Source organism: Malania oleifera, chromosome 1, assembly GCF_029873635.1.
Source record: "Malania oleifera isolate guangnan ecotype guangnan chromosome 1, ASM2987363v1, whole genome shotgun sequence".
Classification (NCBI taxonomy): Eukaryota; Viridiplantae; Streptophyta; class Magnoliopsida; order Santalales; family Ximeniaceae; genus Malania; species Malania oleifera.
This window is the reverse complement of record NC_080417.1, coordinates 22,044,245-22,116,333: the sequence shown is the minus strand read 5'-3', so window position 1 is coordinate 22,116,333 and position 72,089 is coordinate 22,044,245. Positions and strand designations below refer to the sequence as shown.

General features: G+C 34.5%; 2 protein-coding genes across 6 annotated transcripts; both read left to right on the top strand.

Moving 5' to 3' along the window:
• Window positions 1–10,729: 10,729 nt before the first annotated feature.
• On the top strand, window positions 10,730–23,442 carry LOC131162723 (CDPK-related kinase 5). Of its 4 annotated transcripts, XM_058119342.1 has the most exons (12): window positions 10,730–11,630; window positions 13,615–13,745; window positions 15,397–15,438; window positions 15,626–15,734; window positions 16,933–17,011; window positions 17,122–17,418; window positions 17,501–17,613; window positions 22,096–22,203; window positions 22,286–22,348; window positions 22,434–22,601; window positions 22,702–22,753; window positions 23,010–23,442. In XM_058119342.1, exons 1-12 carry the CDS (start codon window positions 11,049–11,051, stop codon window positions 23,054–23,056), a joined length of 1,791 nt encoding a protein of 596 aa, XP_057975325.1. In that variant the 5' UTR covers window positions 10,730–11,048; the 3' UTR covers window positions 23,057–23,442. The 4 variants fall into 4 exon arrangements, with proteins under 4 accessions (XP_057975325.1, XP_057975315.1, XP_057975311.1 ...); XM_058119332.1 differs by lacking the exon at window positions 22,702–22,753; XM_058119337.1 differs by having other exon boundaries at window positions 10,753–11,630; window positions 22,702–23,442.
• Window positions 23,443–27,356: 3,914 nt separating this feature from the next.
• LOC131158305 (zinc finger CCCH domain-containing protein 62) lies at window positions 27,357–53,157 on the top strand. Of its 2 annotated transcripts, XM_058113085.1 has the most exons (9): window positions 27,357–27,773; window positions 27,867–27,979; window positions 45,336–45,453; window positions 50,953–51,014; window positions 51,097–51,148; window positions 51,242–51,347; window positions 51,712–51,810; window positions 51,895–52,012; window positions 52,103–53,157. In XM_058113085.1, the coding sequence occupies exons 1-9, from the start codon at window positions 27,535–27,537 to the stop codon at window positions 52,669–52,671; spliced, it is 1,476 nt and encodes a 491-aa protein (XP_057969068.1). In that variant the 5' UTR covers window positions 27,357–27,534; the 3' UTR covers window positions 52,672–53,157. The 2 variants fall into 2 exon arrangements, with proteins under 2 accessions (XP_057969068.1, XP_057969059.1); XM_058113076.1 differs by having other exon boundaries at window positions 27,360–27,773; window positions 51,895–53,157.
• Window positions 53,158–72,089: the final 18,932 nt, after the last annotated feature.

Sequence of the window (72,089 nt, the reverse complement as noted above, 5' to 3'; positions counted from 1 at the left end):
GAATTATGCCTATTCGTCGACGACTTCTGAATATCTGAATTTTATCTGCTCTCGGTATCTCCATTCGTCGATGAATGAGGCCTATTCGTCGATGAATGTCTGTTGCACTACACCAATAACTTCACACATATGTTTTTCTTCCTTTGTTTATGCACTCCACCAAGTATAAGAGTCACAAAAACACAACACAATACTTGCATTTTTTTTTTTTGTCAAAGCTAGCTAGTAGCTATCAGCATGTATAACTTCAAAACGAACATCGATCAACCCCTAGTGTTGTATATTCTTTTTTCATATTCCATTTAAACTAATTGTTTATGTCGTGGATTCATCCTTTTCTCTATGGTAAAAATTTTTTTTTCCCATATTGCACAAATATTTTGTTCTAAATCTTTTATTTTATTTTATTCTCTCTTCTAATTATAGACCGATTCAATTATTGCTCTTAATATTGATATTATCCCAAAGCCCTTTACTCGGTAGTTCGGGTCGCATTGGTTCTTTAGGAGTTTTGAAGTTCCTTATATGTCGGAGTATTCTATGAGCTTTGTGAACAAGCGAGAACCTATATTTCCCGAGCACACATGAGGTCAAGTTCAACCCATTTGTTTTTGGAAAGCTTATTTCAGAAATGTTTAAAAAGGCATGATGCAAGCACACTTTCTACAATTGTCCATATTTTTCCTATTTCTCTTACCTTACTTCCTCTACCTAGTTTAACTAAGCATATGTTATTCCTCTCTCTTGACTAGTGAATGCATGATGCTGCAACGTCCGTCCCGACAGGCCAACCCTGGAAAAGGGAAGGGTTGAGTCGAATCCCTAGGTCGCCTTGACTGAGTGGCAAACTTGATATCATGTGAACCTTATGTAAATATACGATATTGAGAAATAAGTTATTTAAAAATTTAACAGAGTCACCACTAATTTATTTTGATTTTGGGTTTGATTAGAACACCTATATCACTAGTTCATTAATCATCACTAAAGTACATCTAGGTCCAAGGAAAATAGTAGTCAATAGTCTGCATCACCAAATTGGATTCAAGAGTACAATTATATAAAGGGAAGGAATTAAAACCCCTTCACACATGTCCAACAGATGGTACCTGATTATTTAAAGATTACCATCAATATTTACTAATCAAAACTTTAATTCTTTCTTTTGTTCAATTACTTAACCATTAGCTCATGGGAGGACTTGCATAAAATAAAGACATCCCACCCCTAACCCTAAATAACATGCAAAGATATAGCCCTCAAGATCGAGGAAGGTTCCTTATGGATTTAGATTTGTTCAACAACACAAAATTAGGTAGGAAAACAACATAAAAATATGAAAATTAAACATATATACAACATGCAAGATATATACATCCTTGCAAAGCTTTCATGCAATGTGTGTACTAAAATTCAGAAAGTCTAATAGAAACACTAACAAGGTGCGTAAAAATAATTATGTTAGAATCTCCAACCCTCAAGAGATAATTGAGGACTAAATAACCCCAATTAACTAAATATTTCTTATAAAGGTAATGTGCACACACACACACACACACACACATAGAGGCATGCAAGCACTCGCACACATAAAAGAAAGGAGAAAACATGCATCTATGCAAGAAGCACATCATGCAATCGGCAAGTCACATAAGAAAACATGCTTGAAAATGACAAATTAGGCACACAAAGAAATATCTTAGAATTTATTCTCTCTATTTTCTAGGATTTTTCTACAATTTTAAAAGATGTTTAAGGCATTTTCTCAATTTTTATTTATTTTTGAACAATTTTGCAGCTTTTTTTTTTTTTTTGGATTTGTTGAGTTAAAAAGATTCAAAGAATTTTTTTTTTTTGGATATTTAATGCATTAAAATTAACTTTTAATTAAAAATAAAGGGAAAATGGTTCAGGTAGGTGAACCAGATCAAATTGGCTCAACTGGTCTGACCAGTCATCAGAGGATACTTGGATTGACCCAAGTTAAACCGGGTTGACCTAGGTCAAAGGACCCAACCGTGGTGACACATGAGCCGCCTTGGAGTGGCCAAATTTTTTTTATTTTTTATTTTTTAAAAATGAAATTGGAAGTCGGCACATGGCACATCATGCTAATGTCACTCGTCATGTCATATGCCACGTGGTGCCACGTCACTGGCTCAAACATATCCGCAGGGGTCATTAATATGGCAGCAATCTAGTCATTCATAAAAAACACCAATTGAATGATCTGGATCACACTACATCATTGGGTGATGTTGCACTAATGTCGCCCAACATATGCGGCTCAACAGGTGACACGTGGCCCACTATTAATATATTTTTAAAAAAAATTACTCATTTTAAAAAAAAATTGTTTCTTTTTTCTCTTTTTTTAAAAAAAAAAAAAAAAAAGAAGTTGTGTGTGCTTGTGTGTGAGAAGACTACATGGGCTTTATGCACATGTGTGACAACCCGAATAAATGGAATTTTAATAATAAAGAGGAAAGGAAATTACCAGAGAACTCGTCGACGAACACAAAGGATTCGTCGACGAGGGTATAAGAGAATTCGTCGACGAAGACTGAATTTCATCGACGAGGAAATACAGAGAGAGGTTTTGAGCCGACTGAATTTCGTCGACGATGACTGAATTTCATCGACGAAATTATTAAAGGACTCATCGACGAATGACGTGGCTCGTCGATGAATCTAATCCTATAAATATCAAAAATTCGAGTTTTAACTTCTCAACTAAGCTAACTCTCTCCTCTCTCTCTCTCCCTTTCGGTTCTCTCTCTTTCTCTCTTATCGATTTTGGGCTGGATTTACGCTGGATCGACAATCGGAAGTCACCATGATGCTCCTGGGGAAGTTCTCTCCAAATCTGCCGGAACGGATCGCTAATGAAAGCAAGTTGGAAATCATCTCTAAGTTGAGGTAAGGCTTTTTAAGTCAAATTTGGTCTTGCGATAGTTATAGGAAATGATATACACGCGAAAATATTGAAGTTAAATACTATAAGTTTTCATTTTCAGGATATTAATTAGGAAATCCTACGGGTGTTAGATTAGAATATTTTGGGGGCTTTTCTCAGTAGTCAGGTAAGGGAATAAACTAAAATAGTTATTTTTCACACAAATTACAATTATTTATGAGCAAATTGATTTCCTAAAAATATGTACGATATTTGAATATTATGGAATTAATGCACATTTGGGAAAAATATTGTTATTATGTTGAAACGTGTATATATGTATGAGATGCCAGAAATCATGATTTTCAGAATATAATATATAGTTTTATACAACAAATGTGTGGCATGAATATTAGTTTACGTGGAGAAATATTATGATATGATAATGATTTGAATCAGTATGGTTTGAGAAATTATGAAAGTATACAGTACATTATGATTCTGACAAATACATGATAAAATGATTATTTTCAAAATGACGTATTTATGTATGATTTTGGCGTGAGGCCGTATTTATGTATGATTTTGGCACGAGACCGTATTTATGTATGATTTTAGCACAAGGCCGCATTTATGTATGATTTCAGCGCGAGGTCGTACTTATGTATGATTTCGGTGTGAGGCCGTATTTATGAAATGATCGGCACGAGGCCATATTCATGAAATGTTCGACGCGAGGCCGTATTTATGAAATTATGAAAGGTGCTATATTATCATGTATTATATGTTATCAAAACTCGGATGTTAGTTTAGTTCAGTTCAGGAGCTCGGTATCGTAACTTATAGATCAGATGTTTATAATCAGATTAGTGCCAACCACCCCCACGAGGGGGTGGGAGATGAATAGTCGATGTGGCTTTCAATAGAGTGTGGACGTCCACCTGGCAGTTCGGACTAGAGTGTGGCGGGCCCATCGTACTTACAGATATTTTTGACTCGGCAGTGGTCGGACAGCCATTGTCGAGTCCCGCCTTCGGGCTGCACAACCCGTCATAGGGGGTAATACATGACATCAGCTAGTTATTCATCCTGGGTATGTTTTCAGTATTATCAGTTATAATAGATGTTTTATGTATGATATGACTTATTAGAAAATATGAAAGCATGTGATCATTCAGTATGGTATGATGAACGTTTACGAAAATATGAAATGTACTAAATATGTATAACTACATTAAATATTCATGTTGTCACACAGCTGTATTTAGTTTATTTTCCCTTATTGACAAGTGTCTCACCCCCGAACTAAATATATTTTTCAGGAGACCCTGAGTGACCAGCGGGTCGTGGCCGCCGTTGAGCTTATTAAGTTACCCTACTAGGAGGGTAAGATTTTGTACTAGGGTCAGAATTATTTTGTGTTTGATCTTAGAGTTATTTTGATGTTTATTAGAATGTATATAAATACACTTTTATGATGTTGTAATAAACTCTGGTATTATGCTTTATGGATGGATGATTTAGATTTTATGTTTGCTGCTACTTAGGTTTCCACTGTGATTGACAGGCATCCTCGTTACCCACGGGTTCAGGTCGACTTTTCCATTTAATATATTACATTTTATGTTAAGGAATTTGAGATCGTTACAACATGAATCTATGTCATGCAATGAAAAGTGGGCCGCAATCCAAGTCTGAAATTCGCTAAGAGACAATCTGGACGTATTTTGATAGTTTAATCATAACTCTCTCATATAATATCGTATTTATGTGACTCAAGTGGCATTGGAAAGCTTACAAAAATATCTACAATTTATTCTGAAATAACTTTTTGCTAATCCGTATGTTTAAGGGGTCAAAATCAGATTTGAAATTATTACGCTAGGTCATGTGCAGTGCTTAAGGAAAAAAGAAGTCTTGGGTTACCAAAAAAATAGGCCCATGCGCCTATCTCAAGAGGAGACACAGTTAGGACAAAATATTAGAGGGATAATATAATATTTTATGGAAGAAGAGGGTTTATTGGGGAAAGAGAGTAGCGTGAGGCGACGTTGCATAGGACAGCAAAGGACTCTCGGCCTCTCTCAGATTTTCAGTTATCTCTCTCTCTCTCCCTTGTTGTTTTTTGTTTTTTTTTTTGTTTTTACTTTATTGTTCTTTAAATACATTGTTTAAGTTTATTTTTTTTCAAGCTTTTGTTCAAGTTTAATTTTTGTTTAAGCCATTGTTTAAGTTTAGTTTATTTTTATTTAAACCATCGTTGAAGTTTAAGTTGAATTTATTTTTATTTGAATCTATTTTCGAATTAAGTACTATTTTTGTTTAAGTTATTGATTGGGTTAAGTTTATTTTTTTTAGTTAATGTTTAATTGATGATTTTATGGTTAAATGTTTAATTTGAGTAATAAAGTTTTCATCTTTGGTCTTTTGTCCAAAATTTCAAACGTAAGATTTATTTTTGTCTGAATGTTTAAATATAGGATTGTTTTACTTATTTAATTTTGTTATCATTTATTTTATTGTGTGGATGGATCATTGAGTAGAAATATTAGTTGTGTTGATTTTTCCATCGTCTATTTACCGTTACTCGTTTCTTGTCATCTATTTTATGCGTGTTAGGTTCTTAGTTTATGTTATTCATTTTTTTGGTTTAGTCACAAACTCTCAAAAATCCAGAATTACGAATCTAAACTATGTTTAGTAAAATCTTCTTTTTCTTATTTTCTTTGAGATTTACACGAAATTTGGAATTAAATTACACTCCCTGAGGAGACGATTTGGTCATTGGGCTAATTATTACACCACTGAACTCTTATACTTGGGATACCTTCCGAGCTGTTCATTTTTAGAATGAGTCACTTAGGTTAAACTTTAGGGTTTTGGTTGGGCTTTAAGTTGAAGTTGGGTCAAGGCTTAGTTTTAAGATTTGGGCTGGATATTGAGCTAGTTCCAATAAATTTGGCTCAGGTAAGGATAGTTAAATAGCTTGGGGCTTAAGTAGGTTTTAGGTTTTAGTTTGGGCTAGGTTAGACTTCAGGCTAGTGTTAATTTAGCTAGGTTAATGGGTTTGACAAGGGTTGACAGGTGAAGTTGACTTAGATTAAGGTTGACTCGGGTTAATGGGTACTTTGAGTCAGGTATTCGGGTCAGGTTGACCCGATTTTTTGGGTTATTCTAGTTAGGTCTGCTTGGGTTTTGGGACCTAGCTAGGGTATTTTTTTGGTTGGGTGATTTGGGATTTGATTGAGGTATTTTGGATTATGTTTTTGTTTTTGTGAGTGTGAATATGATGGTTCTTGTTTTAGGTTTTAGGTCGAAACAAATTATAGGTTGACACTATTGAACGAGCAATCCAAAAATCATTCTTTGTTAAATCCAATTACAATTTTCAAACATGCAAAGATCCTTGATTTTTACAAAATCTTATTCAATCAAACCCACATTGAATCAAAATGACCAAAATCACATTCATGCCTCCCTTTACTTCTTCTTCACTGCATTGGGCTGCAAAGGATTTCTTTGTTTTCATCTAAATACTGCATGTGCTCTTCCAAAAAAGATACTAGTATCTTGATTCCCAACAAATTTTCTCTTCACTCTACTTGCTCTCGCTCTCTTCCTTACTCTGAATGATTTGTACTTAAAATTTCCCAGAATTTATGTCAGCTAAGTATTCTCTCCACTCTCACTGGATACCCTCAACCTAAATATTCCTTAATTCTTTTCTCTCTAGCCCCTATTATAGGGAAACTAGGCATAGGAACTAACTCCCTTTGGGAAATGTAGATCATGGGAACCTGTTGCATGGAAATTAAGGTGGTTAGAGAATGGGATAACACGACTGCCCCTTGGGAATTGTTTGACTTGATTAAAGACCCCAAATTGAGTCTTTTTACTGTTCGCAACAAAGTTAGGTTTTACTTAAAGAAAAATTCACAATGGGCCTTAATCACTCAAAATTAGTTTCCAATGGACTATTATTTCAAAATAAGGTTTATAGAGGGTCTGAAATCACCAATTGACCCAAATTGAGCTGTAATAAAAGTAGTAGGTCTATAATAGACTCAAATCATAACGTAACATCTCACACAAAAACCCCCATTGCACCCATTCACAAATTTAGTCCAAATTGAACCTAAAATGCTTTGACCTTCAATACTTTTGTCAGTTTTGTGCAAGCCGGTAAACACTAATGAAGGAGACCCAATACATATATATATATATATATATGTAGTTTTGTTTATTTATTTAATTTAATTTAAGCAAAAACAATTGTTTGTATTTGCATCGTTGTGACGCGGATGCATACGTAGGCAAGTTCGGCTGACAGTTAAAATAATAATAATAATTAAGAAGGGCAATCAGTACAATAATCAATCACCACTCTCTCAAAGCAAACGTGGAAAGAAAATTAATAAGTATACGATAATAATAATTAAAATAGAAAAGAAAAATGAATGGACATAACACCATCATTGCTCAGCTTTAATGGAAGGAAGATGCAATGCGGGCCACGCAGCACTGTGAATAAATTATAGCGCCCCCCAGCATTTGAGTAGTCTCCTTTTTTGTCTTGTCTTAATTTCTGTTTCCCCTTTTTTAAAATAATAAAAATAATAATAATAATGTAGGCCTATGTTTAACCTTGCCTAATGATGAAGTTGACCTAATGGGTTTGATGCTTTCATTTTATACTTTATGGAACAGAGGATGGTCAATTGGTTGTGGATTTTGTGTATCATTGAATGGGATTAAGTATGAATTAGTGCATGTGGTCGGTCCTATTGGTACTGCACATCTAAAATAACATTTTGTTGCGTGTACACAATCTTTATTTTAAATATTATTGGTTTAAAAATGTTAACATCAGAAGCGAGTACCAACTTGATTTAAAAGATTAAGTCTATTGGGTTTTGAACCCAATTATATATATAAACACCCATAATCTATTCAATTTTTTTTAATATGGGACAAACTCATAAATGAGAATAATTTTACATCCTCTTGACCTTCATCGGATCCATCTTTCAAGCATAGATGATCCTTATTGGCCTCGATTAGCACTAATAGAGCCCATGAATGAGTTTGATGCACATGAATGAATACCAACTTGACTCAAAACCTTAAGTCTATTGAGTTTTTGATCCAATCATGTATATATAAGTACTTATCATCTATTCAATTTTTTTAATATGGGACAAACACACAAGTGAAATTCTCAATAAAAAAATAACAAGTGTGTCATATTATTTTGAGTTTTAAGAATTGTAATAAATTAAATAGTTAATCATTTTTCTTAAAAAAAATGATGTAATCTTGATATATTAAATAAAAATTTACAAATTTTCTATGTCTTTCTTGACTTGCCTTTAAAAAAATAAACAGAGATTGCACATACTCTTATTGTGGAATAATTAATATGCAATTTATATACATTTTCTTACCTTAAAAGTAAATAATTTTTAAACATGTAAATTTAAAAGATCATTGTTGTCAGGACCGAAGGTGTCCATAGGTGTGTTCGATACACATATTGGTCTCGGTCACACACTTGGTTTTCCAACTGTTAGCACGTCATAAAAATTAGATGCTTGATACACATGGATAAACACCAACTTGATCAAAAAGTTTAAGCCTATTGGGTATTGGGTCCAACCATATATATAAACACCCATCATTTACTCAAAATTTTTAATGTGAGACAAATTCAAAAGTAAAATTCTCAACAATTGTTTCTTTCATTTATAGGAAGTCAAAATTTTAATTTGTCAACTTGGGTAATTAATAGGTGAGATGTAAACACGTTCATTGTTGTCTTCATTTGTCAAAACAGACCATAACCATCATTTTTTTTCTTTATCATATCCTAATGTATACATTAAACTTCAATCCACTTAATTATACTTAAATAAGAAAATAATATTAATCACAAGTTCGTGCTATGACATCTTGACATAGCAAGAAGAGATAGCAAATACAACCTTCTTCTCTTTTTCTTTTCTTGCAAGATTAGTCCATGATGATCACAAATCCTAATGAATAGCGTCATTCACATTGTTAAAACCTTCGAGGTGACTTCCGTATTGAAATTAATTTGTGATTACAATAAAATATGTGAATCATTCTTCTTAACTTTCTTATTATTGACTTAACATTCTTTCTGTAAAAAACTTTAGGTTAGAGTATGAAAATTATTAAGAAAGAGAATTTAAAATAAGAATAAATTTATTTTTAGTGTTTAGTTATCGAGAATACTAAGAAAGTTAAACATTTACTATATCAATGAACAAGCATTTTATTCTACACATTAATTTAAATATTTAATATAAAATTGATTCATTCCTTAATTTTTTTTATTATTTTTTTCTCAAACAAAATCCTTAATCTAAATGGAGTGTTAGAGTTTGTTTAGTCTTGAAAAATAATACTTTTTAAGAAATTAAAAATAATTACCTTATTTTGTAATTCTTCAATATTTATATAAAAAGGCTAACAATAATTTTTTTTATTATTTCTATTTTTTGCATTTGTTGAAAAACTAAAAATAATTTAACATATTTTTAACTTTTTAATTATTTAACTCTTCCGGGTGTATTCTTTGACCAATGAACATTTTATGTTCGCCGCAATTTTTTTTTTTTTCTCTTTTTGAGTACACATAGTTTGCACGATACAATTAGTTTTTATTTTTCATTGTAAGCCAAAAAATTTTAGGTCAAAAAATATATCGTATTATCAAAAAGAGTAGAAGAAATATTTAGACTAGACTATCATGTTGTGTCATTTTTTCTTTTCTCGCACTCAAACTATGTATGATCGCTTTGATATTTTTGCGTAAATTGTTATAATTATATGAGACCCAACATGTGACCTAACATCTAAATTTCGAGTATGGGTCAAATCAATTGTAAAAGTATTGACATAGTCATAATAAAGTAATATATTACTGTGATTTTTTGTAACAATTTCTTTTTTGACAAAAAAAACTAAAAAATTTATTAATAAATAGTTCCTTTAATATCGAGCCACAATCATTTATCGTCATTTGAAATCTTAAAGAAGAAAATACAAATATCGAAAAAGAAACTTCAATATCTTGCAGAATAATGAAACTTTATCATATTTTAACTCGAAAATGAATTTCTCTTAGTAATATTATTTGTAAAATATTATACATTTTTTTGAAAATTTTTTTGGAAAAATAATAAATGTTGGGGGCAATCAATTATCAATGCAACCTCATAAGAACTCCCACCAACTAGCTAGGGCATCATAAAAGTTTTGACCTTCCCCCCCAATTTCCCAAGATTATTATTATGCAAACTTCCCCCATTTGTCTATTTTCATTATACGGAGAATAATAATAATTTAATTAAAAAGAGTTAATTTCATGTTAATTTTAACTTTGGAAAAAGTGTTTCCTTTTTCTTTTCTGGGTCAAAGGGGCTCAAAAAAAAAAAAAAAAAAAAAAACCTGGGCAGCTTGTCTAGGAATTCGTCCCGCCACCGAGTTAATGAGATTCACCACCCGTAAATACTGAGTCACTTACTGAGTCACCGACCATATGCGAAGCGCGTGCGTCGTGTCCTAACCGAGCCATCTCCCCCATTAATTGCTTCATGTGAATGGGCCGCTCCTTAACTTCAAAAAAAAAAAAGGTTAGTTTCATAATTACAGTCTAATCTACGGTGGGCCCCCCTCTGTTTCACTAATCAATCCCAATTATCCGTAACTAACAAGAACAGAACATTCAGATGGACGCCACGTGGGAATTTCTGTACAGCGTGGACCATCCGCTGGTCCACATTCAGAGAAGCCATCCGCTTCGGCAAAAGCAAACGAACGCAGCGTCTTCTCCTTTTTATCACCTTCTCTCTAGATCCCCTCGCTCTCCTGCCACTACCACGCTTTCTCCCCCCCCCCCCCCCCCCCACCCTAATCTCTCCTCTCTTCTCGTCCCCGCCAGTTTCAATGCTTGTTAGGGTTTTGTTGCAGAGTGTCGGATCAGAGAACTCTCATTTCTCTTAAAAAAATCTCAAAACAGAAACGAAGAAAACAGAAGCAGAACACCAACTGCGGTTCCAGATCCGACAATGCTGTGACTGTGAGTTAGAATTAGGGATCTATTGATTGTGTTTCGGGAGGTGCCAAGATGGGTCTCTGCACTTCCAAACCCTCCCCAAACCCTACTACTTTAACTCCCAAGGACGTCTTTGACTCTCTCACGGAGAACCCTGTTCAGGCGAAGGACGCCGTCGGTCCTGATAATGTTGAAAACCCAAGCAGTCAACAGAAGCGGAAGGAGGAACATGACGCGGTCAAGAAATCGCCGTTTTTTCCTTTTTATAGCCCGAGCCCAGCTCACTCCCTTTTCTCGAAGAAGTCGCCGGCGAGGTCTCCGGCGAATTTCAGCTCCAATTCAACTCCGAAGCGGTTTTTCAAGAGGCCTTTTCCGCCGCCGTCGCCGGCAAAGCATATTAGAGCGGTGCTGGCGAGGCGGCACGGGTCGGTGAAGCCTAATGAGGCGGCCATACCGGAGGGGAGTGAAGGCGAGGGAGTGGGCGTGGCGGCAGCTCTTGACAAGAGCTTCGGGTTCTCGAAGAATTTTGGGAACAAGTATGATCTTGGAGATGAAGTTGGGCGAGGGCATTTTGGATACACACGTGCGGCGAGGTTTAAAAAGGGTGAGCTCAAGGGACAACAGGTTGCTGTTAAGGTCATCCCCAAAGCCAAGGTTTGGAGTGCTTCGATCTCCCTATGTTTAATAGCAGTTTTAAGTTTTGATAATGAGCTATAAATTTGGTCGATACTTCCACACATTATGGGTAAACATAGGAGACAATTCTATTTTTCCCCGGGGAATCTTGAGCTTTATTGATTAGGCAGAAGTAATTAATACGACCTGGTTCTTTTTGGACTAAGACAGAGGTTTAAGTAAATTTTGTTCTTTTAGAACTTTTGATTATCAGATCTGGAAGTAGACAGCTTATAAACTTTTACTTATGCGATGAAGGCAACTAAAATCTTATCTCTCTCTTTTTATATATATATATATATATATATATTTATTTATTTATTTGTTTTTGTTACTAAAATGATTGTATTAAGAAAATTTTAGCTTGAAGAATGATATTCCTGCAGATTGCCTTTTAAAACTATTTTTGAGTGGTGAGAAATGAGCACTCATTTTTTGGCCTTTGAAGCTAAGATATTTTTATGATCATGTATGCTAGCATAAAGAGTGATATGACCATTCAAGGAAAGGAGGCCCTCAATTGCTTCCCTTGGTGTTACACCATTTCCAGGAATTGGGTAGTTTGATGCTTTGATGCATTGATGTTAATACACCCTGGTCACATTTGTAAATTGTCATGGCAAGCTTGGTGATATGAAAATGAGAATTATGCATGGAGATGGATAAATATTCTACCTGTGAAAGCGGGAGAGGAGGGCAGTTGCTGCAAGGGCCTTGCCACAGGAACTCAAGGTATGTTTGGTTTGCGAAACAGAATGGGGTAGGAAAAAAATGGAACGAAAATTTGAATGGGGGTATGATGAAATCAAGCGAAAATTTTGATTCCATTCATCCCGATTCCATTCCATTTCTCTGTCCAAACATGCAGTCAATTTCCCCCCTCAAGCTTCAGCTTGGACTTCAAGCTCTCTGTTTGTTATTTCCGTGTTCAGACCTTGGAGAGGGATTTCTCTTTTTCCATGAATTCAATTGGCCACCATTAATATCAGCAGGAACTAATTAACGCATAATAGCATTACCATCATCATCATCCTTTGGGAGTACCTGCTTTTTGTTTGAACTGAATATAGTAAAATATTTGCTTCTCAAGTGTTTCCTTGGTGCCTAACTGCCTATTAACTAATGACTGAGAGGTTCTGCATACTGTTCTTAGTTTTTTTAATGTGAATCTTGTTGACATCTGGGCTATTACATAAGTTTCTGTCTGTGTTCTGCAATTTTATTTAGAAAGCTGACAGCAGCCTGGTTGCTACTTGCTTTCTGGGTTCTTTAGGACCTTTCCTTGTGTTTGACAAATCCATGAAGATTTACTGGGATGACTGGAATCCATGTTTTCCCTTAGCCAAAAAAAAAGAACTTCATGTTAGTAGGAAAGTTGATTATCAATCCTTCAAAGTGGTTGGTAACCCAATTTGTCTTCTTTTGTATCATCAGTCAATGAAGCTACAAATTTGATGAATGCCCTAGAGAATTTATTTACTGATACTACATCCCTTAACTTCGTTTGTACTATTTAAAATATTGATAGAGAGACCACTGTAACGCAGAAATGGCTGCTTAGGGGACTGAACTGATTCAATTGCTTGATTATCTTCAGTCTGTTGCTTTCTTGTAGTGTGAGATATATCTTTGATTCTTTCATCTATAAGAGTGATATAGTTTTGACCAGAAGATGGCATACAGGACTGGAATAAAAAAAATCCAAGTTAATTTGGTAAAAGGCTTGGAAAATTTTGCAAGAAGTTCAAAACTGTGTTGGTAATGAGGTTTCCATCCCCCTTTTACCACAATTTCCCTCCTTTTTTCTTTTTGTGTGGATGTGTTCTATTTTCTTTTTCTTATCATGAAGTTCACTTTTAATTTATTCTTGAATTTACATGGTTTATTCAATGTGTCTCAGATCGGTCCTTTTTTACTCCCACCTATGCTAGTTGTGTAATTTTATTTTATGTTTTTTCACTAGATGACAACAGCAATTGCTATTGAGGATGTGAGAAGGGAGGTGAAAATACTGAGAGCTTTGACAGGGCATAAAAATCTAGTACAATTCTATGATGCATATGAAGATCATGAGAACGTCTATATAGTAATGGAGTAAGCTCCACCTTACAGCCCTTCAATTCAATAATATGTTATTTGCTATTTGCATGTATTAGTGTACTTGACTTCACTGGACTAGATTACCTGTGGATACTCACCCACATTTGGCTTTGGATGATGACTCCAATATTAAGGTTAAATTCTTGTTAAGTTATTGGGATCACCATGGTTATAGCATGGTGGATGATGGATCTTATGCAGCAGTGGTCTGAAATGCAAAATCACTTTTGGTGATAAGATCACTCACTGACTCAGTGATCTTCTTCCTGTACTTGAGCAGTGATCTTGTAGAAAAAATTTAGGACTATTTGTCCCCACAAAAACACTTTCTACCCAAAAATGTCCTGAGTACTAAAATTAGTTTTATATATTGCAGAAAAATCAATCTCATTGATAATATCAGTAATCAGTCTCCCACTCTATGATTCTCTTGTTCACGAGGATGTGATGCAATATCATTCTGGAGTAGTAGCGATCTTGTAAAGTATTTTATGACTAATTTATCTCCATTCAAACACCTTATGCACAATAATGCCTTTAGACTGTCTGTTTTAAACATGGTCTTAAATTTCCATGAAATTGTTGAAATTTCTGCTTACCACCACCCTCGAAATTGAAATTGAAATATTGAATTTCCATTTTACAAAATTTTCATCCAAATCTTGAAATTTCAGTGACATTTTAACTACAGATAAATTTTCCTTAAATTTCAAATTTGAGATTCAAAAGCCAAATTGCAATCTCTCCCTCCTTGATAATGAAAGAAATGTAACAAAAAAAAGGTCCTCTTATCTTCTTATATTCAAACTAAAGGCAAAAAGGATAGGAATAGCTTTCGTAGTTTTGAATAATAATAATTAATAGATTATCTGTATTTATATTATTTTGAATATATTAACTGAATATATTTAATATGATTATTATATTACTGTTAATGCACCTTATACACCGCATATCTGTCCTTTATATATTTTATTTATAATAATTTAGTTCATAATCTTGCATTATTATATCTGTTTATAGTTTCCAAAGTTTCACAGGATTCCATGCTTCACTACATATTTCCATCATTTTTTAAAATTGAAGTCGAAATTGATGTTGATGTGGAAATTTCCATAGAAATTTCTTTACATTTATAGCCTCGAAATTTTAGAAAAATCAAAATTTAAGACCTTAGTTTTTAATCAATTATAACTATTATATTCCAGTATATCGTTATTAATATATATATAAGATTCATTTACATATTGAAATCTATAATATAAAATTATATATTAAATATCATAAATGTAATAATATGTGTACTTATTGTGATACATTATATCAAAGATAATCTTAACTACATAAGTAAAACAAATAAATTCAATACATTGGATCCCCATGGCATACCAAACAAGTTAATCTTTGATGATCATTGAAATATAGTACATCAAAATACAATTATCATAGATCATTGAGATGAAATAACCCTTGGATGAGGATCACTAGGGGTCTTAGATCACTGTGGTGGTCCTGTTGGGGTAGCCAAACTCTCCATTGCTATTTTTATCTGGATGTAAATTTATTATAGATGCCAGGTTGTTTAGTTTTCTTTTACTGAGTCTCTTTCTGATGGGTTATTGATTAATTTTAATCCATCTTTCAGGTTATGTGAAGGTGGTGAGCTCTTGGATAGAATACTGTCAAGGTACTTTTTCTGTTGGTGTTGTTTATATTAAGTATTTGAATACCTGTTATCTTGGAGCTTCTTATATTTTGGATGCTCTTAATTGAAAAAAAAGCAAGAGGAAAAATAGAGAAAGTATAAAAATAGAGAAAGTATAGTGTAGTTTAGTGGTTGATGGCATGAAAATTCTTTTTAACTCTTGCTGCAGGGGTGGGAAATATGGAGAAGAGGATGCAAAGGCTGTGATGATACAGATATTGAATGTTGTTGCATTTTGCCACCTGCAGGGTGTTGTGCACCGGGATCTCAAACCAGAGGTGGAAAATATTCTCATAATTTATTTTAAAAATAAATAACTTACTGCATTTGATTTGAACTTGCCTGGCTTTATATTCTTTATTTTTCGGAGAAGTGGAGATTTATTTCTAATTGTATTGGTCTATTTTGAATTGTGTTGACTTTGTGAATTTGTTGATAGCCTTTTTCTACTTTAATTTATGTTTGTATATGTTTAGCTTTTTGTGTGCTCAATTGATTTCCTTGCCATACATTTAATGGCTGGATTATTTTTATTGATACAAAAAGAAAATAAAAGTTCTAAACATGCCTTAATACAACTTTTCTTCTTGGTGATTGGGTGGGTTCATCAACGTCAGATTGGCTGGTTTTCCACTTGAAAGCTTATGATAGTAGAAAGTATTTCTTGTTCTATCAAAAAAAAAAAGGAAAGCATTTCTTGTGAACATCAAATTTGTGTCAGTGTGGTTCCCTGTACAGACAATGGTGGGGAACCAGCGCCTGAGAGTAGCTGACCCACTGACTCAGAAAAATTTAAAAAACTGGTGCGTAGTTATCTCTGATTGTGTGACATCTGGCCTAACATGCATAACTGTGCCTTATTTCCTAATCTTTGTGGTGCATGTCATTCTGTTGAGAATGGGATAAGCAAGCCATAGGAAACAGTTAGTACATTGATAAATTTGGAATCTAGGGTTTGAGATACATAATCACTGCTGTGGTATGATAAATTCAACATTTGTTTTTTTAAAAAAAGAGCTTTGATGTAATATAAAATGTCTATTTAAAGTCAACCTAAATGGTCTAACATGTCCATTTTTTTTGTTTAATCTTAGGGTGATGATTTTGATTAATATCTCTTGTTGGAGCTAATTTAGAAGTTACACAGTGGAATCTCATTTGATGGCTCTGTAGTCTGTGCTGCCTCTATGCCTTCATTTCTTCTGTCTTCTGAAGTCGAAATTCTCTTTGTTCTCAAGTTTAAAGTTTGTGAGAGAAAGCAGATACCCATGCTCCATATTGATAGAATCTGACACTTCTATTACTCCTCTTGGACGTTTCAGATAGATGCTCACTGCAAGAAGACTTTCCCTTTATTGTATTATCTCTTCTGATGATTTTTCTGAAATGATTGCATTTTTGGTTCCTGCGTGTGGTATCTGCAATCTTTGTTTGTATTTGTACATTCTTATGAAGTGTTTTCAATTGCTGTACCAGAATTTTCTCTTCATGGCTAAAGATGAGAAATCACAACTAAAGGCCATAGATTTTGGCTTGTCAGATTTTGTGAAACCAGGTTTGTTCTCACTGCAATTCCTTGGCTGGATCATTGCTTGTTTATTAATCACTTGGGGTGGGGGGGTTTAATTAGTCAATGATTTCCAATGTTTTTGAGTGTTTTTGCAGATGAGAGACTTAATGACATAGTTGGAAGTGCATACTACGTAGCACCCGAAGTTCTACATAGATCTTATAGCACAGAGGCTGATGTCTGGAGTATAGGCGTAATAGCATATATTCTATTGTGTGGGAGCCGTCCATTTTGGGCTCGAACAGAATCTGGTATTTTTCGGGCAGTTTTGAAAGCTGATCCTAGTTTTGATGAATTACCCTGGCCTTCTTTGTCATCTGAGGCAAAAGACTTTGTCAAACGCCTATTGAATAAAGACCCAAGGAAAAGAATGACGGCTGCCCAAGCCCTTGGTGAGTGCCTCATCTCCTGGCAAAATTTATGGAATTTCTCTTCTTAAAATCATGAAAAGCTACTCACAATCCTATTTTGCAGATCACCCCTGGATTAGAAATTATTCAGATGTGAAAGCACCCCTGGATATACTGGTATTCAAACTCATGAAGGTGTACATGCGTTCCTCTGCTCTCCGGAAAGCTGCTTTGAGGGTTTGTACCTCATACTGTTAAATAATAAAATATAACTTTTATGTTATATTGTATATGTCTGCATGAGTTTGTACATGTCAGATTCCTTGTTAGTTTCATTGTTTTATCTCACTTTGTTGAGTAAATGCAATAGAAGTGGGCTGTTGCAACTTGCAAGATGATTATACTATTAACAAGATTAGCATACTGGTCTATATCATTCATGTATATCATATAATTTAAATTTTAAATTAGTTAATATTTGCAGAAAAGGCTAAAAAGACCTAGTAAAAAAAAAGACTTGTTAGAGACAGTCTTCTTACAGAAAAATACTAAAACGGCTTAGTCTTGGTTAAAAAAAGAAATCCCCAACCAACAGTTAGTTGTTACCCCTCAATTTTGACTTTGGTTGATATTGTAATTGTTGTCTTGTAAGTGGTGGGTTCTAAAGAGAAAGGCAGTAGACTGTTAATTGGGAAAGACGTGGGCGTTGTTTGTTACTGAAGACTATTAATTGGGAAAGGCATGGGCTTTGTTTGGTACCACTTATTAATTAGTACAGAAGTACTCAACCTAGTATATTAGTAAGTATTGATAGTTGCAAGTACTAAAAGTTTAAAAGGTATTCTTTATTGGGAAATAAGTATTGAGTTGCATAACAATATTCTCCCAAGAAATTAATGGTGATAATAATGGCTATAGATGTGCTCCTTCCTTGATATTTCAAAAATCCCAATGATTTCCCTTAAAATTTGGTAAAAAGACATGGACCTTCCCAGTTTTAAAACTCACAAACTTGACAAAATAATGCAGACTTCCCCTCCTATTTGCAACAAAAAGACAAGCCTTGGGAGGGTATAAGTGTCCCAAAGTCAAATGTCAAGGGAGGTCTGCTTGTTTTTGCCAAACTTCAAGGGATATTTGTAGGATTTTTGAAACCCTCAAGGAGTTCCATCTCTTTTTGCTGTAAATTTATTTTTGCCCTTAATACTGAGATTCTGTTATATACATTTAATAATATATTAGTATGTTATGTAATATATTATCATATAATCATATTTTACATGATAGAATTATACTCATAGTAGTAGAATGTTCTTCATATTTTTTCAATATTATTATAGTTTAATGCTTTATTTAGCGTAAAACCTATTATAATAATACAACATATTATAAGATAACTTAATATTATATATTATATTATAATTATTTCAGTTGTACATTTCATAATAGTGTCATAATTCCATGTTATAAAGTAAAATATATTTTTCTATTATTTTATGAGCATAATAGTATAAAATATATTTTTATGAATTGTTGTATTAAGACATAATAATATATATTATTTGAAATATTATTATAAAAATAATATATTTTATATTATTATATTAGTATATTATTATGATATAACTATAAGTTGCCCAACTTGTTATAAAAGCTCACAAACATTTCTCAGGCACTTACCTAAAACCTCTTGTTTAAGTGGTTTCTGATGAGTACTTGAGCCTTTCCTAGTTACTAGTCTACTGCCTTTATCTTTAGAAACAACCACCCATTCCAAAACAACAATTATATTACCACAAGTTTCTAACAAATTTGTTTCTAGGACCATTTCTGGTCTGAAGTCAAAATCGAGGTGCATCAACTAAATTATAGTTAGAAATTTCTATTTTTTAGCAAGTATAGACTTTTTAGTCCTAGATGCAAATATTATTCAAGATTTAAAACTGTAAGATATACATGAATGATATAGATTTGAAATTAATCTGGGTAATTGTATAATATCCCCATACAAATAATAAATAAGAACATATATCACTTGTCATATAACAGCTATTTGTGGCAAGTAGTGTTTGGTTCTCTATGGGAGTACTTATTATATGTTTGGTTTGCTGGAATGGGATGGATTGGGAGCGGAATGAAAAATTATATGGCACATTTGTAAATTTATAAAAATGATCCATCCCATTTCATTCTTGCTAAGAAACGCAACATTAATGTATTAGTGAGTATTGTGAGGTAAAATTTCTTATAGTTAAAAGCAGTGTTTGGTACTATAAGAAAATAAGTATTGATTTTACCAACGACATTCTCATCGCCATCACCATCATAATAATGATAATAAAAAAATATTTTGTTATATAATTTAGTCGTATAAGCATATTATAATATTATTATGTAACATGTAATATAATATAATTTTTCTTCAGATTTTCTATATTATAATAATTTATAATTAAAAATTTCATAATAGTGTGAGGTATGTGATAAAATAAAATATATTATTATATCATTTTATTAAATATACTTTATGTATTATTATATTTTAATGTTATAACATTATATTTTAACACAGCAATTTTGTCATATTATGATATTCGTATATTTAATGTTTTAAATGGATCAATGGAGGCTCGCCTCAAGCTGAGGCATGCCCAAAAAGCCTTGATGCGCACAAGAAGGCCGACACCTTATACAAATGCTTGTGCGTTTGTGCAAAAGGCATGCTTTTTGCGCCTTTTAAGTTGAGGTTTCCACGTGTATATATATATGAAAGAAATGCCCTAATATGAGTTGATCTCCAAAACTCTTGACCCGTAACCTTCCCAAATAATTGAGAATTACATCTTAGATCATGAAAATAATTTGATTTTTGTAATGTTATGAGTATCTCTTGGCGTGATTTACTCAATGAATTCAAGTTAGTTTTTTTTAGAATGGCCAACAAGTAGTTTACAACTTAGTATTCTTAATTTTTATTTTTATTTTTGAAAATATAATATATGTTATTTATTTTCATATTTTTTTATCAAATATGAAGATCTCAAAAGGTTTTAGTGCCTTACGCCCTGTCTCATAATGGGTAAAATGCCTTGTGTTAAACCTTACCCTTTCAAAATATTGGTATTTTCATAACATAACTATATGCTATGCAACCTCTTTACTGCAATAAGCATTCTCAAGCGCTTCTCAGAAAACCTCTTGTTTTTGGTAAGTACCTAGGGTTATATGTAATTTTCCTATAACAAGGCAAACATTACTTATGCGCCACAACTACTTATATGTGCTTATATACGTTCTTATTTATAAGTAGTACCAAATGGGATTTTATACAGCTAGAATGATTAGCCCTCTAATCTATTTCATTCATTATATCATATACTTCATATTTAAATAGTTTATATTTGCATAAAAAGACAAATGATTTATACTTGATTGAAAAGTGAAATTCCTAACCAGAAGTTAGTTGACACGCCTCAATTTTGACATCAGACTGGAAATGGTCCTGGTGGTTGTTTATTTATTGGAAATTTATGGTGAGTTATGGTTGTTATATTGGAAAAAATGGTTCATTCGAAATAGAAGAACACTAGACTATTAATTTGGAAAGACGTGGGGCTTGATTCTGAAAGCTGTCAGGTCCCTGCTTTTGGCTTTTGCTGGATTGCTTCATAAAAATTTATAAGAGTATGATTACTACTATTTTCTTTTCCTTTGGTTTGAACACTACTGCCTAGGGGGTTGCATGCAAATATGAAAACACGATGTTTATTTGAGTTTTGAAGGGCTTAAACTTGATACTTCTGGTTAAACATCACCTGCATCAGAATTGGAAAATGCTGGCTACTTCTGGTTAAACTTTAGTTGCTTGAGAAGTGGAATTAATTTGCTTTCACATTTTTCAAGAACTCAAGTCTGTAAGAGGTTTCTTGGTATTAAACATCCTTGTATGTTGGAGTGAAGCCATCTAGTCATAGATAGTCCAATAAACATGAAAGAGATGCTGATGGTTATTTTCGGTATATGCTATGAAGAGTCAAAGACGAGGGATAAGAAATTTGAAAGTTTTGTCGAGTGACTCAATTCTGAAAATGTTTGTTTACTGATTAATTTTCTACTCAAAATTACTGCCTCCACCATCTCCTCTGTTTAAGCTGACTATGTTTATTGCAAGCCTTTCCCCTTCTTCAAGGGCTTTAGTTGGGAAAATATTAGATATAACATCAGTTTAATGCAAGTAATTAGGCTTTTGAATTCTAAGAATGCCTTGAAATGTCTTCTATTGTTCTCCTTGTAATTGCTTTGAAAGCAGGAGACCACATTGCCATACAATTCATCTGAAAATCACCACTGAATTGATTCCTTAAAAAGCTTGACACTGCCAACATTTCCTTAAAAAGGGGTCCATAGAGGTGTATTGTTCCCTAATATTTCAGGTGCTAAAAGTCCCATGATATGGTTGTCTCCATCACAGAAGTAGTATAGGAAGTAAATCCTATTCCTAAAGAAGAGTGCTGCATTTGGGCTGTGTGAAGTTATTGTAGTAACTAGTAGAAGTTACACATCCATGGAGTCTCTTTCAAATGAACACATAATCTGATTTTATAGATTACCATATATCCAATTTTGTTTGTTCATGCCTTTTAGTTTTGATTAGACATTTTCTATGTGTATATTATATATATATATATATATATATCTCATTTTTCTTTTTATTGGCAGGCTCTATCTAAAACGTTGACCGTAGATGAGCTGTTTTATTTGAAGGAGCAGTTTGCTCTCCTGGAACCAAGCAAAAATGGCACAATAAGCTTAGACAATATCAAAGCGGTTGGTTTTTCTCATAACTTCTAACCACCTTCTTTATTTGTTTTATTATGATTGATGTTTTTAACATTATTGATCTGGTCAGGCCTTGACAAAAAATGCAACTGATGCAATGAAAGAGTCCCGGGTTCATGATTTCTTAGCATCGGTATGTGCTTTCACTTTCATGATGGATGTATTTAGTATGCTTAAGTGATAAGTTATTTATTCTTCTCCTGTTTTCTCCACAACAGCTTAATGCACTTCAATACCGGAGGATGGATTTTGAGGAATTCTGTGCAGCTGCATTAAGTGTGCATCAGCTGGAAGCTCTTGATCGGTGGGAGCAACATGCTCGTTGTGCCTATGAGCTTTTTGAGAAGGATGGCAACAGGGCTATTGTTATTGAGGAACTAGCTTCGGTATGTTGGATTCTTTTCTCTGGTTTGTTTGGTGTAAAATTTTTTGGTACTTCACCCATGAGTGAATACTACCTTCACTGTCTCGAATTGAAAGCTGTAGACAGAAGATACCAATATTATGGAGCAACAGGGACAATGTGTGATTACTCGGGGTATGGACCCTTCATCTTGGAGGATGAGAGGTTCTTTTCATTTTGGCCTCTTTTTCTCAAACTGCAAGCTTTAGACAGAAAAGATACCAATAATATGGTACAATGGGAACAATGTTTGATTGCTTGGGGGATGGACCCTTCACCTTGGTGGATGAGGGGTTCTTAAAAGAAACATTGAGGAACCTATCCTACAATGTAATTTTGGCAGAAAACATGAATCTAAACTGATAAGGGGTGATTGAAATATTTGTTACAGGAACTTGGCTTGGGCCCTTCAGTCCCTGTTCATGCTGTTCTCCATGACTGGATTAGGCACACTGATGGAAAACTGAGCTTCCTTGGGTTTGTCAAACTGTTGCATGGTGTATCTAGTCGAACCCTTGCAAAAGCTCAATAAACACTACCACCCCATTGCCATTATCAATAACAAACGGAAGCAGTGGATTGGAGGTGGTTCAGAGGCTTTCACAGACCACATTTTTCGGCAAGTGTTTTGGATTCTTTGCAGAAGCTTGTGCACGCCCTTCAGTGTTCGTTCAGCTCCAACGGTGCTCGAACTTTCACATTTCCCATTGTAAAGCATTAGTTTAGTGCTTTTGTTTTATTTTTATTTTTATTTTTGTATTTCTGTGTGAGATCATTTCTCAACAACCGGTTACCATAATCTTATAGTTGATGATCCGACAAAATTAGACTGGTCTCACATGTCTGCCATTGGGTTACACCCTTCTACCCATACACATTCACTACTTCACCTCTTAAAACCAAATGGAAAGCTTTTGCAAGTGTTGAAATGTCATAAAATTCCGTTGATGCTCAATTGCCCAGAGTCAGGCTGGTAAATAGAGTGGGACTGGTTTTGTTGGTAAATGTAGCGTGCTTTAGCCTCTGAGAGTTGAAACTGGAAATGTTGTTTTGTGTTTTCACTATTTTGTACTCTACCCCCACTCACTCCTGAACCCGCCTTTGGCAAAGGCTAGCTAGTTATGAAGGTGTTTAGGGCATTGTACTTTCATGATTTTGCCCTCCACTCTACCCCCAACTTAACTTTCTTTTTTCAAGGCATTGTTATTAAAAAGCTGGGCAACAAATTATTTGTTTAGTTGTGTAAAATAGCTGATGTTTTTTGTATTTTTGATTTTAAAAAAACTATAAAATTAAACTTTACTTTTATTTTTTCAAAAATTATTCGAGTAATAAAAAATCTAGGAAACAATAAAAAATAATGTGACTTTTTTTGTAATTCTTTAAAAAATGGAAATGAAAAATTAAATTATTTTACAAGAGATAGTGACAAAGTTTCTTAATTATTTTTTATAACAATTTTGTACAGATGAAGTAAACTTAAGAAATAAGCTTTATTTTTCTCTATAATTGTTAGAAAAATTGAAGATGAAAAATTTAAATTATTTTCTATAACTAAACAAACTCTTAATAGTTTAAAATTTTTTATTTAATAAAATATTACAGGAGACGAAATGGAGGAGCTCCTTTGACCCTATGATAACCTAGGTTTTGAAAAGCCAACATTTTGAGCATAATTTTTAATACTGATTTTGAGTCTTTCAAAAACAAAATAAAAATAAAGGAGAAAGAACTCTACTACTGATGAACTTCCTTTCTTGTTATTGAATTTCACTAATTATCATCATAGTTCAAAATATTTTAATTAAATCCTTAAACAATTAGTCTGTGGCAATATTGTTACTGATAAATGAATGCTTAATTTCATTAAAAACCAGCTTTATGTTTGAATGATGAAATTGAAAATTTAAAACTATGCGAATTGATCTGGAGAAAAAACTATATCCTATCAATTTTTACTTAATTCCAAAGGAAAGAGCTTGAACATTATTGTACCAAACATAATATTATTTATATGTTAGTGTCACGGTTCCACATTGGATGTGTACTAAAGAGATCTTGAACTTGTAAGGATAGTTTGTACTCCAATTGTGTAAAACGTCTTTTCTAGAACGAATTCGTGGGTTCAGTGAACTAAAGCGGATAATACCTCAGTGAAGTTAAACTCAAAATCATTACATTTGGTATCAGAGCCACCTTGGAGGTGCTATCATGTGACTAGATCCTATACGAAAGTGTAAGCCATTTTGATGAGGACATAAAAAATTGAACGAAATGGTCCGTCACGATTCCACATTAGATGTGTATTAAAGATGTCTTGAACTTATTAGGACAGTTTGAGCTCCAACTGTGTAAAATTCCTTTTATAAGAAAAATTCATGAGGCCAATAGGCCACAGCAGACAATACCTCATCGAAATTGGACTTAAGACTATTATATCTTGCATTATGTGGCTATAAAAATAAACATAAAAATAAAAAGAAATGAAAGTTATTATGTACATATAATGTTTATTATATGTATTATAATTTATAGTTCTCTAAAGGATACCTAGCAAAAAAAAGAAAGTAGAAGTTTTATTACCTTGCGTTTGGGAGTATGAATATTGCTCTTCAATTTGGATTTATGTCAATTTAGATAAAATACAATGTTAAATTTTATTCAAATTTACATAAATTCAAATTTAAAACTCAAAAATCGAAGTTTATAAATGCTAGCTAAAAACCAATTTAACTAAAATTTGTAAGTTTCATGTTTGAGTTACGTTGAAAGTGGTACTGAGTTACCATCCACATTACATAGTCTAATTTAGCCTTCTAAAAAAAGGCACTTGAATTGTAAATACACATGCCCTCACAACATGCATGTTATGTAAGTTTTGTTATAGATTTATCTCCAAATTACTTGAATTTTTAAATGAATTAAAAATCTAGATTATTTTCCTATTAGCAAAATTTGTTATCTGCATATATAAATTCTGTTTGTAATTTGCTTTGGTTCACATGAATCAAATATATGAAGGTGGAATGAAAAAAAAAAATGAACATAAAAAATTATAATGAATCTTCTATAGATCACAAAAATCGAATTTTTTTTTTACAATATCTTAGGAACGATCAATATTTTTTATTTAAATAATAATTTATAGTATAATTATATTTATAAAACATAAAAGATATCAAAATAAAATAAACGTCAATTATAATTATTTTAATTAATTCTTATATTTTTAAAATCGCTTTTAATGTCCAAGAGCCTAGTGAAAAATATTGTATTTTTTTGGTAATAATTAGTTTATTCTAATTTTTACAATTTTAAGAATAACTTTATTTTAATTTCTACTAACAAAAAATTTACATAATAATCTAGTTTTAAGATATCCAATTTTAAATTATCTATCTAAACTTTTAATAAGTAATAATAGTAAAAAAAATATTATTAAACTAAATAAATAAATTCAATTTCCATTTTACATCCATTTTTTTTTTTTCAAAATTAACACTTTCATCGCAAAAGACTGAGTGTTATGGTCTCTTGTCGGATGTGTAGTATAAACATCTTGAACTTGTAAGTTTGGTTTAGGTTCTAACGGTTTAGATTGATTTTTAGAAGACAAAATTATGAGCTAGTGAGTTAAAATTGACAATATTTAAATGAAAAAAAAAAAAATTTCACGGTTCTACACCGATATGTATTAAGAATATCGAAACAAATGGAAAAGCATGTTGCAATACCACATTAAAAATATCGAAACAAGTGGAAAAGCATGTTGCAATACCACATTAAAAATATATTAAGAAAATCAAAATGATGATAACATGGTGATTGTGAGACTAATGAATTAAAATATTCTTTTTTGAATTGTACAAGATAACTTTGTTTCTGTCTATTTAGGATTCGTTTGGAATGAATTATAAAAAAATATTTTTTAGAAAAAAGTTCTAAATTTTTAATAACTATAAATAATAAGTATTATACTAGAAAAGTACTAGAAGTCATAAATAATGTTCATTTGTATTTAAAATAAATAATATTTGAATACTCACTTTTATTGTAGGTATTATATGAATTTATATTATTATATCAACATTTTCTAATTAAAATTTAATTGATAATACTGTTGATTATTTTAATTAAAATTTATATAAAATAAAATATAATAATATTATTTTTTACTTAATAATAATATTCTTATTAATGAATATTTAAAACATGTGATTAGCTCATTAATTTATTCTAAAATAGTATTAATAATTAACTTAAAAATTCTAACTTATATAATATTCATTTAAATTGAATTATATTTCATCAATAATTAGTATTTATAGTAAATAATAAAATAATATAATTATTTTATAATATATTTTAAATTTAAAAATAAATATTTATAATTAATAATTTAGTTAATAATTATTTTAAATTATTATTTTTAATCAACATTTAAATATTTTTATTAAGTAAACATAATATAATACAATTATGTTTTAGTTAACAATAAACTTATTCTTAATTTATATTTATAGTATATGATTATTATATTAATTTATGATTAAATATTACTATTAATTAAATTAATATTTTTTATTTAGTTAAATATTAATAAATTTTGAACTATATTTCATCAATGGTTAGTATGCTGCAATATAAAAATAAAATAATATATAATTATTCCTTTAAATTAAAAAATAATTCATAATAATAATTTTCACTATAAATATTTGATCCTATATAAATATTCTTTGTTTTATTTGTTGCCAAATGAAGGTTCAGAGAGGAAAGGCCTCTGTGCGTCTCTTTGACGAGAACTGACCTACACATTTTCCTTCCTTTTCTGTAGTTATTGTCTGAGTGTCCCGAATCTCCCGATTTTATAGGCACCAATTTTCATTTGTTCATCGATCTCTCTTGCCAATTCCATGTCTGGGAGCCAGAGGAGAGCGAAGCGCTCCTTCATTTGTATTTCCTCGTCTTCTGATGAAGATGAAGAAGATCATGACGATGATGACAACGACGACGATGAGGAGGAGGAGGGGGAGGACGTCGAGGATGAGGACGAAGATGAGGTGGAGGAGGAGGAGGACGACGAGGAGAATGATGATGATGATGATGATGAGGAGGAGGAGGAGGAGGAGAGAGGCAGCGATCAAACTTCAAGGTAATGTCGAGTAATTAATTTGATTGTTTGCATATCTATTATTGACAATCATATATCGATCGATCGGATTTCTTCCGCTGAGGGACGGCTCAGTGATGATAAGAGTGACGAAGAGGAAGAGTCAGACGGTCAGGAGGAGTCCGATGAAGACGATGAAGATCTGGACGATGAGTCTCTTAGCAACACCGTCATCCGTCTTCTGCGAGGTTAGTGGTTCTTGTTAAATTTTCACGCCCACTCGCTGATAAAATAAATAAATTTCACTGAAGCACTGTTTCTATAGCTTATCATTTGGTAATTACTTTATTGTTTTTAACCGCGACAAATAAATATGCTGGATTTTGATGAAGACGTCACTTCTAAAACACTAACAAAATGTCTTCAATGGTCTGCTTAATTGCCTGTCTCGCATTATTCATTTTCTGATTGATTCATTGTCGTTATTTCTTCTATTACGAGTAATTTTTTTTAAAAATAGAATATTGAAATCATGATATAAAATATGATTATTTTACATAACCTTATTGTTTTCCATCTCCAAATCCATTATTTAATTGATTTTTGTCTTTATTTTGTCTTTGCCATCTGTCTGTTTTGGTGGAAACAGCCAGGAGGAAAAGTCTGTCTATTTGCAGACTACAGACTTTTTACCAGTATTTATTTTCTTAAATAGTCCATATCAGGCTTTAAGAGCAAAATAACTGTTCTTACCTTATTTTAGATCATGAAGGATTTATGGGAATAAAAAACTCCTTGCATAGGACTGATAATTTTTTTTTGAAAAAAAAGCTGTAATCTCTATTAGCAAACACCTCAATAGATAAATTTATAAATCAATCACATTGCATAGACTAATAGGACAATAATAATAGACTATCCCTTTTTGGCACCACTGTAATTGAAGTTCTATGAAAATCAGATTTAATCTTATTTGCAGAAAATTCTTTAATCACATTACAAACATCATTTCCCATTAGAATAGCAGGAATATGATATAGCCTTGGGCCCTTTAAACCATCCATCTGGAAAACCGTGTGATAGATAAGGGATCTCAGCAATCAACTGCACATTATCCTCGTCAATCACAGTAGAATCCATGAAATCGAGGAAATTATAAGAATTAATAGGATAGTCAGAAGCAAAAAAAAGAAAAAAAGAAAAAAAAGCTATGAGCTCATTATGTAATTTCCTCTTTGTAGTCAGACCACATGTTCAAGTCATTCTTAGGCTTTTAGAGACACGGTTCCTATAACTTCTAGCTAAATTTGTCATATTGAAGAACTTAGCATTAAAACCCCATACTTAGGCCAATTAGCTTTAGCATTCTGAGCAAAAAAATCTCCTCTAACTTGTGTGAGTTATTGAATTCTTTTCCAATTTATTCATTCAACTAAAAAGATAGTTGTTACCACCATGACTAACCAAAATAGTACGCTGGACAACTTTCATCTTATCCATAGTGTCCTTAATACTAGAAAAGGTTCTCAACCTTGTTTTGTTCCACCCAACCTTGTTTTTTTTTTTTACAATATAATATTCCTAACAATACAATTCAATATAAGGAAAAATTTATTTGTATAGCTACCTTGACAAAAATCAAACCAAAAACAACAACATCAAGCCTTAAATCCCACTAGGTAGGTTGAATGCATGAATCCTTTTTCGTCAATTCACCCAATTGGGAACATTTTTTCCTCCGCTAGCTTAAGAGCAACAACTCTTTCCTCACTACTGCATATAAGGTTATTTTAGGTCTACACCTATCCGTTTAATACCAGAACCAATAACTCACTCACTTGTCCTCACAAGTGTGCTGCTTGACCTGTGTTTCAAATGCCCAAACCATCTAAGCCACCCCTCCCTTATCTTGCCCTAGACGATGCTATGCCTAGATTATTGCATATATGTTCGTTCCTTAATTTATATTTTAGTGTTACATCACTCATCCACCTTAACATTCACATTTTGACAACTTTTACTTTTTGTACATGTTGTTTCTTAGTTTCCCAATACTTTGTTCTATACAACATGATAAGCTGTCTTATAGAACTTTCTATTTAATTTTAAGGGTTTTCTATGATCCCACAACATGCCTGACGCATTCCTCCATTTTACTCATCCTACTCTAACTCTATATATCACATCCTCTTCAATATCTCCTTTCGTTTGCATAATAGATCCAACATAACGAAATCTATTAGTGCTATTATCTTGATGATCAAGTTTAATACATCTCTAATACTCCTTTCATTACTGAAATTATATTTCATATATTTTATTTTATTTCTACTTATCCTAAAACCTTTAGACTCTAAAGTGGTTCTCCAAAATTCAAATTGAGATTCCACTTCACTCCTACTTCCACCAAACACGACAATGTCATTGGCAAACAACATGCACCGAGGGATCTTGTTTTAGATGTTTCTATTGAGTTCATCAATCATTAAAAAAAAAAAGGATAAGGGTTCAAACTAGAACCTTGATGTACACTTATTGTGATTGGAAAATCTCTAGACTTCCCTCTGACAATCCTAACACTAGTTGTTACTCTATCATGCATATCCTTAATAACCTTAGTGTATCTACTGCGTACTCCCTTCTTTTCGAAACCCACCAAAGAGCTTCCCTAGGTACTCTAGCATAGGCTTTTTCTGGGTCAATAAAAACCATATGTAGGCCCCTTTTCTTTTTCCTAAGCTTTTCCCTTAATCTTCTTAAAAGGCTTAGGGCCATTGTTATCCTTTTTTTTTTTTTTGGTTTTCTTTTTGTTTTTAATTTTAAATTAGCAAATAAAACAACAGTAAAGCAACAATAACAAGCCATATGTCCTACTAAATGAGGTTGGTTGTATGAATTTTTTTCATGATTTCACTCGATCAAGGGCATTTTCTTTGATGAACTCAAGAGCTGTTAAATCTTTTCTCAATACCTCATTCCACGTTATTTTAGTTTTGCCCCTCCCTCTTCTAGTAGCATTAACAATAATTTTCTTGGTCTTGATTGGTGCATTACTTGGCTTACGTTTCAAATGCCTAAATCATTGAAGCCGCCCCTCTCTTATCTTATCTTATCTTCCACTAGTGCTATACAACAACAATAACAAGAAGCCTTAAGTCCCACTAAGTGGAGTCGGCTACATGAATCTTTTTTTGCTAATTCACCCAATCGAGAGCATTTTCCTTTATTAGATTAAGGGCTATTAAATCCTTCCTTACTTCCTCATTCCAAGTTATTTTAGGCCTACCCCTACCCCTTTTCATGCCAGAAATAGTAACTAACTCACTCCTCCTCGCAGGTGCTGTACTAGGCCTACATTTCAAATTCCCAAACCACCTAAGCTGCCCCTCCCTTATCTTATCTTCAACTGGTGTTATGCCTAAATTATTGCATATATGCTCGTTTCTTACTTTATCTTTTAATGTTATACCACTCATCCACCTTAACATTTGCATTTTAGCAACTTTTACTTTTTGTACATGTTGTTTCTTAGTTGCACAACATTCTAGACCATAAAGCATAGCCAGTCTTATAGTCGTCTTATAAACTTTTCTTTTAATTTTAAGGGTATTTTACGATTACACATTACACTTGATACACTCCTTCATTTTGCCCAACCTGTTTTAATTCTATGTACTACATCTTGTTCAATTTTCCCTTCCGCTTGCATAATATATCTAATATATCAAAATCTATTATTGCTAATAATTTCTTGATTATCATGTTTAATCTTCTCTCCATTGCTACTCCTCACATTATTGAAATTACGTATCATATATTCTGTCTGATTCCTACTAATAAACCTTTTAGACTTTAATGTGGCTCTCTAAAGTTCTAGCGTAGATTCCATTTTGCTCCTACTATCATCAATCAACACGATATCTTCTGCAAACAACATACACCATGAGATCTCATTTTTGGATATTCTTAGCAAGTTCATCAATCACTGAAGTAAAAAGATACGGATTCAAAGTAGAACCTTGATGTACACTTATTTTCATTGGAAAATCTCTAGATCCCCCTCCTACAGTCCTAACAATAGTCACTGCTCTAGCATACATATCTTTAATGACCTTAGTATATATATTGCATACCCCCTTCTTCTCTAAGATCCACCAAAGAACTTCCTTCGGTACTCCATCATATGCTTTCTCTAGGTCAATAAAAACCCTATGCAAGTCTCTTTTATTTTTCCTAAACTTTTCTATTAAACTTCTTAAAAGATAAATAACTTCTGTTGTTAATCACCCAAGCATAAAACCAAATTATTTTTTTGAAATCTTTGTTTCTAGTCTTATTCTATGTTCCATTACCCTTTCCCATAATTTCATCGTATGACTTATAATTTTAATTCCATGATAATTATTATAGTTTTGAATATTGCCTTTATTTTTGTATAAAGGTAGTAACGTACTTTTCCTCCATTCTTTTGGCATTTTCTTGGTTTTTATAATAGTGTTAAATAGAGTAGTTAACCAAATATTTCCTTTATCCCCTAAACATTTCCAAACTTCTATTGGTATTTTATTTGGTTCTATAGATTTTCCACCTTTTATCTTTTTTAATGCCATCTTAACTTCAAGGACTCTTATTTTGTGAATAAATCTCTTATTTTTAGCCTTATCCTCATTTGTCACTTCCAAGTTCAATTTTTCATTTTGATTTTCATTCAATAAATTTTCAAAATATCTTTGCCACCTCTCTATTATGTCTTCTTCTTTAACTTAGACATTATCATTCTCGTCCTTTATACATTTTACATCACCTAAATCTTTGCATTTTCTTTCTCTAGCTCTAGCAAGTACATAAATGTCTTTTTCTCCTTCTTTTGTATCTAGTCTAATATATAAAGTATCATAAGCTCTATGTTTAGCTTCACTAATAGTCCTTTTTGCATTTTTTCTCTCCTCTTTATATTTTTCAAGATTTTCTATATTTCTATAATTTTGCTATATTTTGTACCAATTTATTTTTGTCTTAATGACTTTTTAGACTTCTTGATTCTACCACCAACTTTCTTAACTACCCGTGAATCTTCCTTTGGACTCACCTAAAACCTTTTTTGCTATCCTTATGATAGAATTAGCCATTTTATTTCAAACAATATTTGCATCTACCTTGCCCCCTATTGTCCAATCACACTCTTTGATCATTTTATCTTTGAATTGTACTATATTATCCCCCTTCAAGTTCTAGCTTCTTTGTCCTCTTGTGTTGATTAATGTTACTCCTTTTCTACTATTTTTTAATGTGTATATCTAATACTAGGACTCTATGTTGTGTAGCCAAACTCTCACCTGTGATAACTTTACAATCCTTATAAGATAGACGATCCTCGTTCCTAGTTAAGAAGAAATCTATTTGGCTTATATGATACCCACTCTTGAAAGTTATTAAGTGTTCTTATTTTTTTATTAAGCAAGTATTCAATGTAGCCAAATAGTACGCCATGGCAAAGTTTAAGATTGTATCACCGGCCTCATTTTTATCTCCATATCCATGATCTCCATGTATCCTCCTATAGTCTATATTATCCTTTCTAATGTGTCCATTTAACTCCTATGAATGTCTTTTTAGACGTTGGTATCCCTTATAAAATGATATCCATATCTTCCCAAAATTGTCTTTTAATATTTTTTGCTAAGCCTATATGGGGAGCATACACACTAATAATGTTCACTATTTTTAGGCCTAAAGCTATCATGATTTTAATTATCCTATCCCCTATTCTTTTAACGTCTACTACATTATCTTTTAGGTTTTTGTCTACAATAATATCCACCCCATTTTTATGTTTCTCTTTACTAGTGTATCGAAGTTTGAATACTGTTTTTTCAATTTCTATATCTGTTTTTCCAACCCATTTCATCTTTTGAAGACATATTAAGTTAATTTTCCTTCTAAACATTATTTCCACTATTTCCCTTCTTTTTCCTGTAAGAGTTCCTTTATTTTAAGTTGCTAATCTAATTTTAAATTTTTGTGCTAACTTATTAGGCCTCTCCCTTCTATACATACCTTGTTTATTCCCTTAACCTAGGTGAATTTGGTAAGAATTCATGATAATAAGATTTGACAAAGTTTTATGCAGGTTGTTAACTACCTGACATAACCCTACTTCTTTATCAGGGCTTGGGATCGGCTGTGTGTATAAAGATAATTTGTGTTGCACAAACGAAGTACATGTTTGAGTTTCTTTTTTTTTTTTTTGAAACTTTTTTCACATAGACAATTTTCTAATCACACCCTACAACTAGTAGAAACCACACAAACAATACAATGCATTTAAAAATTTAAAGCATACAATTTTGGATGTGAAGCCAAGCTAGACTAAAACAAAAAAAAAAAACTCGTGCAATAGTACTTTTGAAAAATTTTGTATACTCTAAGATTTGCAAATGGAAAACACAAAACACAAAAATGCATATATAAGGCCTACAAATCATAAACAAAAAATCTCCACTACTAACCAATTATTGGAAAAAAAATAATAATAGTAATAAGAAAAGAAATAACAAGAGAGGAGAAGACCTCACCAGTGGCTGAAACTAAAAGGTAATGACAAACGAGTGAAAATGTTGAAGTGCCCTTTGACGTTGAAGTGCCCACGCCCCCTCCCTCAAAGCTGGATGTTTTTATCAGCACAATCTTGCGCTAAAATGTTCAAACTTGTGTATTTTCTCTCGAAATTCTATTGACTCAATCCTTTGGAAGAACTCTAAATTTGGCGTTTCTAAAGTGACGAAAATACGCAAGTGCAAAAAGAAAAAAAAAATTGAGGATTTGATTTCTTCGCTTCCAAAAAAATAAAATTTAGGACTTGGGAGTGTGTATGTTACTCAAGATTTCAGATTAGACAAGTCAGATGATGAAGAGAAGAAGAAAAGAGAGAGAGAGAGAAGCTCCGCAAGATGCCAAAGAAACTTGTGCAAGAAACCACCTTGAAGAACACTAGAATGATGGAGAGAGAGGGAAGAGAACAAAGGGTGGCAGGCGGAGTCCAATATGTCAAATTTCTTTGTTTCGTAATTTATCCTTTAATGTTACGCCACTTGTCCACCTTAGCATGCACACTTCAGCTACTTTTACCTTTTGAATATGTTGTTTCTTAGTTGCCTAACATTCTGATCCATATAGTATGAGTCGTATGACTGCTCTTACAGCTGGCATATAGAACTTTCCTTTTAATTGTAGTGGTATTTTACAATTTCATAGCACACCTGAAGCACTCTTCCATTTTACCCAACCTTCTTTAATTCTATGTACTACATCCTCTTCAATTTCTTCCTCTGCTTGCATAATAGATCCAATATATTGAAACCTACTAGTGCTATTGATTTCTTGATCATCAAGTTTAATCTTATCTTCAATATTCCTCCTTATATGGCTCCAATTACATTTCACATATTCTATCTTGTTTCTACTTATCCTTAAACCTTTAGACTTTGACACTGCTCTCAAAGTTCTAGCTTAGATTCTATCCCACCCCTACTTTCATCAATCAAAACAATATCATCTGCAAACAGTTCTTTGGTGTGGAAGTGTTTATAGTTCCCCTTCTAGAAATTTAGCCCCTTTGGCACAAGGTGATTTGTAGGGTATGGCTTTATAAGAATGTTTGGGATGCTAATGTTAGAGCTAAAATTACTTATGTGTGACTGTGGAGATTTGTTTCATGGATATACCATCTTGTTTTGCCATATGTTCTTCATAAGTTTGGTAATGGGGAGTGAATGCACTTTTGGGAGGATAATTTGGTTGAGGAAGTTCATTTGATTCTAGCTTTTCCCGTCATTTCCATTTGTATAGCCTTCATAATGGGATTTTCATTTTGTGAGAACCTAAAAGTGAAGGAGGGGAATGAGCTTATATTGTTGATACATTTTTTTTTTTGAATTTTCCCCCCCTCTACATCTTTGGGGAGGGACGGAAGTTGCTAGCTTTTGGATCCCTCAAGGAAATTTTCTTGCAATTCATCCTTTGTTTATTTGATTCATGCTGCTTCTGCTAATCCTTTCACTTCATATTCTTTTAGTGAGAGGGCTAAGTTTCCCCAAAAATAATGGCTTTCACTTGGATTGCAACCCTAAATAATATCACTGCCAATGATTTTCTTTCAAGAAGATCATATAAGGCATTGTCAATAGCTGCATATGTCTTGTGCTAGAGTTTGTTACAGACGTGGAGACTTGTTTTTCTTACATGCCCCTTTTTATCATATGGAATAATCTATTCAGGTCTATGTTGAGAGTTGGATTTTTCTTCCTTTGAGATGGCCGTGCAGTTTTTGTTTTAGGGATTTTGGGGAGGAGGAGAGGATTCCAAACAAACAAATAAATAGACCTTTATAAAGTTTAAGCCTCTTAAGAGGCGTTTGGTTTGCGGCATCTGTCAAAATTTTTGGGAATGCGATGCCCATTTCACAGATTTGTTTATGGTAATGTGGCAGGGAAGTTAACATTATCGGGAATGAAAGGATTCTTGCAAAACAAGGGCATCTTATTCACACCCTCCACCATGGGTTTCATGGAATCCCATTCCAATGAGAATCCTACTCTTTGGACCAAATTGCCCTCACTATTTTGGTAGGTTGCACAACAATGCTCCTATGATATAGTATTATCACACTCTATTATTATTTATTATATTTAAAATAATAAATTATTAATAAAATGAAGTAATATTATTATTGTGTTATAATAATATAATATAATAATTAATGATTAATGTTTAGACATTGTATTGCCCTCAGTTACTTCGATAATTGATTATTTAAGTGTTGAATTTCTTAGTTTATGAAAGTTGAAAATTTTAGGACATATATTTAATTAAGTATAATATTTTAATAATTGTTATAATTTAAATAAAAATTTGGGTTTTTAATGACAGTTTAAAACATGGTTGGTTACTTTTATGCTATATATATGTAGTACGAAGGTTTGTGCGAGAGTGGTAGTTCACCGGGACGTGTACATTTATGTTCATGGGTGAACATTTTTAAGCTTATGTAGGGTGCAAACATAAAATTTATAAATTTAAGACTTTTTATTGATGCTTGAATTTCAATATTTTGAATTCAAAAATTTATAAGTTGATTATAATGGAAGAAAAATGTCAATTTTTAGTGACTTTAAAATTTTAGATTAACGGTTTGGTTTGGTTTGGTTAACAACTGGATATTGGCTTAAAAATTGGTTAACCGAGTTTTTGTTAACTGTTTAAAATGGTAATAATGGTGTATTCCCAAGGGGGGGGGGGGGGCTGAATTGAAAATTTAAAACTTCCTAGGTCAGATAAAGATCATATTCAGTGTTATGCAACTTAGGGTCTTTTTAAACAGATTCCAATTCCCACAAATAAACTAGTATGCAAATATTTAGAACAAATATACCATTCACAACAAATTAAATATAAGCATACAAGTAGAGAAAGTAAAGAGCGTAAGGAAAGAGAGTGACATAGATATTTGTTATCGGGGTTTAGCCAATCCTGCCTATGTCCCCGCCTCGAGCTAACAAGTAAAAGGATTTCACTAAATGCTCACTTAACGGGTGGAGCATCACCAATTACAACCTCTCCTTCATGGGGCGAGGAATACTCCTGGCTCAAATTATAGGGCTGAGCCCAACCAATATACCCTCTCCTTACGGGGTGAGGAATACCCTAGCTACACTTACCGGGTTGAGCCAAAACCCAACCACACTTTATGGGCTGTGCCAAGACCCACACCTTACAGGATGGTGCCTCCTCTTCCAACGATTACACGCTGGGAATACAACAATAATAAAAGATTTTTGTACAAATAAATTGCTTCTCACAATAAGTAGAGATGTACAAGTTGAAGCTCAAAATGCACTCTAGTATGATATGAAATATAGCTCGATAGAGTCTGGGTATTTTCTCAAAATAAATTTTGAAATCTTTGAGTAAGATATATATGATACGCACACCTCAAAGTTTTAACCCTAATGAAACTTTCTCCAAAAATATTTTTCAAGTAAAGTATAGGAGAACCTAGGGTTTGCTCTCAAACGATTTTTCCCAAATAAATATATATGATCTTTGATAAAAGATCTAGTATGGAAATATATGTTTCTCAAAGATCTTAAACCCCAAAGAATATCTCCAAAAAATATATTTTTAAAATAAGGTGCAGGAGATCTAGGGTTTTCTTAAAAATAATTTTTGCAATAAAACACAAGATAAGCTTTTGAATCTTGCAATAGATGTGCAAAGATTCACAAGCTATATACGGTTTGTCCAAAAAATATTTATCAAAGAAAATATGTGGAGAAACACTAAGCTTACTCTCAAAAATGGTTTTCAAAAATAAATGCTTAAGTGAGAGTATATGCTTTCAATTTATGTAATGAATGCCCAAATAAAACCTTCTTTCAACAATCCCTTAAAAACAATGGATTTGCAAGTAAGGGAGTGAAAGAGAAATCAAAAGCTCTCTTAAAAGATTTTCAATGGAAAGAGTATAAGAGAGTATGAAATTTAAAGCACAAAAACATTTAGGAGAATTATAATCTAAGCATTGATTAAAAAATGAGTTATGAAGGGGTATTTATAGAGTTTTCAAAATTTGACCGTTTTGGAGATACGCTCGTCATTTTGAATTTGTTTAATTAGGAAATTAATGACGTTTAGCGTTGAGAACTAAGGTCAACCCGAGAGGTTCGGTCGACTGAGCAAAGGCGATTTCCAAACGTTCGATACTCGGTCGGCTGTCGCTTTTGGACGGTCGGCTGAGCATCGTTCGTCGGTCGACCGAGCACATTTTGCTCATTGTTTGTCGGTCGGCTAAGCCCTAATAAATGGCCAGATAATGAACTTGGGTCGACCGAGCAAAGTGTCAGTCTACTGACCAAAAAGTAAACTCATATATTATAGGCCGTCGGTTGACTGAGGAATATGTAGTTCAAAAGTGTTTGGTCGATTGATGGTCGGTCGATTGAGCTCAATGAGGCTATTATGGGTCGGTCGACTGAGCACTTAAAAATCTTGAGTTTAAGCCCTAATTTTAATTACAAAAACATTTTTAAAACCTTGTATGATTTTATCTTTTATGAGAAAGGTTTTTGATTAAAGGTTGGGTCCCTATGGTCAGTCTATGGTCTTGTTTGAGCTTTAAATAATCATATCATGCATGAGATGCATTATTAAAGACCAAAAACTAAAATGCATTACAATGTACAACGTTAAATGTCTTCTTTTCCTTTGCTCTTTGTGGAATACGCCATGATGAGATGGTCTTTAAGTCCTTCATGGCTTCCATCAATCCTCTTCCATGTGTGTGTTCTGAATTATTAACCTGTTCAAGTACTAGGCACACATATTAGTTCCAAGTGCTTTGTCAGCATCAAAATAGGGATTGGACTCAAAAAGTCAATAGTTTGGTTACGGTTCACATTTTTGGCGAACTAAAATTTTGGTTCGGTTATGGTTCAAAGGGTATGGTTCGGTTAACCAAACCATATCTAACCCTCCTTGCTTCTTATGTTGAACCAAACATTGATATCAAAATCCTGTATACATTCCTAGGAATCTTAATGTGAACAAAACAAAAATATTCCCGTGAGACAGGCGGGTTCTAGGAATAAAGATTCCTAAGAATGTCATTCCATTGGAATATTTTTTGATGCCATGAACCTAACGCCCCCTTAAGGCTAAAAAGAGAAACATAAAATAGAACGAAGAGAAAATCCCAAATGTAAACAAGAATATTTTTTTTCGTCATCTCCTTCCCTATTTACATACTTCCTCTTTCCTAAAGATATGAACAAATAGATTTACTCCACAATGCTCTCTCACACTTTCTCTCCAAGACACCCACTTTGGATGCTACAAAATCGCCACATGCAGCTGCATTTGACGGATGCTATGAAATCTCCATAGCATATAAATCCTAATCCAAAATGAAGGGATTGAAGGAGGAGGAAAACAATTAAGATGTAGCCCATTCAAATTGCAGAGGAGAGAGAGGAGGTCGAAGATGATGAATAAGAAGAAACAATTTTTGCAATGATGGTTGATGAGGGTTGCTGGAATTTTAAATGGTTTCTCTTACTATGCTTTGGAGCATGGTGTTTTTTCTTGCATTGCTTTGGACTTTGGAGGATGGCACTCTACAAATGGCTTTTTATAGAGGTGCCTCTTTAACCAATTTGCAAGGAGACTGGAAAGCTTTGCTTCATTAGTGTTGTTTTGTGAATATTTTTCCTTTTTGTTTTGTTACTTCCATGAGTGGCTGCAGGATGTCTTATCTTCCATCTTGTACTCACTTTTCCTCTTAATAAAATTCTTTGTTCATAAAAAAGAAACTTTAATTTTTTTTTTAATAAAAAGAAGCTTTACATTCATTAGTCCAAGTAAAAAGAAGCCCAGTATTATTAATCTCCATAAAATTGCAAGTATTAATGAAATTATTAAAATGCAAAATAAATAATGCTGAAAATAGGTATCTCTTCTTTTATCCTCTGGCTGAACTGCCGAGTAATCACATTAAAATGTAAGTGAGGATCCAGGTTGTAGCATTTTAAAAATCAATAAGATGTTTTCTTAAGATGTCATATTAGTGAGAACATGAACTGCTAACATCTAAAAATCAAGAGATATTTCTACTTCTATGGATATACAAACAGTGAATAGTATGCAAAGAAGAAGAAACAACGGACAAGTCATTAGGAAGCACCAATATTGACACTAACATGGATATGACATGATACTAACAGGGATACGGAAATTTTGAAAAAATGAGGATATGACATGGCCAGGATATTTTAATTAATTCATATGCACACAAATACTTTTCTGTTAGGTGGCAAATATCTATATAATTTTAATTTCAAATTAAATATGGGCATCATTCATGCACAATTATCAATTCTATGGAAGTAAAATTAATCCTTGTTCATAAATGGGTTTCTCCGGCACAAATGAGCCACTTCAAATAGGTTCATTGCCCCAGCCCAGAAATGATTAATCCGGCATGGGCCTAAAGTAGTTACCGGATAAATTAATAAGTCAGGTCAGGCATTCCCGGCCCACCAAGCGAAACTGGTAGTTTCTTGGTCCCGACTAGCTAAAGATAAAGTAACATTAAAGAGCATTTCCATGGGATAGAACCTCCTCAGGGAATATAAGGTTTTAATGAGGCTGATCTTGAGCCACCATCCAAGCATGAATACCCTCATTTAAGAGAATATTTTTGGTGTGGAAAGTCTCAAATTAGGATCTTCTGCAGACTACATTTATTTTTCTGAAAAATAGGCTGGTACCTAAGAGAAAAAAAAAAGGAATGAAGGACAGAGAGGCCAGAGGAGAAGTCAGTGCTAATAGTCTGCCTCCAAATGTTCTTCCTAAAAGGACACAAATTTTATAGTAAACTCTACATGATGATGCCTCTCGGCGGGCATGTATCATTAATTATCGTTCATCAAGAAAATTAGAAAATAAATGCAATAAAAGAGTGTCAAGCTGGTGATGGTTTTAGAGAGTTGTTGGGGGTGGGGGGGGGGAGGGGAATTAGTGATGGAGTGAGTGGACTTTGCGATTTACCAGTTGAATTTGCTGGGCTTCAAGAGTTGAAGCTTGAACACAACAATCTGACATTCAAATTAAAGAAGCTGGGAGGGGAGGTGGGCGGCACTGCTTTTTAACACTGGTGTAGTGACTCTTGTGCTAGTGCTCCAAAGTCCTGACCCAAACCCTTGACTCTTTGGTCACTGCTTCTCAAATTTTTAGTTTTTTTTTTTTTTTTTGGGGGGGGTGGGGGGTGGAGGGGGGTTTAAACTGAATTAGAAGGCCAAAGAAACAGTGTTTTGCTGCAGAAGTGTCTCAGACGTGCCTATGCCATGTCTGGGAGTGCCCATCTGTGTTTGAAAATTTAAAAATTAATTATTTTTTGACACGTTTTGGGGGCATGCTGCTCTGGTTTGGCATCCCCCCCCGGGGGGGGGGGGGGGATTGATTCTTCAAAAATTATGTGTTTTAACATATTCAAAAACAAGAATCAAGTGGGGAAGCTAAACAAGTCACCCAAATACAATCACAAGCAAATGAGACTTTATAGTGGTTCGGTCCACTGACCTATGCACACTCCCCAAGCAACCTTCTCAAGTATTCTGGTATTTCAAAAGCTTACAACAGCGTACCCATGGCACATGGACACATGGTCCATTCACAATGGGTACACAGCCCAATTCCAGCCACAAAACCAACAATCACTTCAGCTATACTAACCCAATCTTGGCTACAAAGCCAAACAACACTGCAGACTACTCAACCATGGACGCAATGATCCAATCAACACAATAGCAAGATAATATAATAATCAACCACACAATATCTCAAGCTCTTACTAGTCAACTCAAAATATGAATTTAAATTTTTAATTGAACTCTTGTTAACTTAGTGAAAGATAAAATCTTTTGAGCTTATTGAGATAAGAAGAATATAAGAAGCTTCAAGTACGATATTCTTCTTCTATGTCTTCAAGAGATCTCTCTCTGTTACTTGTTTATGAATGCGAGAAGGCTAACAAAATCTTCTTCTTCTTGTGTTTTTTTTTTGATAGCAATGAACAATATCCTTTTCTCTTAAGTAATGGATATTACTTGTGTGTTGTTTTTGTTCTATGTAGTCTTTCCAACAAGGATTATCTATAGAGTTTTTCTAATTGTCTAGATTCTTTCCGTAGAAAATATTCATAAATATCAAATAAGCACATTTAATATTGAAGAATAATTAATATGCCAAACAAAATGTATGAAGCCTTGTGATTTTCAGAGAAGAAGAGAGCGTACGGTTGTATCAATTCTCATCATAGCAACTTTAAAAGTCAATGAGTAATATTAGAGAGGCATACCCTATCAATAAAAGAGAATGTTCAACTTTCCTTATTCCCATAAGTGAACTTGAAACTTCATAAGTATAGTATCTGGTAGTAGACCTTTGATCATCAATGAAGACAGCCAAAATATGCATCAGAGTATTCCATGATCTCATAGTTGCTAATTGATGCAGGGCCGTTTGGCATAAGAGAAGTAGCAAATTAAAATAAAATAAAGATAAATTAAAAGGAGAAACAAAGAGACTGGTTCAAATGAAATGGTAAAACTAGGAAAAACACAGTTAGGGCTCTCAATTTCCACAATGCAGGCTACTGTCATGGTTAAATATCAAGCCTTTATACTTGTAAAACTATTAAAAGAACAGATTTTATGAAACAATATCAAATTCCTAAAAATTAGAAAATCAAATAATTGTTAAATCCCTAAAACCAGACAATTACATAATTTGAAAAACCCTGGATTATGCCACTCCTGCAGTGGATGCAAAGGTCTCCCCAATGTGATCACAGTTCTCATCAGCCCCCTAAGGCAACCCAATTTTTGGAAGTTTAGGTGATAAAATCTTAATGGTGACTGGGTCAGTAAACACCTTACCTATTCTGCACCAATGAGGAAGGACCTCTGGCTTGTACAAATCTTCATTCTTTAATATTTTTCCTCTGCTTGGGCCCCACCTAAGAAAAACAAAGAACTCTGCAGCAGTCTGCTTTTCTCTCAGAGCCAACACCTTTGTCTCTACCAGAACTTGCTTCAATGAAAGCTTTTCACCACAACACATCCTTGTCAAAGAGCACCTGCAACCATCCAAGCACAAGTCTAAGACCAGAAGAACTACCAAAAAGCCAACTTGTATGTGAGATCAACAACAGATCCAATCCAATTGCAAAATCATCCAAAGATCTAAAGAAATATTCAGAAATCAAAAAGAAGGATCAGCTTACTGGATCTGACCACAGAAGAACATGAGTGAGACACTGAAAATACTGTCACTTCATCAGAATCTCTCACTCTTCCCATGGCAATTAGTGGAACAACTAAACCAGCAAATGGCCCTGTACAAACACAAAAAAGAACCTTAATCATTCCTCAAATTAAATGCCCTCAGATTAACTCTTACTAAAGCATGATATCTTGAGCAAGAATCCCTCTTGCCCTCTTACCCACTCACCTAGCTATCCCTTTTCTCCTCTTTCTTCTTATCTTCCCATATTAAGCTATGTTGTCTGTTGCCATATGTAGCCACATTCTACTTATTTTGTTTCCAAAGGTTCATTTTGAAGCAGAAAGTGAACTCTTTTGCCCTTTCTTTGGTTCTTGGCGAAGGTGAGATGAAGGAGCATTTTGTGCAGTTTCGTTTTCTTCTTTCTCATTGCTCTTTTCCCTCTATCCTTCTTCTGAAGGGCCAAACAGAGCCTTGAGTCTCATATCTGTTCTGTGGGGATAAAAGTCTTACTACCATAGCGGGATTTGGGAATTGGCATCAGGTAATAAAGAGTAAATATGGAATGCACAGGAATGGGTGGCATTCAAGAGGGAATGGCATTGCTACTCATGCAAGCCCTTGAAGTTTGTTTCACAGGTCCTTTTCTTTCCATTCCCATGTTTTAAAGTGGGAATTGGGGATAAAATTTGTTTCTGGTAGGATATTTGGGTTGGTGAGTCTTCATTGGAGCTGTTGGTAATGTGATTGTTTGGACTTTCTTTTTGTTCATAATGCACCAGTTTCAGCTTCTTATTTCATTGAGGGGGGTTTCTCTTTTCTTGGGATTTCCACTTTTTTAGGAGTCTCAATGAAAGAAAGGTTGATGATTTACTTATTCTCTCTTGCCAAACTCGCAGGGGAAGACAAGTCTTTGAATTGGGGATGCTTCGGGGTCTTTCTCTTCGAAGTCTTTCTTTCCTAATCTTACAAAATCCACAAATCCTAATCCCTTCTTTTTAACGAAGTTGTTGGAAAGCAAAGGTTCCATTTAAAATCCAGGCTTTCATCTGGACTCTAATTCTCGACAAGATCAATACGAAATGACAGATAAGGAGGGGGTGCAAAGCCCTTACTCCAGATATTTGTATGCTGTGCTGCAAGTCAAATGAGACTTAGCCATATCTTCCTTCATTGTAAGGTCGTAAGATACATGTGGAACAATCTGTTTTCATATTTTGGAGAGGATTGGGAGGCTTTGGGAACTATTCATGACATTTTGATGGTGAATTTTTGGAGTTTTGGGAAGAATAAAAGATGACGGATCTTTTGAGACTCTGCAGTTTGCTCGAAAGGAATGCTAGAATCTTCCAAAATCAAAGGGCTTCTCCAAATTTTCTTTGGGAGAAAGCTACATTATTTGCTTCATTTTGGGCACATTCTTTTGGGGTTTTTGGGAGTCTAATGCTGTCTGATATCCAAAGGGATTGGAAGACAGCTTTGATATAATTTTTTTTAGTTTGCTTGTTTACTGCTTCTTTTTGGGAGGATTTCTCATCCTCTGTGCATTGTAACTATATCTTCTCATTAATAAATTTTTTGTTATCCAAAAAAATAGAAGCTATTTTTAATCATTTTTGTTCAAATGTTCTATCCTTTGCATTCAGTTTTGGGATGTGTTGTGATGTTTTAGGAATATGTTTTGAATAACTTATGTAGCTGTTTGGTCTCAAGTTTCTCAAAACCAATTGTTTGTGGTATCTCATTTATGATTTCTTGGTTCTGCAGAAAAGAGTGATCTACAAACATTGAATCTGCAAGCTTGCAAAGCATATTTACAGAAGTTTGGCCTAAGATTAACAGGGACTAAGGCAGTATGCTTACAGAGAATTAAGGAGCATTGGAGGTAAAAGCTGACAAAAGATATTATTTGTGCATTCATATAATTTAGGAGATGCATTTTTATTTTTATTTTTTATTTTTGTAATTCCTATTGTTTTTCGGATGATGAACATATGTTAACTTTTATTAGTCTTCATGACTTGTTTTCCTTCCACTTCTCTATGAGTTCTGTGATTTAGAAGCCATAGTTTTTTGAAATAAATACGGTGTTTTTGTGGAACATGCCCTAGAGTTATGCGCACACATGCAGAAAATTGAAAGAAAAATAGAAAAAAAGCAAGAACACAACAGTTGTGTGGTTCAGCAGTGTTCATATGCATATGCAGCCTTTGCCATATCTCTATTATATCATTAATGAAAATTGCCATAGGCTTTGAACTTTAAAATCTTGGTTAGGGGCTTAGTCTTTTGATTAGACAGCTGACACTTCATCTTGAGTCAAAGTTCCCCATGTGAATCCCTAAAATACCTTTATTGACAGGCTTAAAGTGGATAACCCTTCTAAATCTGAGCCACAACTCAACAGTGCTAAATGGTGTTATTAGAGATAGGATGGCAAATGTCTTGCAAACAGGATCTGTTGTTCTATTCTCATTCTTTTTAAAAGAGGAAGGTGAAAATTTTCTTTGAAACAAAGTCATGTGACTAGTACAATGAAGCGAGCAAATACACATCTATAATATTAACATGAATGGACCCTTTAGTGTCACTAATAGTGTGTATTCTACCTGCCTCTAAAATCATTGCTTTATTCTTGCCATGGATTACCTTCAATGACATTGCATCTTTCTCTTCCCTGGAGATCCCCACCACAAATGTTTTGGTGTTTTGAGAGTTGATATCCATCTGAGACACAAAATCAAACTTGAATAACTGCAAGCAGTTGCAGGACTTGATTAGGCTCCACAACTGATTGACCAACCGAGCAACAAAGCTCCCACAAAAGGAGAGAAAGAGAGCTCTCATCAAAGGAGAAAACATAATGGAGAGACAGAAATGCACTGTGTTCATTAGAAATGATAGATGTACCCTAAAAAAAGGATAAATTTGGGAAAAAAAGAGGAAAAATGGAGGTATTTTTGAACTATGAAGGGGGCTTACTGCTAATGAGAATGGCTGGTGGCTGCCCTAGATATGGTTGGGGGTTGAGGAGAGAGACGATGAAAGAGGGGAAGAATTTTAGATGGTATTTGGACCTGCTTTTGACTGTTGAAAGATTTTTGATTCACTAAACATGCAATTCATGCTGATTTTTGGCGACCAAATATTGGTTATGACAATTGTCTGATCTATTTTACTAGCTGGGATTATGTAGTATAATCTTTCTAAATGTGGGTTCTTGCAATTTCAATCACTAATTGTTCACTGAGATGGGGCTTTTGTGAAGTCATGACTGTTCTTCATTTGATGCTGTGCTGAATGTGTATTACAACTCTTGAACCATGCTCCTAAAAAATACAAAACCAAATTTTCATTTTACTAGATAACTAAAATAGGTATTTGTAGCAGTCATTATGTTGGTACCCAACTAATATTTTATGATAAGTGTTCTGCATTTGAACTATAGCTGTTGTAATTGTAATTAATGCTTATATTGTTATAAAAATTGTGGTGGCTATCCTTGTGAAGATCATTGAATTTTCAATTCCTGGGTTCTTCATTCACTTTGTTATTCATTGTGCCTTTCTAAGTGTAACCGCGCCATACTTCTTCATAGATATTAACATATCCTTGTGCTTTTGGTGATCATATGGTCTCTATCTTTAACTACTAATATTTTGTAGTTTCCTTTGCTTTTTGCTTTTCCTTTTTATTTTTTTTAGCATGGATCTCATCTGATGTGTGTTAGATTGTGCAAATTTCTATGGAATAAAATATTTCTGTAATTCAAAGATCAATGCAATGTTTACATATTTCTGCTAAATTTGACCATTATATTATAAGCAATGGGTCATGGTTTTAAATAACGGCTGTGACCGTTACGTTACGCCGTTCTTAACGAGGTTTTTGGGTTACTGATACCGTTTTACCCCGCAAAATTGGTGGGAAGAAAAATCATGGCTGTAGCGGCCATTACAGACCGCAACCGTTACGTAAAGGCCGTTATGGCCATTACGTAACCACTAAAGGACTGTTACGCCAAAAAAATTATTTTATTTTTCACTTTTTATTTTCACTTTTTCCCTCTCTTTCATAAATCATTCTCAATATACTATGTGGTGAGAGGGGGAAAAGATTATAATGAGGATGACAATGATACATAATTTACTATTTCTTTAAATACTCACAAGAGATGCATTAATTAATATTAGCTTGTTAGGAAGATATTATAATTTAATAATATTAGTAATTTAATATTTATATTCTATATTTTTCAACTTCAACCTTCTTCTTTTCTAGTTATTTTATATAATGTATTATTCGTATGTCTTATGTGTTTAATAGATTAATGGAGTTTATAATGTATATTGTTTTATTAATTAATTTAGCACAAATTTATCACAAATAAGAACAATGAGAAGTATAAATACGCGCACACGTAGTTTTTCTTTTAATGGTGGTTTAAAACAAATGTAAACTTGTTGCCCTTATCAAAATAACTTAGTCCAACTAAAGGATCCCAAATACCCTAAAATTCTTTCTAAGGGTTAAAAGCTTAAAACATGCAAGTACACTAATATGCACAAGGTTGTGCGTGCTTGAAAAAAAATCACGGCCGTTACACCTGCTTCCCGTTATGTAACATTCGCTACTCCCACTTTCCATTACACTCGTTTCCGTTACGTTATGCTACCTGCTACCGTGATTTAAAACCATGCAATGAGTTCTTTTTTCCGTGCCTTTACTTTTTCCTGTTGAGGTACATTGGATCTAGGAAAAGAATTATGTGATTTTATCTATATTTTACTGTTTTGATATATCTATTTTTGGGAAATTGATATTCAAATAGCAGTCAATTTCAAAAATACGGCGAATTTTCAATTAGTAAAAAATAGTAGGTGAATTTTCTATTCTCATCTCTCTTTGCACCATGAGAAAATGCAATGTAATACCAAAGATGTATTAGAAAAGAAGATGCAGATCATGGTTTTAAATCGCGGCAGTGGGTAGCATAATGCAATGGTAATGGGTGTGGAGGGAAGCGGGAATAGCAGATGTTATATAATGGGAAGCGGGTGTAACGGCCATGAATTTTTCTCAAGCACACACAACCTTTCGCATATTAGTGTATTTGCATGTTTTAAGCTTTTAATCCTTCTTAGAATAAGTTTGTGTATTTTGGATCCTTTAGAATGAGTTCGAGGCATGGAAACAGCCTCTTGCAAAAATGCAAGGTAAGGCTGTGTATCATAGCCCCTTCTCCGGACCACGCATATGTGGGAGCTTTGTGTACCGGGCTCCCCCCCCCCGGGTTTTTTTTTTTTTTTTTCAGTTTGATTAAGTTGTTTGGTAAAGGCAAGAAAGTTACATTTGTTTTAAGCTCCCATTGACAGAAAATTATGTGTGAGTGTGTGTATTTATGCTTTTCCATTATTCTTATGTGTGATAAATTAATTAATAAAACAAAATATGTTATACACTAGTAATCTATTAAACACATAAGACTGTATGAATAACACAAATATAAACTAGAAAAGAAAAGAAGTTTGGGATTGAAAAATATAGTACATGAATATCAAATTGCTAATATTATCAAAATAAAATATTTTCTTAACAAATTAGTATTATCAAATTGTTAATTAATGCATCTCTTGTGAGTACTTAAAAAAGTATTAAATTTTGTATCATTCTCATCCTCATTATAATCTTTTTCCCTCCTATCTCCCCATTGTATATTGAGAATGATTTATGGAAGGAGGAAGAAATGAAAATGAGATGAAGTAAAAAATAAAATGTATATATTTTTAATTTTTTATTTGTTTTTGGTCTTAACAGTCCTGTAGCGGGTAGCAGTTACTTTACAGCTTTAGTGACCTTTACATAATGATCGCGGTTCATAACGGCCGCTATGGGCGTGATTTTTCTTCCCACCGATTTTGCTGAGTGTAACAGTATGGGGAACCCAAAAATGTTACGTAATGGCGTTAGGTAACTGTCGTGGAAGTTATTTAAAACCATGATGCAAATTCCTATCTCACAGCTGCAAGTAAGAGCTTAAAGATAGAAATGTAGCACATACTCTTATGGTAGGCCAATGATATTATGTTATAGAAAAATATGAATGCATTAAACATTGTGTAATGGTCTTGGACCCAACTCCGATGAGGTATTGTCCGCTTTGGCCCACTGGCCTCACGGATTTGTCCTATGAAAGACGCCTCACAAAGTTGGAAGTCTAAATCATCCTTATAAGCCTAAGACCTCCCTAGTACACATCCGATGTGGGACCTTGATAGTCTCTCTTGTCCGATCTTTGACGCCCTTGTGAGAGTGGCTTACACCTCTGTGCAGGATCCACCCACATGATAGTACTCCCAGAATAGTTCTGATACCAAATATAAAGGTCTCAGACCCAACTCCGGTGAGGTATTATCCGCTTTGGCCCACTGACCTCATGGATTTGTCCTACAAAAGGTGTCTCTCATAGTTGAAATCCAAACCAAACCATCCTCATAAGCCCAAGATCTCCCTAGTATGCATTCGATGTGGGACTGCGACACATTGCCCTTAGATGCCCTAGGGAGTGTTATTGATCTTGAGGCGGACCTCTTAACATATTATTAAGCTGGATCAGATTTTTTATGGAAATGTTCAAGTAGTATTCCTAGGAGAACTTGTTTTCCACACTCTATTTCTTGTCTCTCTCCTCATAAAAAAGAATTCCACAAAAGTGGTCAAGATAATATGGTTACTTTCTTGTAGTTACGATAAATATCTAGGTCATGCATGTACACACATACATACGTACCAATCCACAAAAACATGGCAATTTAATTCATTGAAACACGAGGATTTGGATATTAAGCTTAAATGTCTCTACTTATTTATCCATTCTCATCTGCTCATTGTTTGTGATGTTGAAATTCCGCATGTGAACTTGATGGTTGATAACCATTGATATAATTGGCAGAAGACATGATATTGGAATTAGAAGTTAATTCAAATACCTCTGTTAGTATTTATTCTGTTAGAGAGAGTAGTAAAGACAGAGAAAGGGATGCTCTAATTGGCAAAAAATCCTCTGGTTTTCAGAGATGTCTTGTGCACCTTCTGATTATTAGATGCTGATGTAGTGGAATTGGTTTCCCCTTGTTACTGGAGAGGAAATCACCTCTCTACTTTCAGCTTTTAAGATTCCAGATCACGCCTCACTGTCAAGACTGAAAACTTATCGTGAAAATTTTAAGGAATTACAGTCTCCCTCTTAGTGACCTCATTTTAATACTAGTCCCTTATTAGGAACTAATTTGTCGTTCCTTGCACCTTTTTGTGCACAATACAGATGAAAATTTCTATGATTTTACGCAGTTTATGCTCATGTTCCCTTCGTTGTTGTTCTCAGGATAAAAGATGGAAATGGTGAAGCACATTATCCAAGGTCATCTTTTGTCATTAACTGCACTGGTAAAACATTTCCATCTATGCTCAACTCTCTTACTCATTCCGTAGCATTTCTCGGGGACAATTATAATTTTTCTCGACACAGGTGATGTCTGCAAGGGGGATATTGTTCTGTTCAAGCAGAAAGTTTACGAGAAGTACTTGCTTGCTCTCTAATTTTCAATATTTCTAACTTTTTTATTCCAGGTCCTAAAGTTTGCTTTTTAAATTGAAGTCCTGGTTCCAAACAGGTTTGACAAAGTGAAGCGAAAAGGACGTCTAATAGGAAACAGAACTGTTGCTGGAAGGGTGGTTAAGGAAAGCTATGGTGCTGCCAAACAACAACATACGTTTACTGTAAGTCTATAAGTTTGAGATTAAGGATATGGGGTTGTATTTTTCTTGTAGAGTAGAGCCATATGTTGGTTCTGGTTCGTGGTGTTTATTGCTTTATTCTGAGGCAGGACCCACTACTTAGATTACAATAGGTAGACCCACATTGGATTGAACAAATTACACCAACTGTTTCACTGGTGGTGTTATTGAGCATCTTTTTTTGTTTTTTTGTTTTTTTTTGAATAATTTTTTTTTTTTTGTTTATTTTGTTCTGTTTTGTTTTGGCTTTTTGTTCTTTTTTTTTTTGTTTTTGTTTTTGCTATATATACTTTAGTGATCTGTTAATTCATTTAGCTATTGATCATCACTGTTTGTGATTTACAAGGTTGAGGTACTGTGGAGTAGGGGAATTAAGAAATTGCCACCACTTTTTCCTTTGCTAGTAAAGGGTCGTAACCTCTACAAATTGAAGACTTTTAGACAGGTATTTGGCTACATTATTGGTTGAGCAATCTATCCCTGTGTGATGTTGAATGAGATTGTCACTTTTTCTTTCACCATTTTGCAGCACTGGAAAAATGAGGCAGAAAGATCAAAAGTCCTTACTGAGAAGCATAAACGAGGTAGAGCAGCGAGACTGGTGAGAGCAAGGAAGAAGATGAAGAAGACATGGTCTGCAAGTGAAGGTAGAGAGAGAGAGAGAGAGAGAGAGAGAGAGAGAGAGAGAGAAACACCTGCTATTTTTTTAAACTTAAACTTCTGTGCTGTTGAATTAGGGAAAAAGGGTCAGAAACATTGTCGTGGTTCAAGACCATCCCAAGGGAGACCTGAGCAACATAAAATGAAGCATGCTGATGGGCGTGGAAAGGGGAAGACCCTGTCTTTGGGACATGCAAATTCAATTTCTCCTTGTCAAAAGGCTCCTCCAGTTGAACAAGAAAATTTGAAGCATGGGGCAAAGTATAGATCTGTAAAAACTTCTGGGAGGCATCATAAGCATACCTTCCATTACAAGGATAGAGTTACTCATTTTCAGCCGGACATTTGTCGCCTGCCAGATATTTACCAATCTCATATGGACTTTCACCATGGGAGTGCACCAGTCTGCTTCTCTAGGCAGGAGTTGGGCTCCTCCTATGCCACCACACAACCACCGCACTTCAGGCCTTATGCTGGTTTATCTATGATGCCCGAACCACGACATCAGGGCCTCCATTACGGTTCTCATACTCCCTCTGCCTACTCAGTTCCTAGATATGAGTTGGAGCCGAGGAACTTGATTCATTTTCCTGGTATGAATACGTATCGACCATTATGTCCTCCTCAAAGGAACAAGTACTTTTAGGCATCTGGAAAATAGGCTATGTTGCAGTTTGTGTTGTGCTGGAAATGCTGTATGACAGGGAGGGGATGCCTATTAGGTGCAACTTTTGTGGCGGAAGGGTTGCTGGAATTGAATTTTTCAGCTTGTGTTGCCTGCCTTTTGGTTGGATAAACTTGTTTTGTTAAGAGTTATGGTAGAAACTGCTACCATGAAGAGTAAAAGACACTTGTTTTTTTTATATTTTTTTGGGTTTTGTAGAAAAGGAAATGGCTTTTTCCGGCACCACCAGCGAGTAAAGGCTACACGGAGGGTATTGAATCTTTTGTTGCAAAGAAGTGGTGATCTCTCATTCTTGCTCAAATTATAGGGCTCTCTTTGGACGATAACACAATCCTTCAAAGATTCTGAAGGGCTATCCTTGGTTGTGGGAATAAAAATGTGGTTGTTATATATGAATGGAAAGTTATTTCTACCTTTTCTATAAAAGATATGGTTACACAAACAAAAGAATGTTATTTTAAGATAAAATAATTATGTATAGGCTGGTAACATGTTATATAGTTGGAATGTATTTGATTAGAGATTAGCTTATGGCACTAATTTTATCAGTCATTTACCCTACACAACAAATTATTTTGAGTAAATTATCATAATCCACCCCAAAAATAGTTTCAATCTTATCCTATTATTTTTCACAAACGAATTTGAGCTAAAAGCTAACGGAAAATATTGTATTTGTGTCCTCGAGCTTGCCCATGACAAGCAAGGCACAGGCACGGATAATAAAAACTAAAAGCTAACGGAAAATGATGCAATTTACCAAATTTAGGGGCTACTTCTTTCCTTTAGGCTTATATTGAATTTGGGCTACATAATAATAATATGGAGATAATTTATCTCTCATTTATGTTTTTTCACCTTTTTTGGGATTCGAACCACTTTCTATTGCCCCTGGCTAGCATCTTCCAACACATCCCATTGGTTTGGTAGGTCGAGTGAAAAGATCCAAAACTAATGAGCTTGCTTCCTTTATTAAAACCGGTTAGCTCTCTATATTTGAGTGTGCACAAGATTTCATGATTTTTTGAAGATTTAGTTTTTGAATTCATGTCTCCTTGAATGTCTAGACGGTTATAAATTGACAATATCTGATATTGAGTTTGATTTTAAATGATATATTCTACTTACCTTGTTTACTAGAGATTTGCTAAGAGTGGTAGATTCATATTTTGTGGAGATTGCCCTCGTTAAAGAAAGCTACCATTGGAATAGTCTCTCTCTCTCTCTCTCACACACACACACACACACACACAAACACACATACAAAGGTTAACAAAGGAGTTTACAAAAGAGGCCCAAGGAAAAATTGTAGACGCTACTATGTTGTAACAAATAGAGCTTGCTTATTCTTCTTTTGTTGTATTGTAGGCATGATCAGTCAACCAAGGACAATTTTAACCATGATGCCCCATGCATGATCTAGGGATAATGTTTCATTGGAATTCTTACCACTCAAAGATTAAAGATGGTCCTTAGATTAGATAGAGTTTTGTTTTCACTAAGTACCCTTGATAGAGGATTGACTCTTAATTAATGATCCAAAAGTTAGTGAACTAGTCTTGTTTATTGGGAGGTAAAATTCTTAATTGGTGCATAATTATTCAGCACATTTTGGGCACTCATTTGCATTTTCGAGTTCACCATATAAAAGTGCACAATCATACCTACATGTATATATAGGAATGTAACCGAGACCCAATTCACGCATGTATGTCTTTGTCTCATAAAAAAACTTTGAAAGTGTTTCACCATCAGGAAGTGTCGCCTTAATGAGGCTTAAATGCATGTTGAATACGCTCTAAGATAATTCATGCGTTGTCCTTTTATGAAACAATTTTATCAGGAACTCTAATTTTGAGAACTTTGTATAGTTTGGATAGAGGGGCTTCCGTGAATCCCTCACGAGATTACCAAATAGTTTACCGAATTGATTTAACTCATTAGGATCGCAAGGTATGGTACCTACTGAAGTAGATTCATCACCAGTACGCGACACACTGACATCGTCTGTATCCACTGCAATCCCCCTTTGCAAGTCACATAACATTTCGATTAATCCTTCCAAACGTGTACCACCACCTACTATATTTGCCCCCTTATCTTCATCATCATTGCTTTGAACTAGGTAATTTTCATTGTGGAACACCCATTTTGTGTACCTTTTCTCCTCTCCAAAGTCTAATTAATGTTTTTCAAGGACATTTCTTGTAAGGACACCGCACAAGAACGTGCGAACTCTATGAAATCATGTAACCCTTTCACGTATTTTGGCAAAAACCTACTCCGAGTTTTCATCTAACTTTTATTCATGTTCATTAATTACCCTATAACATGTTCAAGTAAATAGTGTTGATTATATTCTCATAATGTTTATGAGACATGCATCGTAAATCCTAAAATCAACCATGAGAAGTAAGGTGTACTCCCAAGAAGGGGGGTGAATTGAAATTTTAAAATTTCTTTTGGAAACTTTAATCTAGTATGACCCTTTTCAGGTTGAATTAATTACAATCACACTCTCCAATTAACAGCACAATTAAACTTATCTGTAACTTCACAAGTACAGTTGATTTGCAATGACCAACACTCAATTCAATCAATAAGGTAAATTTGATTTCTCGATATGAAATAAAAGAGAAATTTCAGCAAGCTTCCAAAATTCAGATTTTGATATCAAACAAGTTACTTAAGTTTTATTGATGAACATTGATATTTATCAACGTACTCCCGTTAATCAAGGTTTCCGCAATCAACGTACTTCCTTTAATCAAGGTTTCTGCAATTCCCAATAACTATTTAATTTTTAGCATTTAATTAAACATCCACGAAATTTATATATGTAGAAAATTAAAGAGAGTAGGGAAGAGAAAGACACTGAGATTTTACGAGGTTCGGCTATACTCGCCTACGTCCTTGCCTTAGGCAAACTACCCAAGGATTTCACTATACTGCTCCCTTAACCAGGCGGAGCAAACTGTTTACACACTCCTTCAAGTAGGATGAAGCCCTCCTCTCCAAGTGATACCCCACGTAGTCCAACGATTCAACAATCCTGAACCATAAAAAACAACAAGAAGAACAAGAACAATTCTTATGTATAAAAATCACTCTCAGCAAGAGTAGATTAGTACAAGTTAAAACCAATATACTTCAATCAAATAACAATATTGAAATATGAATCTCAAGTAATTTATCACCAAGATTCTTTCTTAGATTTAATGACTCAGTAAAATGTGCAAAGAATCGTGAGCTTTTCTCAACAAAATCATAGCAAGTTGATCAGTAAGAGTATTAGCACAGTAGCTTTGAGAAGTAGAGAGTATATAACTTGATTGCTACTTGTTGGTGTATTAAACTTTAGGTTTGGCATGTATTTATAGAGTTAAAAAGTAATTTTTTGTGTTGCCCAAAATGCTTGGAGTGTTTCCCAGGTTTTCACAAAGTTTGGTGGTCAAGAAATCTATTTTGGAAACATTTCCTCGCTATTTTAAATTTGAATTCTAGAAGGTCAGTCACCTTATCTCGAAGGGTCAGTCGCCTGTGCCTTTAAATCAGCATATTTTTAAGACACAATATAGGGTCAGTCACCTGATCCTAAGAGGTTAGTCGCCTGACCTAGTTCTGTCTGCTTGTTAGTTAACTGATCAAATATGGTCAGTCTCCTGATCCGTTGTCAATTTCAACCATCTTTCAGTATTTTGCATATAACTTTCACTATAAAACTCCAAATAATACGATCTTGGTATCAAAAGAAAGCTAAGAAAAAATCCTACAACTTTCATGTTGAACATTGTTGAAGATAGGAATTTATTAATATATAAAATTGTACATCAATGCAGATATAGAGAAAAAAAATGAGAATTTGGAGAATCCTATTTTGGTGTTTTTCATTCCAAAAATAATTTGAACTTTTTTGAAATAACTTTTGACCTTATAAAAATATTTTTCAAGTATTTTAAAAGGTATCTAGGTCTAAGTAATAAACCTAAGAGTTTGATGCATCCATATTGAAATCGTTTGAAGTACTCACATGAAACTTCTTAAAAGACTATAACTTTCTAAGCACTAAGTCTTTATATATTTGCTTTGCTCTTAGTGTCTTCTCGTATTTACTTTGATTTCCTTCATGTTTGACTTGACTTTAAGCTTCAATAGTCTTTAGCTTCATAAGATCTTGTAGCATTAAGTTTGAGCTTTCAAAAGACTTTGTCAAACACTTGTTCTTGAACACTTGAGTCCTGAATCATCACTCAATCAAATATTGAAATTTGGAATAGCTTCCCAAGAGAGGGGGGGAGGGGGTGAATTGGCTTTTTAAAAAAAAAAAAAAAAAATTCTTTTTAGTTCTTTTTAAAGTCCTTAACTTCTTTTAATATTTAACCAATTCTTTGACTTGTATATCTATTTTGTCAATCAAACAAGAACTTGGTTTCTTTTAAACAATCAACAATACAACTAATAAAACATTCAATATTCAACCACACAAATAATTAAACCAATCAAGACAATCAACCACAATGCTCAAACCAACAACCAATTTGTTTGCCAAATATAAGTTCACTGCAGCACTATTAGATTGATGAAATCATTCAAGATTTAAGACTCTTGGAATATAAAACAAATCTTTATACCATCCAATCACAGTCAATAAAATATATGTAACTTTCAGCTTTTGATGTTTTCAGTCCTATGGTGAATGTGAGTTTTGAACAAAGCCCTGTATATATGAAATTTCTTCTTCAATATGATGTTCAATATAAAATCCAATTACTCTTTCCAAACTTTAGAATTCAAATAAACACTTATGTTAATTTATCTTTGGGATGTTTTGGCCAAGTAACGTACTCCCGTATGGTTTCCACAAAGAATGGTTCAACCAACGTACTTCTTTTTGGTTTCCGCAACCCAAATCAAAATCAAACTTTAAGGTTTACTTGATTTCCAAATATACGTAGTTTATATGATTTTAAATTTAAACCATCCACGCAATTTAAATATGTACTGAAAATAAATAATAGGGAAAGAGAGAGTGAGATGGAAATTTTTACGAGGTTTGGCTTATACCCATCTTACGTCCTCGCCATTGGCAAACCACCAAAGGATTACTAAGCCCGTTCCTTTAACGGGCAGAACAATACCTTTACAACACTCCTTGGGTAAGGCTAGAGCCCACCTTCTCCAAACGATATCCCCTCGTCTGGTCACTCCTTAACTAGACTAGAGCCCGCCTTTCTAAGCAATATCCCCTTGCTTAGCCAACAATCCAAACAATCCTTGGAATCATCAATCTACAAGAAATAAATCAAATAGATGCGTACAAATAATGCACACACAAAGAGCTGATTAGTACACTTTAGAAACTAATATACTTCAAATTCAAAATATCAAAAGAATGAAGTAGGAAGCTCAATATAAATATCACCAGTTAACTTCTCTTTGATGAGGATCAAGAACCTAAATCAGATACTTTAGAAAAGTTGTAAAAGCTCAGAAATTTCTTAGAAATTTCGCAACAATTCAGAGCTTTAAAACAAATAGCAAGAAGCTTTTAGTGAAAGAGATCTTGAAAGAATTTTCAATGCTTGGTGTTTTTGTTTCTCATAAACCATGTATATATAGGCTTCAAAAACACTTTCATTCATGCTCCCCAAGTTTACTTGGAGTGCCCCCAAAGTTTCCAAAAATATTAGGACGCAAGTCAATTAATTTTGAAAAAGAGAAGTTTGAAAAATCTGCTTGTTGCCGTACTTCGATTGCCTGAAGTGCAACCTTAGTAGCCTGAAGTAGGTTCAGGAGCCAGAAGACATAGGGTCAGGTGCCTGAAGACACATTGTTTGTTGTTATTTGCTTCAATAAAATCCTTAGTCGCCTGGACAAAACAAAATCAGATTTCTTCTTTATTTTTCAAAGATATTTGATTTCCTCACTTTCTTACTTTTGAAAAACATATTCTGGGGTTTTAAAATAAAGTTTCTAAGTCCATGTTTATCCCCTAATGAGCTTCATTTCATTCACAACGACATTTTTAACTTTGAAGTACTTATATAAAGATTTCCTAACAATATGAGCATTTCTTGTTCTTTGAAACTTCATGATCATCTTGAAGCTTTAGGTTCATTTCATCTTCAGATGTCTTTGTGCTTCTCGGTTTGATCACTTCATGACACAACACACACCTTTAAGCTTGTTGGTGATCTTTTGAAGTTTTGTTGAGTTTGGCTTTTTCAGATTCCTGAAAACATCATTACTTGAACACATAATGTCATTAACCTTTTCTTCATTTGTTATCATCAAAACAAGAGGTGAAAGCCTTGCTAGGCTAAAAAATATGTTAAGTTCCTTTGCTTTATTATCATCAAAACAAGATTCTAAGTCTTGTGAGGCCAACAAACCACCTTCAATCTAAAGGGTACGAATCCTATCCCATTCAAGAATGTTGCATTTACAATGCAGTCAGTCGCTCAAATTCCTTGATCATAGTCATTCTATATTTTGGAAGCGTCTCCCTATGGCTCTCCAAGTACACAATATGGGGGAAGTGAACATATTGCTAGTTTTTCATCACTAACAAATTGTCATGACACCCCACTATGCACTCGGAGAATACAAGTAGAGACACACTTGAAATATGTAATGACAACAAACAAAGCATGAACGATGACAACAAAATAAATACAACTTCCTAAACTATCCACATTGGACAATTCAAGAATCGTTGAAATACAAACATCACTAATCATAAACGAAACAAATAATTAACATGTTAAATTGATTATTAATCTACATATACTAATAATCAATTGAACATTAATTGATTTGTCTCATATGTACGATGAGGTATGAATGTATAGTAACCATTCTTGAACGGGTCTAAGCTTCAATGAACACATGTACTTTCTCTCTCTCTCTCTCTCTCTCTCTCTCTCTCTCTCTCTCTCTCTCTCTCTCATTGTGACAGTGTTGTAGTGAAATAATTATTTAGATTACGATCGTACATTTTCATGTGGTGATCGTGCACATTCACAAAAGGCATGCTTTTTGCGCCTTTTTAGTTTAGGCATACTCATTTTGAGTGTGTCATTCTCAAGTTATATCTAGCTAGAAAATTTTAACTCCATGTTTATGTGAAGGAAATGCCATAATAAGAGTTGATTTCTAGAACTCTTGAACCTCAACCATGCCAAAATAATTAAGAGTTTTATCTTAAATCTTGAAAAAATTATTTGAACTTTGTAATTTTAAAGCTATATTTTGTCATGTTTTACATAATGAATTCCTATCTTAGCCCTCTTTACTTCTTCCCATTTATTGTAGCATTGTTGCATGTATGCCTTGTTAAGTTACAATTGTAGAGACCTGAAGAATTATAGTAATTAAACAATAAAAGAAATGGGAGAAAAAGGAATTTTTATAAGAGGGAGCAGCAAAGCCTCGTTGACAAGTGTAGAAGTGCTTGTCGATGAGCAAAATCTTAGGCTCGTCGACGGGGACATGCGTCTCATCGATGAGAACTTATTAAGAGACCTGTTCTAGGGTCTGAAACTTGTTGATGAGGAGACAATGTTCGTCAACGAGATCCCTTCTTTGACTCGTCGATGAGTCCACGTGGACAACACTCTATATATATAGCCAAAATGGATTTTCAGTGAAAGGATTTCTCTCTCTCTCTCTCTCTCTCTCTCTCTCTCTCTCTCTCTCTTTATATATATATATATATATATATATATATATATATAGAAAATGGGTTTCTCTCCCTTCTCTCTAAGTTTCCGACTTCGTCTCTCCCCGGTTTGACGATCGGAAGCTACCACAGTGATCCTGGCGAGATTCTCTACAACATAGCTGGAGCGAAATGTTGATTTGAGAAGTTTGGGAACCATTCCAAAATCAGGGTAAGTAGAATATTTGGATATTGTTAGTATTACCAACTTCATTTGAGCACAGATTTTGTATTATATGAGAATATACTGGAGTTTTGTGAAGTAAAATCTGGGTATTATATTTTCAGGAATAGGGTGTTTTGGGACCCTGTAGGAATGGGTTAAGGACCCCAGTGGATATCTTTTAAGAAGCCTAGGTAAATAATGAATAGTTTATAAAATCTGAAGATGAAAAAATGAAGAATAGTCTAGGTATTTAGTTGATTGACAGGATATATATATAATATTTTCAGGGTTATGGAATTATAAATGTCAGAGGTGTAATTTAGTATGTTAGTAGGCGAGCTTAATTACGAGGTAAAGGAAATATGCTACGCTAGATAAATTAGAAATTTATCAGTAAATATAACATAAGTTTATGGGTGTTTTTTCAGAGAAAATATTATATAGTTTTACAAATTATATCCGATGAGTTAGCAACTATTGTATGGCATGAGTAATATAAGTACAATATTGAACTTATACAACCTTTGTAGAATTATGATATACAGTCATTTACAGAGCAGATTATAAAGTTTTTATTTCAGAGTTACGGTTATCTAATATTTTTCAAAATTATGTATTTACATAATTTAACATGGCTTAATAGAAAGCATAATATACAGTTTTTAGTGAGCATGTTTTATACAGATCTCAGGGCCATAAAAGTCAGTTATACAATTTTACAGATCAGTTATTACAGTATATGTTCATAATAGAAATTACAGTTTATACAAAATAATTATACAGTGTTATGGCTATTACAGCATTAACATAACCATGGTAAACAGTAAAAATACATGTATACACGAGAATATTATATATATATATATATATATATATATATATATATATATAGTATTTGACCCTGATGGACCATTATAGATCAAATAGTAGAGCACAGTACCGTAGCTATATAGTGGAGAGAGTGCAACCACACATCTCAGTTAGAGTGTGGCATTTTATGGTCGATTGTGTCGTTGGAGAGATTGCAGACTCCTTGGTAACTTGATCCAGGTGGAGGGGAGTGATTGCAGTGCTCCTTGGACAGACCCAAGTTGAGGGGCCAATCGTACCTTAGTGGAGCTAATCCTGGAGGGCCGACCAGGATTAAGTCCCTCCTTCAGGACGCACAACCCTGTCATGAGGGGATTTGAATCATGACATCCAATTATCCATTCAGAGAAGTTTTCACAGGTATTGCATATGTACAGGAAACAACAAAATTATTATAGTTATTAATAGTATAGTCAAATAAAAAGTTCAGAATCAGATATATTTTAAGAAACACAGGTGTGAGTTACATGGTATATTACTATTAGATGTTAATTTAGATTCAGTTAATTACAGTATATGTATATAGTTTAAAGAATTCATATGTCACACATTGGTAATAGCATATTTCGTCTTACTGAGCATTGTCTCATCCGAGTAATTTAATATTTTTCAGGTGATCCAGCTAGACGGGCATACCAGACTTGTAGAAAAGGAGATACCAGTTCTACCCTATTTACAGGGTGAGTAGTTTTTGGGTGATAGGTAATTTTTGTATAGATCCTAGGGGATCTGGACTTTTAAACTAGAGTGACGTACATAAGTGGTGAAAATTTTTGTATTGTGTTTCTGGTTGCACACTTTATGTTTTCCGCTACCTAGGTATTTTGTTTTTGGGTATCATAGAACAGGATATATTTACTAGCCAGTATTATGTTTATTATTATTATTATGAATGGAAAAAAATGACATGAAAAATTGGGTTGTTACAATTTGGTATCAGAGCCTAGTTTTCTAGGTTCTGTAAACTGTAGAGTACAGCGGAAAACAATACCAGAATTTAGGAATGGAATTTTTAGAATAATAGAACATTTTAGTGAGTTAATGTCGAGGAATTAAGATGAAATTTAGGGTTCTGTTCTGTAGTCTAAAAACAGGAACTTCGGGGTGGTTTCCGTGTTTTTCTTGGGGTGACGATTCTAGGAAAATCATAGTAAACTATCAACGGTTTCTATTTCTATATGATAGAACTGGACCTTAAATTAGAAATAGGAGGTATAGAGATATTTAATTAGAATAGCATTATGAGGTTTGGATTCTCAAGATAATCTGGTGTTATTTTAGGATGGATCCAGGAGGCAGTAGCGGCCACGCTAGTGAAGATGATGGAATAGGAACTTCTGGCACGGGAGGCGGGGATTCAGATGCGGTATTGTGTAGTGTAGCTTAACAGGTCATGGCTGAGATAGCATGGAGCTCCAGGGATCAGGAGGTCCGTCTACAGCACAGGGCTGCACAATAGAGAAGTTTACAAAGATGAACCCTCCAACATTTTCAGGAGCAGCTGATCTTGCAGTTGTTGAGAATTGGATGCAGGAGATAGAGAAGATACTGATAGTGCTTCACTACACTGATGAGCAGAGAGTCCTCTATGCCACGTATAAATTGGTAGGAGAGGCTGAGAGATGGTGGACGGCCACGAAGTTATTAGAGGAGCAGAGATCCATTCCAGTACCGATGACCTGGGTCCGATTCGAGGACATATTCTTTGATAGATACTATCCTGCCTCAGTCAGAGAGGCTAGAGTATAGGAGTTTCTGAACTTGTCCTAGGGTTTGATGACAGTCTAGCTGTACACGGTGAAATTCATTAAGTTCTCGCGTTTCTGTCCTTATATTGTCCCAGATGAAGTTAAGAAGGCTAGAATGTTCGAGAGGAATTTGAAGCGAGACATTTATAGACAGGTGGCAGTATTGAAGATATAGGATTTTTCAGAGTTGGTTGATAGGGCCATAATAGCAGAGGAGGGTTTGCCGAGGGAGACTAAGACATAGAGCCAGAAGGAGAGGCCTATGCCTTCGAGTTTTTAACCGGGTTCTAGTCGAGGCCATTGGAAAGGAGGTAGATCCGGTGGGGGACAGAGGTAGACGAAAAAACACAATGGATTTCAGGGTGGGCAGTCTTATCCCACTTGCCCCAGATGTGGATGGAGACATCTTGGTGAGTGCCGAATGGGGGAAAATGTCTGCTATCGTTGTGGGAGACCCGACCATATGACTCGATAATGTTAGGGACATGCACCAGCTCCCAAACCGAACTGGGGTGGTCATAAGGCGCCCTATGGAGGCCAGTAAAAGAATATGGCGTTGGCAAGGGTCTATGCATTGATGCTAGGAGATGCCGAGACTATTAGAGACGTTGTCACAGGTACATTTACTATATTATTATATAAAATTATTGTAGGGACCCGAATTTGCAAAAATAAATAAAGCAAAGAGAAGGGAAATTAAAAAGGATAAAACAACAGAGCTCGTCAACAAGACGCCGGGGCTTGTCAATAAGAAGATATCGAGGAATTTTTTAGAGATTCTGAAATCTCAGGCTTATTAATGAGGTCACCTTCTTGGACACGAGCGACCTTCTTCGGCTCGTCGATGAGAACTCTGACTCGTCGATGAGGCTGGCCAAGTTAGACTAGTTATAAATAGAATATTGTTTTCTTCCTTGCTAAGTTATCCCATTTTTTTTATCTCTTTCTCTATAACTCGAACCAACCCTTTCTCTCTCTAGGATTTCGTACCCTTTGTTGCCGGAATCAACAATCTGACATCACTATGTGGATTAGGAGGAGAATCTCTACAGTTATAGTGGATTAGATTTTCGTTCTGAGGATTTTTGAGTTTTTCCTAAAAAATTGAGGTAAGAATCTGATTTCGTTTTCGGTTCGGTATATATGTAGTAGTCAATATTATAGTGAAGTCTTGTTCTTCGTTTTTTAGGTTTCGGGGATCCCATGTCACTGTTTTGGGGTGATTCGTTCGTGTTTTAGTTTTCGGGATTAAGGTAAGGGGATTTGTTTACATCAGTATTTTTACAAAACTAATCTGCTAGAAAGATGGCTTATGCCTTTATGAACATTTTGACTGCTTATCTGCAAAATTTTACTAGGTATAAATGCTATTTCTTATGATTTTACGATTTTACAATTTTTGGCAAAAATAGGGGTTTTGGTATATGAACTCCAAACTTTACAAAGTTACTTTAATTGTTTTAAAACCTAAAGTAGGAGTTGCTTGATACCCATATTTGCAGTCTAAATGGTATTTTTCATAATATACTGTTTATAATGGATTTTTGATGAAACGAGCATGACATATAATATGAAATGGAACATATTGAGTTGTATACTGGTAAATGAACTTTGAAAACTAAAATTCCATCTTATTATCTGAAAATGTGGAAAACAGGTGCCGGTTAATCACTGAGCTTTATATGTAAAAAGCGGTGAACCGAGAGCATTTGTGTCGGTTAACACCACTGTTTGATAAAAAGAAAGATTGCATGATTACGAATGTGAAAATTACTAGAATTGCATATGTTGTTATGTTTTATTGTAAATTATATATATGACTTGTAACGAACTGAAGAATAATAATATTTAAATAATAAAAATGAAGGAAAATGGAAACCGAAAACAGAAGAACGTTCATCGACGACATTGCATTTTGGAAAGGATAAATTCCGAGGAATTTTTCAGCTCCTCGTCGACGAATACAGGGGACTCGTCGACGAGGGTATAACAGGAGCTCGTCGACGAGGGTTGGAGTTCGTTGATGAATTTTCTACAGGACTCGTCGATGAGGATATACCGAGGGGATGATTTTTAGGTTTTTGAATTTCGTTGACAAAGGGGAGAGTTCGTCGACGAATTTTGTATTGACCTCGTCAATGAGGTGACGTGGCTCATCGACGAAGGCCATAGTTTAAATAGGCCTAAAGTTCATTTTTGGACTAAATTTCTTGCGTAGAGCTTCGCTCTCTCTTACCCTTCGGTTTCTCACCTTCTCTCTTCAATTTCGGGCCAGATTTTCGCCGGTTTGACGATCTGAAGCCACCATAATGCTCCTGGGAAAGTTCTCTGCAAGTCTTCCGGAGTGGATCGTCGGTGGGGCTGAGGTGAAAACCATCCCAAATCCAGGGTAAGACTTTCTACTCAGTATTTGGTTATTTGACAGTTGTATAAAGTGATATACGCGTAGAAATACTAAAGTTTAGTACTTTGAGTTTTCATTTCCAGGGTGTTGAGTTGGGAACTCTGCGAGTGCGGGACATATTTTATTAGGGGCTTTTCAGGAATCAGGTAAGGGGATAAACTAAGCTAGTATTTTATGAAAACATGTATATTGTTATAGCATTCGATTTCGGAAAATAAATATATTTATATATTTGGGAAAATATTGTTGAAAATGATGGTAAGTTGAATATGCGAAAAACCTGTCAGTGTGGCATGAGTAGAAATTTTATGGAATACTATTTTCTGGGAATGTATTAATGATACGGATTTTTATAATGGAAAATCGGCATACAGGACGAGATTTTTATATGTTTTGCTGACGTACGGGCTGTGCTATGGGTATGATTTGCCAGCATACGGGCTGAGCTATGGATATATTTTGCTGGTGTATGGGCCGTGCTATGGATGTGATTTATAGCGTACGGGCTGTGCTATGTGTATGTTTGCCGGCATACGGGCCGAACTATGGAAATGATTTGCCAGTGTACGGGATGTGTTATGATTTGCCGACGTATAGGCCAAGCTATGGTAAAATGTGAAATATCGACCTACGGGCCGATGATTTTCATGATATACATATATATGCAAAATGATATGATTGATTTGATAATTAATGATATGAAATATCCATGTATCACAGTTTCAGTATATGTTATATGATATCAGAACCTGGTTGACTTGGTTTAGACTAGCACTTGTACGATATCGTTGCTATGTGTCCATGGTCTTCATGATCATGATATCTATGTTAACGCCGCCAAATGGAGTTGTGTGAGATTGTATGGTCGATGTGGTTTTTAAGAAGTGTGTGAGCACCCTTAGTGTACGGACCAGGTTTGGCAGACCCATCAGACTTATAGACTGTATTTTTGACTTGGCAGTGGTCGGCCAACCATTGTCAGGTCCCGCCTTCAGGTCACACAACCCAGTCATGACATCAGCCAACTAACCTACCAGAAGTGTTTTTATATTATTATTATATGAGATGAATATGTTTATGAAAATGCAGTATGTTCTGCCATGTTTTGATGGTATACATATGTTTTCCCAGATTTGACAAAACAGTTACTGAATATGTTCTGTATGGTATATGTATAACATGAAATACTCATGTTACCATACACTGGTATTAGTTTATTTCCCTTACTGAGAGGTGTCTCACCCCAAAATTTTATAAATATTTCAGGAACCCCAGATAGGAGAGCGGGAAAAGCCTCGTTGATCTAGAGCCGTTGTCTGCCCTTATTGAAGGGTAAGTTTTAGTAGGGATAGTTGGATTTTTGTGAGAAATGTCCCTAGATTTTGTTTTTGGGATGTATATACTGAAACACAGTGGATATAGTGACTCTGGTATTTATGGTAATGTGATGGATGTTTTCGAATTTATAATATTGTGATTGTATGTTTCCTGCTACTTAGGCTTTTGTTTTGTGTTCTGATGTATCCCTGATACCTATGAGTCCAGGTGGATTATGATCTGCTGAGCTGGGATTTGTGATATTGATGTTATTATAAAAAAAAAATGTGGAAATTAAGTAGGTCGTCACATGATTGATTGGGACCATAACTTGTTACTAAAGGAGTTGAAAGACACTCCGAAGGAGTTGAAAGACACTCCAGGTTATCTGAAGCTTTAAATAGCTTGAGGCACAGTTCTATTGCTAATGGAGGTATAGTGCAATCACATATGTGAATCAGTGTGGGTATCAAGGTAGTCGACTTGCAGAAGTGTATGGGGCCACTGGTGAAATAATGGACCAGGTGGGGCAGCCGGACTATATCTATGATGCTTGATAGTGCCTACATGAACAGGGTTCTATTAGAGTTATCAGAGCACAACCCGTGCCACGGGGTAATTAGGCATATTACTGAAATTTTCAAAGCTGGTCATTGTCCTAAATTTTCATATACATGATTTAAAAAATTGAAATGAGCAAAGTCACAGGGTTGAGTATCGTGTGGAGGGAATCCTACAGTGTATGGGCCTATACCCTACCCTAACCTTGGGGACTCTCGCTTGTAATGATGTTGTATTATGTTTATATATCTTGCAAAATACTGTACGGTGAATGTGATAATGTGCAACTGTTTTTAAATTGGATTAAACTCATGTAGTCACGTGCTGATGTAATATCTTCCACCTTACTGAGAAGTGTCTCACCCCAATCTTACAACCTTTGTTTCAGGTCCTACAGGACACCGGTCCTAATCTTCTAGAGGGACTTTGGCGCATAGAGTCTTGTTAGTAGACGTAAGTTTTGTATCGGTACCGAATTATTAGCCTGGTTGAATGTAAAGGGGATGTAATAACGTTTATGTTTTTAGCATGGATATTATGTATTGAAAAATATAAATAGAACTTTGGTATATGTATAATAGAACCCCGTAAGAATGTTTATGTTTTCCATTGTGCATGAATATAGATATGTATGAGATACACCCATTTGTCCCTGTTTAGGGTGGGTTGTTTATGTATGTTTATCAGATATAAGTATCACCTATGGGTAGTAGCACTCTAGGTTCGTATAAAGGACCAGGGCATTACAGTTTGGTACTAGAGCCCTTAACTAGTCGGAAGTGTGATGCGATTCATACTGCCTGGTTAGGGGTATACTCAGAGCTTAGGTTATTAGGTTCTATAGTTTAGAATATACCGGAGTATAGGAAGAGTAAGACATTGAGTTTTGCTTATTATACCTGGAGATGTAAATACATTGACAGACTTCTGTGCTTTTCTGGATCATTCAAAAGGTTTGGAAAATCACGACAATCTATTGGCGGTTTTGTTTCTAAGTAGAAGAGCAAAACTCGAGTCAGAATGAGAATGTGAGTTAGTAGTGTATGTCAGTACTAGGAATGTTATTATGGGAAGTGAGTTTATAGTGTTGCAGTATTAGTTGGTTAAGCTTCTAATTAGTTTCCTCAATTGCTTTTTAGGATGGAATCCAGGGATAATACTACCAATGTTGGAGGCAGTAGCATTGAGGGAATTGGCCCTGAGGCTGGCAGTGACTCCACGAATGTTCTGCGGGACTTCGATCAGCTGTTGATGGCTGAGGTGGTTCGGACGAATAGGGGGCAAGATCATCCTGCAGCTGATTTGGGTTGTTCTATTGATTAGTTCACTTGACTGAAGCCTCCTGTTTTTATGGGAAGTGCAGATCCAATTCGAGCTGAGAATTGGATCGAGGAGATTGAGAAAATTCTGGACATCTTGAACTGCATTGAGAAGCAGAAAGTGGCCTTCGCATCGTTCAAACTGACGGGCGAAGCGAAGAGATGGTGGAAATCTATAAATATGCTTGAAGAGCACCGACCCATCCCTATAGTAGTTATGTGGGTTAGGTTCAAGGATTTATTCTTTGAATGGTACTTTCCAGCTATGGTTAGAAATGCCAAGATGAAGGAATTTGTGGGTCTGGAGCAGGGGTAGCTGATAGTTCAGCAGTACGCTGCTAGATTTCAGGAGCTATCCCATTTTGCTCCATTCATGATTCTTGATGAGGCAATGAAGGCCTAGAAATTTTAGAGGGGTCTGAAGAAGGAGATTCGCAGGCAGACTGCGATCTGGCAGATGTAGGACTTTGTTATTCTGGTTGACAAAGCTACCGTAGTAGAAGAGAGTCTGTAGGAATAGATTTCGTTTCTAGGGCATGTAGTGTCCAAAGAAGGAGTATCAGTGGATCCGAGTAAGATAGAGGTAGTAGTGGATTGGGTGAGAATGAAGACTGTTTAGGAGATCAGAAGTTTTCTAGGTATTACAGGTTACTACCGACAGTTCGTTAAGTGTTTCTATAGTTTAGCAGGCCCATTGATGCGACTCACGAGGAAGAACGTGAGGTATGATTGGATTGATGAGTGCAAGCTGAGTTTCCAGGAGCTGAAACGGTGACTGGTTACTACTCTAATTCTGACCATTCCATCTGGGGATGGTGGATTTGTTATCTATAGTGATGCCTCTAAGAAAGGTCTTAGCTGTGTTCTAATGCAGCAGGGAAGGGTGGTTGCTTACGCTTCTCATCAACTGAAAGAGTACAAGAAGAATTACCCGAAAAATGATATAGAATTGGCAGTTGTAGTGTTTGCATTGAAAATTTGGAGGCACTACCTGTATGGTGAAAAGTACGAGATTTTTACAGACCACAAAAATCTTAGGTACATTTTCACCCAGGAAGAACTAAACATAAGACAACGTAGGTGGCTTGAGTTGATAAAGGACTATGACTGTACCATTAGTTATCACCCTGGAAAAACATATGTGGTAGCTGATGCTCTAAGTCGGAAGTCAATTGATGCGTCAGTATCAGCAGTAGGAGTTTAACATGAGATCTGTATGGACCTGGAAAGGTTAGGCTTGGAGGTAGTGGAAGGAAATCATCAGGTTGTTCTTGCTAACTTGGTGGTATAGCTAACCTTATAGGAGAGGATCCAAGCAGTGCAGAAGGAGGATCTAGAGCTTATTGAGGTTATGGAAGGAGTCCAGAGTGGGTTAAAGCCGAATTTCAGTATCTCTGGTGATGAGATATTGAGTATTCACATTAGGGTTTGTGTAGTGACCCAGAGAATTATGATATTTAAATAATGAAAGAAGAAGGAAAAGAAATTAAAGAAGGTAATTAAACATAGCCTCGTCGATGAACATAGGGGATTCATTGACTAGAGCACATGAGGGGCTCGTCGATGGGGATGTGTCTCGTTGACGAGAAAATACCGAGGGGATATATATATCGTAGCTTTGAATTTCGTCAACGAGGAGTAACATTCATCGACGAATTGCCTTCTTGACCTTGTCGACGAAGTGACGTGGCTCATCGACGAAGTCTAGAGTTTAAATAGGCCTAACCTTGATAGCCAGTGCAAGACCGTGTATTATGTATGATTTCGGCGCAAGGCCGTATTTATGAATGTTTGGTGCAAGGCCATAGATATAAAAGAAATCAGCGCAAGGTCATATGTATGTATGTATGTTATTATAGAAAATGCTATCAATCTATTTATGTTAGAAAAGTATATTATCATGTATTATATGTTATCAGAACCTGAATGATAGTTCAGTTTAGTTTCAGGAGCATGGTACCGTAGCTATACAGATAAGATTATTATGTTCAGACTTGTGCTAACCGCCCCTGCAAGTAGAGTGGGTGGGAGATAGATAGTCGATGTGACTTTCAGTATAGATTTGTAGATGTTCACCAGGCAGTTCTGACCAGGGTGTGGTTGGCCCATCGTACTTATAGAAATATTTGACTTGGCAGTGGTCAGTCAGCCATTGTCGGGTCTCGCATTTGGGCTGCACAACCCATCATGGGGGGTAATACATGACATCAGCTAGCTATATATCTTGGGTAAGTTACAATATTACCAGCTATATCAGACATTTTATGTACAATATGATTTATTAGAAATTACGAAAGTATATGCTTATTCAGCTATGTTATGATGAATGTTTACTGGTATATGAAATGTACTGTATATGTATTATAGAATCAAATATTCATGTTGCCACACAGCTGTATTTAGTTTATTTTCCATTACTGAGAGGTGCCTCACCCCTAACATTAAATCATTTTCAGGAAACCCAGAAAGACTGGCGGATCGAGGCCGCTGTTGAGATAGTGTGATACTACCCTACTAGGAGGGTAAGTTTTAATCTAAGAATAGGAGAATTGTGTTGTGGGTTCCTAGATATGTATATATTCTTGTATTTTTGGAGATTTTTACATATACACAGTATTTTGGAATTTAGTTGACTCTGGTATTATGTATTTTATGGTTATGAGAATGTGATTTACATTTACAGTTGCTTAGGTTTCTGCTGTGAATGTCAAATGTGTCCCTGTTACCCACGGGTTTGGGTTGACTATATTAATAAATATATTTTACTATATGATTAGATAAGCAGGTCGTTATAGTTTGTGTACCGAATGACGCCGAGATTAAACGGGTCATTTTGGAGGAGGCTTACTGTTCACTTTACACTGTACATCTTGGCAGTACAAAGATGTACCAGAACCTGAAGGAATCTTTCTGGTGGTCGAAGATGAAAAGAGAGATCACCTGATTCGTAAAGTAGTGCCTAATTTGTTAGTAGCTCAAGACAGAGCACAAGAGGCCAGTAGAACCACTTCAACCACTTGACATCCCCAAGTGGAAGTGGGAGCACATTTCGATGGATTTTGTGATGGAATTACTTGCGGCGGTGCATGGGCAGAATGCTATATGTGTTGTAGTTGATCGGATGACCAAGAATGCACATTTCATTCCTATCAGAGTTAGCTATTCTCTGAATTGGCTGACAGAGTTGTACGTGCAGAAGATAGCACGACTCCATGGTGTCCCTGTTTCTACTATTTTGGATCGAGATCCACATTTTACGTCTCGTTTCTGGAAG

Coding starts and splice junctions, on each gene's coding strand:
- LOC131162723 (XM_058119328.1), top strand. CDS start 11,049: ATGGGTCTCTGCACTTCCAAACCCTCCCCAAACCCTACTACTTTAACT. Junction 13,746..15,396: donor AACGTCTATATAGTAATGGA/GTAAGCTCCACC, acceptor TCCATCTTTCAG/GTTATGTGAAGGTGGTGAGC. Junction 17,012..17,121: donor GTCAGATTTTGTGAAACCAG/GTTTGTTCTCAC, acceptor GTGTTTTTGCAG/ATGAGAGACTTAATGACATA.
- LOC131158305 (XM_058113076.1), top strand. CDS start 27,535: ATGTCTGGGAGCCAGAGGAGAGCGAAGCGCTCCTTCATTTGTATTTCC. Junction 27,774..27,866: donor GGCAGCGATCAAACTTCAAG/GTAATGTCGAGT, acceptor GGGACGGCTCAG/TGATGATAAGAGTGACGAAG. Junction 51,015..51,096: donor TTTTGTCATTAACTGCACTG/GTAAAACATTTC, acceptor TTCTCGACACAG/GTGATGTCTGCAAGGGGGAT.